Source organism: Somniosus microcephalus, unplaced genomic scaffold (assembly GCF_052327205.1).
Source record: "Somniosus microcephalus isolate GS21.2 unplaced genomic scaffold, FLI_Smic_1.0 unresolved_chr9, whole genome shotgun sequence".
Taxonomy (NCBI): Eukaryota; Metazoa; Chordata; class Chondrichthyes; order Squaliformes; family Somniosidae; genus Somniosus; species Somniosus microcephalus.
In genome coordinates, this window is record NW_028225187.1 from 14,280,432 (window position 1) to 14,352,520 (window position 72,089).

A 72,089-nucleotide genomic window follows, 5' to 3' on the forward strand; every position below is an offset into this window, starting at 1 on the left:
CATTCTTCTAAATTCCAATGAGTAGAGGCCCAACCTGTTTAACCTTTCTTCATCTGATGAAGGATGTTCTTGCCATGGAGGGAGTGCAGCGAAGATTCACCAGACTGATCCCTGGGATAGCAGGAATGACGTATGAGGAGAGATTGGGTCGATTGGGCTTGTACTCGCTGGAGTTTAGAAGAATGAGAGGGGATCTCATTGAAACTTATAAAATTCTAACAGGACTAGACAGACTAGATGCAGGAAGGATGTTCCCGATGGCGGGGGAGTCCAGAACCAGGGGTCACAGTCTAAGGATAAGGGGTAAGCCATTTAGGACAGAGATGAGGAGGAATTTCTTCACCCAGAGAGTGGTGAACCTGTGGAATTCTCTACCACAGAAGGCAGTAGAGGCCAATTCATTATATATATTCAAGAAGGAGTTAGATATATTTCTTGAGGCTAAAGGGATCAAGGGATATGGGGAGAAGGCAGGGACAGGGTACTGAATTTGGATGATCAGCCATGATCGCATTGAATGGCGGAGCAGGCTCGAGGGGCCGAATGGCCTACTCCTGCTCCTATCTTCTATGTTTCTATGTTTCAATGTTTCATAAGTCAAACCCCTCATCATAGAATCATAGAAATATAGTGAAAGGATAATTACTCGTCCTAGCCCCTTTAGGGCTACCCCGGATCAGGCGTATTCCCCAGACGTTCACTTTCAACTGAAGTTTGAGGTAGCCGAACCCTAAAGACGCTTAATTGGGTCTGAAGGTCCCGACTATCTCTCCCTAAAGGAAAGGAACAACCTGAAGATGTTACCGTCCTCCAGATAGCACTTTTAATAAGTTTAGCTAGACTGTAACGTTCTGGATATTATGAGGGTCCGGAAAACTCCCCCAGAATTCTGCAACTCCTCACCAAGGAGCGTACAGAGATTGAGTTCGCAAGTTTGATACAGAAGTACTATGTGAGACAATTCTAAAAATATATAGATTCATTAAAGAACCGACATATAATTTACAGTTGGTGAGTCAATCGCAACATTAACAGTTCCATAAAAAGAAAGCTTACAATTCTATTAGCAGAGAACCTTACTCTCAAATCTTAACTTCGCTACAGTTTTACAGTTCTTAAAGTTTATTCAGGATATCCACCAAAATGAAATGCAGTACCGAGGTACAAAGAGTTGTAGACTTACAGAGCTGGCTCTGAAGCCAAGAATCGCTTTGTCCCTTTCAGCGAGTCTATTATCCCATTTCAGAGTTCAATATTTATGCCCTTTTCCAGTGGTATTTCCTTTAAGGTTTTCTGCTGATGTAAGCTAATTATCTCCAGTCATTTTTCTGCTGATCCCTGCAGTTCATAGTCGCCTCAGTTGGTAGCACCACAGAATTATGGTCTAGAACTTCGGTGGGCTGCGCCACCAGTGAGCACCTAAAGAGGGTACTCAGTGGCGTTAGCGCCACTGGCCACGCCTCCCGTGAAATTTAGCGGGGCGCTAATGGCGGCGTTAGCCTGTAGCACTGCGCCGCCACCGATGACGTCATCGGTGTGCGCAGCGTCCTGTTACGCCCCGAACGCGATATTGGGTCGCGCCCCACCCTGTAACGCCAGCCACAAATGGCGACCGGTTCAGGGGGGCCTACCTGTGGTGGTAGTGGCGCAAGTTAAGGGGGAGGTGCGGGGCGGCCATTTTTTCCGGTGGCCGCCTGCCAGCACCTCCTGGCGCCGCCCTCCCCGGCCCCCTGCTCCTAATTCTAATCTTATGGTCTAACTCTCGGAAGTGAAGGCAGCAATTTTCAGTTCTCCACCACGTTGTGAAACGGCAGGGCTTTACCCCGGCCTTGCATTGACAAGTTTTTCAGATCAAACCATCCATTTCTTATTTAACCTCTCCAGCAGTTTCCACAGAGATGTTGGCAGAATCTCAGATCCCCTTTTCTCTGAAGAACACTTCGGTTTTTCAGGCCACAGTCAATGTCAAGAACAGAGGGTGCTGACACGGGTTAGATACAGAGCAAAGCTCCCTCTACACTGTCCCATCAAACACTCCCAGGGCAGGTACAGCACGGGGTTAGACACAGAGTAAAGCTCCCTCTACACTGTCCCATCAAACACTCCCAGGGCAGGTACAGCACGGGGTTAGATACAGAGTAAAGCTCCCTCTACACTGTCCCATCAAACACTCCCGGGGCAGGTACAGCACGGGGTTAGATACAGAGTAAAGCTCCCTCTACACTGTCCCATCAAACACTCCCAGGGCAGGTACAGCACGGGTTAGATACAGAGTAAAGCTCCCTCTACACTGTCCCCATCAAACACTCCCAGGGCAGGTAAAGCACGGGGTTAGATACAGAGTAAAGCTCCCTCTGCACTGTCCCATCAAACACTCCCAGGGCAGGTACAGCACGGGGTTAGATACAGAGTAAAGCTCCCTCTACACTGTCCCATCAAACACTCCCAGGGCAGGTACAGCACGGGGTTAGATACAGAGTAAAGCTCCCTCTACACTGTCCCATCAAACACTCCCAGGGCAGGTACAGCACGGGGTTAGATACAGAGTAAAGCTTCCTCTACACTGTCCCATCAAACACTCCCAGGGCAGGTACAGCACGGGGTTAGATACAGAGTAAAGCTCCCTCTACACTGTCCCGTCAAACACTCCCAGGGCAGGTACAGCACGGGTTAGATACAGAGTAAAGTTCTCTCTACACTGTCCCATCAAACACTCCCAGGGCAGGTACAGCACGGGGTTAGATACAGAGTAAAGCTCCCTCTACACTGTCCCGTCAAACACTCCCAGGGCAGGTACAGCACGGGTAAGATACAGAGTAAAGCTCACTCTACACTGTCCTGTCAAACATTCCCAGGGCAGGTACGGCACGGGTTAGATACAGAGTAAAGCTCCCTCTACACTGTCCCGTCAAACACTCCCAGGGCAGGTACAGCACGGGTAAGATACAGAGTAAAGCTCACTCTACACTGTCCCATCAAACACTCCCAGGGCAGGTACGGCACGGGTTAGATACAGAGAAAAGCGCCGTCTACACTGTCCCATCAAACACTCCCAGGGCAGGTACAGCACAGGGTTAGATACAGAGTGAAGGTCCCTCTACACTGTTCCGTCAAACACTCCCAGGGCAGGTACAGCACGGGGTTAGATACAGAGTAAAGCTCCCTCTACACTGTCCCATCAAACACTCCCAGGGCAGGTACAGCACGGGTTAGATACAGAGTAAAGCTCCCTCTACACTGTCCCATCAAACACTCCCAGGGCAGATACAGCACGGGGGTTAGATACAGAGTAAAGCTCCCTCTACACTGTCCCATCAAACACTCCCAGGGCAGGTACAGCATGGGTTAGATACAGAGTAAAGCTCCCTCTACACTGTCCCATCAAACACTCCCAGGGCAGGTACAGCATGCGTTAGATGCAGAGTAAAGCTCCCTCTACACTGTCCCATCAAACACTCCCAGGGCAGGTGCAGCACGGGTTAGATACAGAGTGAAGCTCCCTCTACACTGTCCCATCAAACACTCCCAGGGCAGGTACAGCACGGGTTAGATACAGAGTAAAGCTCCCTCCTACACTGTCCCATCAAACACTCCCAGGGCAGGTACAACACGAGTTAGATACAGAGTAAAGCTCCCTCTACACTGTCTCATCAAACACTCCCAGGGCAGGTACAGCACGGGGTTAGATACAGAGTAAAGCTCCCTCTACACTCTCCCATCAAACACTCCCAGGGCAGGTACAGCACAGGGATAGATACAGAGTAAAGCTCCCTCTACACTGTCCCATCAAACACTCCCAGGGCAGGTGCCGCACGGGTTAGATACAGAGTAAAGCTCCCTCTACACTGTCCCACCAAACACTCCCAGGGCAGGTACAGCACGGGTTAGATACAGAGTAAAGCTCCCTCTACACTGTCCCATCAAACACTCCCAGGGCAGGTACTGCACGGGGTTAGATACAGAGTAAAGCTCCCTCTACACTGTCCCATCAAACACTCCCAGGGCAGGTGCTGCACGGGGTTAGATACAGAGTAAAGCTCCCTCTACACTGTCCCATCAAACACTCCCAGGGCAGGTACAGCACGGAATTAGATACAGAGTAAAGCTCCCTCTACACTGTCCCATCAAACACTCCCAGGGCAGGTACAGCACGGGTTAGATACAGAGTAAAGCTCCCTCTACACTGTCCCGTCAAACACTCCCAGGGCAGGTACAGCACGGGTAAGATACAGAGTAAAGCTCACTCTACACTGTCCTGTCAAACATTCCCAGGGCAGGTACGGCACGGGTTAGATACAGAGTAAAGCTCCCTCTACACTGTCCCGTCAAACACTCCCAGGGCAGGTACAGCACGGGTAAGATACAGAGTAAAGCTCACTCTACACTGTCCCATCAAACACTCCCAGGGCAGGTACGGCACGGGTTAGATACAGAGAAAAGCTCCGTCTACACTGTCCCATCAAACACTCCCAGGGCAGGTACAGCACAGGGTTAGATACAGAGTAAAGGTCCGTCTACACTGTTCCGTCAAACACTCCCAGGGCAGGTACAGCACGGGGTTAGATACAGAGTAAAGCTCCCTCTACACTGTCCCATCAAACACTCCCAGGGCAGGTACAGCACGGGTTAGATACAGAGTAAAGCTCCCTCTACACTGTCCCATCAAACACTCCCAGGGCAGGTACAGCACGGGGGTTAGATACAGAGTAAAGCTCCCTCTACACTGTCCCATCAAACACTCCCAGGGCAGGTACAGCACGGGTTAGATATAGAGTAAAGCTCCCTCTACACTGTCCCATCAAACACTCCCAGGGCAGGTACAGCACGGGGTTAGATACAGAGTAAAGCTCCCTCTACACTGTCCCATCAAACACTCCCAGGGCAGGTACAGCACAGGTTAGATACAGAGTAAAGCTCCCTCTACACTGTCCCGTCAAACACTCCCAGGGCAGGTACAGCACGGGTAAGATACAGAGTAAAGCTCACTCTACACTGTCCCGTCAAACATTCCCAGGGCAGGTACGGCACGGGTTAGATACAGAGTAAAGCTCCCTCTACACTGTCCCGTCAAACACTCCCAGGGCAGGTACAGCACGGGTAAGATACAGAGTAAAGCTCACCCCACACTGTCCCATCAAACACTCCCAGGGCAGGTACGGCACGGGTTAGATACAGAGAAAAGCTCCGTCTACACTGTCCCATCAAACACTCCCAGGGCAGGTACAGCACAGGGTTAGATACAGAGTAAAGGTCCCTCTACACTGTTCCGTCAAACACTCCCAGGGCAGGTACAGCACGGGGTTAGATGCAGAGTAAAGCTCCCTCTACACTGTCCCATCAAACACTCCCAGGGCAGGTACAGCACGGGTTAGATACAGAGTAAAGCTCCCTCTACACTGTCCCATCAAACACTCCCAGGGCAGGTACAGCACGGGGGTTAGATACAGAGTAAAGCTCCCTCTACACTGTCCCAACAAACACTCCCAGGGCAGGTACAGCACGGGTTAGATACAGAGTAAAGCTCCCTCTACACTGTCCCATCAAACACTACCAGGGCAGGTACAGCACGGGTTAGATACAGAGTAAAGCTCCCTCTACACTGTCCCATCAAACACTCCCAGGGCAGGTACAGCACGGGGGTTAGATACAGAGTAAAGCTCCCTCTACACTGTCCCATCAAACACTCCCAGGGCAGGTACAGCACGGGTTAGATACAGAGTAAAGCTCCCTCTACACTGTCCCATCAAACACTCCCAGGGCAGGTACAGCACGGGGTTAGATACAGAGTAAAGCTCCCTCTACACTGTCCCATCAAACAATCCCAGGGCAGGTACAGCACGGGTTAGATACAGAGTAAAGCTCCCTCTACACTGTCCCATCAAACACTCCCAGGGCAGGTACAGAACGGGGTTAGATACAGAGTGAAGCTCCCTCTACACTGTCCCATCAAACACTCCCAGGGCAGGTACAGCACGGGTTAGATACAGAGTAAAGCTCTCTCTACACTGTCCCATCAAACACTCCCTGGGCAGGTACAGCACGGGTTAGATGCAGAGTAAAGCTCCCTCTGCACTGTCCCATCAAACACTCCCAGGGCAGGTACAGCACGGGGGTTAGATACAGAGTAAAGCTCCCTCTACACTGTCCAATCATACACTCCCAGGGCAGGTACAGCACGGGTTAGATACAGAGTAAAGCTCCCTCTACACTGTCCCATCAAACACTCCCAGGGCAGGTACAGCACGGGGTTAGATACAGAGTAAAGCTCCCTCTACACTATCCCATCAAACACTCCCAGGGCAGGTACAGCACGGGTTAGATACAGAGTAAATCTCCCTCTACACTGTCCCATCAAACACTCTCAGGGCAGGCACAGCACGGGTTAGATACAGAGTAAAGCTCCCTCTACACTGTCCCATCAAACACTCCCAGGGCAGGTACAGCACAGGGTTAGATACAGAGTAAAGCTCCCTCTACACTGTCCCATCAAACACTCCCAGGGCAGGTACAGCACGGGGTTAGATACAGAGTAAAGCTCCCTCTGCACTGTCCCATCAAACACTCCCAGGGCAGGTACAGCATGCGTTAGATACAGAGTAAAGCTCCCTCTACACTGTCCCATCAAACACTCCCAGGGCAGGTACAGCACGGGTTAGATACAGAGTAAAGCTCCCTCCTACACTGTCCCATCAAAGACTCCCAAGGCAGGTACAACACGAGTTAGATACAGAGTAAAGCTCCCTCTACACTGTCCCATCAAACACTCCCAGGGCAGGTACAGCACGGGGTTACATACAGAGTAAAGCTCCCTCTACACTGTCCCATCAAACACTCCCAGGGCAGGTACAGCACAGGGTTAGATACAGAGTAAAGCTCCCTCTACATTGTCCCAGCAAACACTCCCAGGGCAGGTACCGCACGGGTTAGATACAGAGTAAAGCTCCCTCTACACTGTCCCATCAAACACTCCCAGGGCAGGTCCAGCACGGGTTAGATACAGAGTAAAGCTCCCTCTACACTGTCCCATCAAACACTCCCAGGGCAGGTACAGCACGGGGTTAGATACAGAGTAAAGCTCCCTCTACACTGTCCCATCAAACACTCCCAGGGCAGGTACAGCACGGGGTTAGATACAGAGTAAAGCTCCCTCTACACTGTCCCATCAAACACTCCCAGGGCAGGTACAGCACGTGGTTAGATACAGAGTAATGCTCCCTCTACACTGTCCCATCAAACACTCCCAGGGCATGTACCGCACGGGTTAGATACAGAGTAAAGCTCCCTCTACACTGTCCCATCAAACACTCCCAGGGCAGGTCCAGCACGGGTTAGATACAGAGTAAAGCTCCCTCTACACTGTCCCATCAAACACTCCCAGGGCAGGTACTGCACGGGGTTAGATACAGAGTAAAGCTCCCTCTACACTGTCCCATCAAACACTCCCAGGGCAGGTACAGCACGGAATTAGATACAGAGTAAAGCTCCCTCTACACTGTCCCATCAAACACTCCCAGGTCAGGTACAGCACGGGGTTAGATACAGAGTAAAGCTCCCTCTACACTGTCCCATCAAACACTCCCAGGGCAGGTACAGCATGTGTTCGATACAGAGTAAAGCTCCCTCTACACTGTCCCATCAAACACTCCCAGGGCAGGTACAGCATGTGTTAGATACAGAGTAAAGCTCCCTGTACACTGTCCCATCAAACACTCCCAGGGCAGGTACTGCATGTGTTCGATACAGAGTAAAGCTCCCTCTACACTGTCCCATCAAACACTCCCAGGGCAGGTACAGCATGTGTTAGATACAGAGTAATGCTCCCTCTACACTGTCCCATCAAACACTCCCAGGGCAGGTACCGCACGGGTTAGATACAGAGTAAAGCTCCCTCTACACTGTCCCATCAAACACTCCCAGGGCAGGTCCAGCACGGGTTAGATACAGAGTAAAGCTCCCTCTACACTGTCCCATCAAACACTCCCAGGGCAGGTACTGCACGGGGTTAGATACAGAGTAAAGCTCCCTCTACACTGTCCCATCAAACACTTCCAGGGCAGGTACAGCACGGAATTAGATACAGAGTAAAGCTCCCTCTACACTGTCCCATCAAACACTCCCAGGTCAGGTACAGCACGGGGTTAGATACAGAGTAAAGCTCCCTCTACACTGTCCCATCAAACACTCCCAGGGCAGGTACAGCATGTGTTCGATACAGAGTAAAGCTCCCTCTACACTGTCCCATCAAACACTCCCAGGGCAGGTACAGCATGTGTTAGATACAGAGTAAAGCTCCCTGTACACTGTCCCATCAAACACTCCCAGGGCAGGTACAGCACGTGGTTAGATACAGAGTAAAGCTCCCTCTACACTGTCCCATCAAACACTCCCAGGGCAGGTACAGCACGGGTTAGATACAGAGTAAAGCTCCATCTACACTGTCCCATCAAACACTCCCAGGGCAGGTACAGCACGTGGTTAGATACAGAGTAAAGCTCCCTCTACACTGTCCCATCAAACACTCCCAGGGCAGGTACAGCACGTGGTTAGATACAGAGTAAAGCTCCCTCTACACTGTCCCATCAAACACTCCCAGGGCAGGTACAGCACGGGATTAGATACAGAGTAAAGCTCCCTCTACACTGTCCCATCAAACACTCCCAGGGCAGGTACAGCACGGGATTAGATACAGGCTGATCTTCGACCTCAACTCCCCTTTCCTGCCCGATCTCCATATCCCTCGATTCCCCGAGAGTTCAGAAATCTATCGATCTCGGCCTTGAATATACTCAACGACTGAGCCTCCACAGCCCTCTGGGGCAGAGAATTCCAAAGATTCACCGCCCTCTGAGTGAAGAAATTCCTCCTCATCTCAGTCCTCAATGGCCGACCCCTTATCCTGAGACTGTGACCCCTGGTTCTAGACTCTCCAGCCCAGGGGGAAACTGTAATGTATGTGCTTTAAGTCAGAACTACTTTTTACAGCTCCTGTATACTGTAGTACCGGCAGTGACCACACCGGTATATAAGCTGTGCGCATGCCTCTGTACCCCAGCCTAGAGATTACCCTCCTCCAGTAAAGACCTGTTATTTGTTTATGTACAGCATCCGTGTAATTATTTATCCACTGAACCACGGATCTAACAGTGGCAACGAGTGTTGATGCGAATCTACCTGCAACATAAAACATTTTTTTTTTAAATGGTCAAGTCCAGGAACACGGGCGTCGACCGCGAGCAACCGCCCAGCAGTCAGGCAGAGATCCAACTTCGCTGGGGAGGCTGTGGAGAGCCGGGCTTGGTTCCCCAGCCACAACGAGCAGTGAGAGACCGACGACAGGTCCAGAGCAGACCCTTCCCGAGCAGCAGCGGCTGGAGCCGACCGACGGCAGAGAGAGAGAGAGCCGGGCAGCGTCGACGGGGTAAGAAAGAGGGTGAAGAGAGCAGGGCGCAGCCGGGGGTTGATCACCGAGCGGCGTCGAGGAAAAATACTGCAAACCGGAGAGAGAGAGAGGGTAAGAAACAGCCGGGTTCTAGACTGAGCGGCGTCGACAAATATCAAGAGAAGAACGCGCAGAGCACAGCCAGTGCTCACAGGCTGATCAGGGTCCGCGGGGCGAAGCAAGGGGAGACGCCATTGAGCCGCGGCGAAGCAGGGAGAGCGCGGGAGACGCCATTGAGCCGCGGAGAAGAAGGGGAAGCGCGGGAGGCGCCATTTTGTACCAGCAGAGAAGAAGGGGAAGCGCGGGAGGCGCCATTTGTGATAGTTAATGCACACCCAGGGATGCCGAAGAGTGGCAGTATCTCTACGTTCGACAATGAAGTCGAAGATTGGGCGACATATGTGGTACGTATTGAGGTGTACTGCAGGGCGAATGAAGTGCCAGATGCTAATAAAGCACTGGTTCTGTTAAATTCCATGGGTGCAAAAACTTATGGGTTACTGCGAAATCTAATAACCCCAGAGAAGCCGGTAAACAAGAATTTTGAAAGCATAGTCGAAATCCTACAGGACCACTTTAACCCCACACCGCTGCTGATAGCAGAACGATTTAAGTACCATAAAAGGAACCAACACAAGGACGAAAGCAATGCTGAGTACCTAACGGAACTGCGCAAGCTATCGAAACACTGCCAGTTTGGAGCGGGACTAGCAGACACGTTAAGGGACAAGTTTGTGTATGGGCTACAAAGTGAAGGAACCCAGAAACGGCTTCTATCAGAAAAGCACCTTACGCTGGACAAAGCTTTCAGTATGGCAGTATCACACGAAGCAGCCGCAAGGGGCGCTGCAGAGATACAACGGAGACCGCAAGAATATGCCACCAATGAAATGACCTATGGAACAGGGAAGTGCTATCACTGTGGCAGAACAACACATGACCAGAAAGATTGTTGGTTCAAGGACCAAGTGTGCAGACAGTGTGGGAAAGCAGGACACATAGCAAGAGTCTGCAGGTCTGGGAAGAAAACCAACAGTAAGAAATCTCCACAGGAGAAGTACAAAAAGGTACACCAAGTGATGGACAGTGGTTCAGACGAACAGAAAAGTGACACAGAATCCAGAAGCAAGGAGCTGGGTTGTCTGAAACTACATAATGTAACCGAAATGGAGGACCACCGGACTATCTGGGTTACACTCAAGATAGACGGAGTCCAAGTGGAAATGGAATTGGACACAGGGTCAGCTCTAACAGTCATAAATCAAAGAGACTACAAGCGGCTATTTTCACACATACCCTTGAAAGCTACAGAGATTGTCTTGACGACGTATACGGGGCAAAAAGTCTACCCCAAAGGAAAAATAAGGGTGAAAGTGACATATAAAGGTCAGGAAATACCTAAAATGGATATATATGTATTGCCAAATGGAGGACCACCACTTCTAGGACGTGAATGGATCCGGAAGATACATTTAGATTGGCATTCCATACAGGCACTGAAGGTGGAGGCCAAAAAGGATGACGACGTCACACCTGGACGACTGTCAAAAATGCTAACTGACGCAAAAGAAGTGTTCCAGGAGGGACTAGGAACACTAAAAGGAATAACAGCAACAATTAAAATAGAGGATAATGCAAGCCCAAAGTTTCTGAAGGCCAGACCAGTGCCTTATGCGATCAGACCAGCAGTTGAAGCAGAGCTGGAAGGGTTGGAACGTTCAGGAGTACTGTCCAAAGTGGACTGGAGCGAGTGGGCTACACCCATCGTTCCTGTAATGAAGAGGTCGTTGAGTAATACGCCTGGGGAACCAAAGAAGGTCCGCATCTGTGGGAATTTTAAGGTGACAGTGAACCCAGTCCTTCACACGGTGCAATATCCGCTTCCACGAATTGAGGATATTTTCGCCTCGCTATCTGGTGGTAAACGCTTCACCAAAATTGATCTAGCCCAGGCATGCTTGCAAATGGAGGTCGAAGAAGCTTTGAAACATTACCTTACGATCAACACCCATAAAGGTCTCTATCAATACAACCGGCTGGTGTTTGGAGTAGCCTCGGCTCCGGCTATCTGGCAAAGGGCGATGGATCAGGTCCTGCAAGGGATTCCAGGGACCCAGTGTTATTTGGACGACATCTTGGTCACGGGCGAAAATGACGGTGATCACCTCGCTAACTTGGAGAAGGTGCTCGCCAGATTAAAGGAATATGGGCTACGAGCTAATCGCCACAAGTGCGAGTTTTTCCAGAAACAGATCTCGTATTGCGGCCACGTCATCGATGAAGAGGGGTTACTTAAGTCCCCTGACAAGATAAAGGCAGTAGTCAAGGCTCCAGCACCAGAAAATGTGTCATAACTGAGGTCGTTCCTCGGGCTGGTAAACTATTACCACAAGTTCTTACCAAATTTGTCTACGGTATTACACCCGCTGAACACCCTACTGCAAACAGGGGTACCATGGAAGTGGGATGACGAACGTAGACGAGCTTTCCAGAAGTGTAAAGAATTGATCACATCAAAAGAGGTGTTGGCCCATTTCAACCCAGCACTACCAATTCGTTTGGCATGTGATGCATCACCCTACGGCATTGGAGCGGTGCTGTCGCACAAATTCCCAGACGGGTTGGAGAGGCCAGTAGCCTTTGCGTCTCGGTCACTAACCTCAGCCGAGCGAAACTACGCCCAGATTGACAGGGAGGCCCTCAGCCTAGTATGGGGAGTAAAAAAATTCAACCACTATCTGCATGGACAGAAGTTCACCTTGCTGACTGACCACCAACCACTTGTCTCCATCTTTAATCCTAAGAAGGGCGTGCCAGTAATGACTGCACAGCGGTTACAAAGATGGTCCCTGTTTCTAGGGGCGAATCAATATGAAATAGAATATAAAGGCACGAGACAGCATGGGAACGTTGATGGCCTATCGCGCCTGCCACTGCCTACTGTGGAGGAAGCACCAGCAGTGGACCCTATCGAGATATTTTATTCGTCGATAATTGAATGATTGCCAGTAACAAGCGCGGGTATAGAGAAGGAGACCCGCAATGATCCGACGCTGTCACGGGTATATGAATTGACGGTGAGGGGATGGCCAGCACATGGCGACTCACTGTTGCCAACATTCTCATCCAAAAGAGAACAGCTGTCAGTATGCCAGGGGACAGTGATGTGTGGATCCAGAGTGGTGATTCCACCCAAGTTAAGGGAGAGAGTGCTAAATGAGCTACATGAAGGTCATCTGGGGGGAGTGAAAATGAAAAGCCTAGCTAGGGCTTATGTGTGGTAGCCGGGAATCGATCAACAAATCGAAGACCTAACTAAGAGCTGCTTAGGATGCCAGAAGGTCCAAAATGCACCACCACATGCCCCTCTACACCCATGGGAGTGGCCCGCCTCTCCATGGCAACGGGTGCACATTGATTTCACTGATCCATTCATGGACTCAATGTTCTTAATAGCAGTGGATGCTCATTCAAAGTGGCCTGAGGTGATAAAGATGTCTTCAACCACTACAGAGAAAACGATTGCAGTCCTACGGACCATATTTGCCAGAAACGGGTTGCCAGAGCAGATCTGCTCTGATAATGGACCACAGTTTGTGTCCGACGAGTTCCAAAAATTCATGAAAAGGAATGGGGTAAGGCATTACACATCCGCCCTGTATCATCCAGCCACAAATGGATTGGCTGAGAGGTTCGTACAAACCTTTAAGAAGGCGATAAAGGCCATGTGCGATGATGAAATTCCACTACAGCATAAGATGGACAATTTCTTATTAGCCTACCAAAACGCGACACATGCAGTTACCAACCAGACCCCGGCCATGATGTTCTTTAACCGAAGATTGAGATCTCGTCTGGACTTGCTCAGACCAAATGTGCGAAGAAATGTTGAGGACAAACAATTCCAGCACATCAACGAGAAGCCGACAAGGAGCTTCAATGTAGGGCAACCAGTCTTGGCCCGGGACTATCGAACAGAGAAGTGGCAACCCGGAACGATATGTACAAGGCAGGGCCCATTAATGTACACAGTGGATGTCGGGGAGAACATTGTGAGACGCCACGTCGATCAGATCTTAGCATCACAGGAATGCGTCAACCCCATGTCTCGAGTAGCTGGGGATGAACCCGACATACCGGTAGTATCTACTTCAGACCCAGTAGCAGTGGAACCCGATGAACTACCCGATGAAAGGGGGTCAGAATCGCCACTGCACCAAGAACAAGAACCTCCGGAAAGGCGCTATCTCGAAAGGGTCAGGAAGCCGCTCCAAAGACTGAATCTAAAAATGGACTTTTGTTATTGAATGTACATGTAAAAATGTAATTGTTATTTGAATATTAAGGGGGTATTATTAATCTAAAAAGGGAGGAATTGTAGTGTATGTGCTTTAAGTCAGAACTACTTTTTACAGCTCCTGTATACTGTAGTACCGGCAGTGACCACACCGGTATATAAGCTGTGCGCATGCCTCTGTACCCCAGTCTAGAGATTGCCCTCCTCCAGTAAAGACCTGTTATTTGTTTATGTACAGCATCCGTGTAATTTTTATCCACTGAACCACGGATCTAACAGAAACAGCCTCTCAGCATCTACCCTGTCAATCCCCCTCAGAATCTTATACGATTCAATGAGATTGACGTAAGGAAACTACTAGGCACTTAGTCTAAGCGTTAAACAAAACTTTAATCAACTGTTTTACAACATGGAGGTCTAGTTGTGTCCTTCACTAGTTCCTGTTAAAGAATGTCCTGCGCAAGCTGGGCCCGTGCCCGAGTATTTATACTCTCCCTGGACAGCGCCACCCGTAGACCGCTCCGTATTAATTCATAGGTCTTTCTTTCATGAATGACTGATTCGTGTCAGAGATCACCTCTCATTCTTCTAAACCCCAGAGAGTATCGGCCCAATCTACTCAATCTCTCCTCATAGGACAGTCCCCCTCATCCCAGTCTGGGGAACATTTGTTGCGCCGCCTCTAAGGCAGGTACGCCCTTCCTTATGTAAGGAGACCCAAACTGTGCACAATACTCCAGGTGTTGTCCCCCTCCGTTCTATATTAAAAGTCTTGCTCTCTTTTTCGATCTCGTGTTCTAGTGTTTTTTCGTCATTCAGTCAGGGGTTGTGGGCGTCGCTGGCAAGGCCGGCATTTATTGAGATGGTGGGGCTGTGCCGCCTTATACATCTGCGTGGCATGTTGGGCCATTGCAGAGGTGCAGTGAAGAGTCAATCACATTGCTGTGGGTCCGGAGTCACATATGTCGGGCCACAGCTAGAGTACGGCGTACAGTCCCGTCAACGAGCATTTAGGAAGGCGAGTTGATATGTGAAGAGAAAAAGATTGGTGAAGTCAAGCGTGGGTCCCTTGCAGTCAGAAGCAGGGGAATTTGTAATGGGGAACAAAGACATGGCAGACCAATTAAATACATACTTTGGTTCTGTCTTCACAAAGGAGGACACAAAAAAACTTCCAGAGATGTCGGGGAATATTGGGGCTAATGAGAGGGAGGAACTGAAAGAAATCAGTATTTGTAGGGAAATGGTGTTAGGGAAATTGACGTGATTGAAGGCCGATAAATCCCCAGGGCCTGATAATCTACATCCTAGGGTACTTAAGGAAGTGGCCCTAGAAACAGTAAATGCATTCCTGGTCATCTTCCAAAATTCTCGAGACTCTGGAACAGTTCCCATGGATTGGAGGGTAGCTAATGTTACCCCACTATTCAAAAAAGGTGGTAGAGAGAAAACGGGGAATTATAGACCAGTAAACCTGACATTGGTAGTGGGGAAAATGCTAGAGCCCATTATAAAAGATGTAATAGCAGAGTACTTGGAAAACAGTGACAGGATCAGACAAAGTCAACATGGATTTACAAACGGTAAATCATGCTTGACTAATCTACTGGAATTTTTTGAGGATGTAACTGGTAGAATAGATGAGGGAGAACCAGTGGATGTGGTGTCCTTACCGAAGAAAGGATATACTTGCCATCGAGGGAGTGCAGCGAAGGTTCACCAGACTGATTCCTGGGCTGGCAGGACGGTCCTATGAGGAGAGATTGGGTCGACCAGGCATTCACTGGAGTTTAGAAGAATGAGAGGGGATCTCATTGAAACGTATAAAATTCTGACCGGGCTAGACAGACTGGATGCAAGGAGGATGTTTCCCCTGGCTGGGGGGTCCAGAACGAGGGGTCACACAGTCTCAGAATACGGGGTAGGACATTGAGGACTGAGATGAGGAGAAATGTCTTCACTCAGAGGGTGATGAACCTGTGGAATTCTCTACCACAGCAGGCTGTGGAGGCCAAATCACTGAATATATTTAAGAAGGAGATCGATAGATTTCTAGACACAAAAGGCATCAAGGGGTATGGGGAGAGAGCGGGATTATGGTATTGAGATAGAGGATCAGCCATGATCATATTGAATGGCGGAGCAGGCTCGAAGGGCCGAATGGCCGACTCCTGCTCCGATGTTTCTAGGTTTCTATGAGAGAGGGGGAAATCAGCCAGGGTTCCTGCTCCTGATCACTTAGGGCTACGGACCAAGAGCTGGAAAGTGGGATTAGGCTGGAGAGATCCTTGTCGGCCGGCAGGGACACGAGGGGCCGAATGAGCTTCTTCTGTGCCGTAGGTTCCTGTGACTGTGTGAATCGTTATTGCTGCCAATTCGCAGTCGATGCCTGTGAGTGTATTGGGTGTAATCCCTGAGCGCCCCTATCCCGGTTTTCCTTGAATTATTTCCCACTCTGGAGAATACTTTCCCATTTCTGTTCATGCTGCCTGATCATTTAGTTCCTCTTTGCTTCCCGAATTGTGTTATTCATTTCTTTCCCAACCTCTTTGTGTTCTCCGGTGTCACACCGCTCCTTTGCAGTGGATGTGCTCAGTGGCAGCCTTCACCGGGGCTTTCAGTTGTTGCCCTTGAACTCGTTATTCATCCGCGGGGTCTCGTTTTGGGCCAGTCTGTTGCTGTTTCTATAGAGGAACAATCTGTGTTTCACTGAAGGGACGCCACATCTGAACACCAACAGTCACGAGTTCCGATTCCCGGCCTCGGGCTGCTCGGGAGCTCAGTGTTTACCCGAAGTCAGCTGACTGGAACTCCCCCTCTGGGACAGCGGGAGGGGGAGTCCGATGTTCCCTGGATCCAATATAAAAGGCGGGATCTGCCCAGTCGCCCCACTGCGACCAGACGGTGTCTCCAGACTGTGAGTATGATTTTTATTGATTTTTATTGATTAGATCGCACTCTCTCACCAGCCCTCTGGGGTACTCTCCGACCAATCTCCCTCTCTCTCTCACTCTGTCTCTCTCTCTCTCTGTCTCTCTCTCTCTCTCTCTCTCTGTCTCTCTCTCTGGCTCTCTTTCTGTCTCTCTCTCGGTTTCTCTCTCTCGGTCTCGCTCTCTCGGTCTCTCTCTCTCTCTCTCTTTCTCTGTCTCTCTCTCTCTGTCTCTCTCCAATTCCAATTCCAATTCAAATGCTTTATTGGCATGAAAGTTTACAGAGAACCATATTGCCAAAGCTTACATAGCAAAAAGGTACAGTTTTCCAACATTCTGTAGGTGTCAATCGATTTGACATTTGTTGGGTACATACAATATTACTTTTAAACAATATTAATTTTAAACAGTCTTTCTACTTCATTTGGTACGTTCAATATTAATTTTAAACAGTCTTAATTTTAAACAGTCCTCAGGTTGTGACATGTTGTTACATATTTGGCCCCAAGGTATGGTCTGTCTCCTTCTCCCAGGACTAATCTCAATTTTGACAGGTCATCCAATTCCTTGAAATCTGGGGTTATTTGGCTTAGCTTGTTGAATAATATGTTTCTTGATGTGTTGAATTTTTCGCATTTTAGGAGGAAATGCATTTCTGTTTCAACCTCGCCGGCCAGACATTGATCGCATATTCTATTCTCTCTAGGCTGCCAGGATTTCTTGTATCTGCCTTTTTCAATTTCCAGTTGGTGGTCGCTTAGTCTGTACCTGGTGAGGGTCTGTCTCTGTTTTGTGTCTCTGATGGTCGTGAGGTAGTCTGCCAGTTTATATTCTCTTTTTAGGGCCCGGTAACATTCTAATCTGCTTTGGCTTTCGGTTATTTTGTTCCAATGTTCCAGGTAGGTTTCTTTGCATTGTTTAATGATTTGGTTCACTCGGATTGGTGTTTGGACGGCTGTGTTGGTCTGGGGCTGGTCTCTCTCTCTCTCTCTCTCTCTCTCTCTCTGGCTCTCTCCCTCTCTCTCTCTTGGTCTCTCTCGGTCTCCCTCTCTCTCTCTCTCTCTCGGTCTCTCTCTCTCTCGGTCTCCCTCTCTCTCTCGGTCTCGCTCTCTCTCGGTCTCTCTCTCTCTCTCTCTCTCTCGGTCTCTCTCTCTCTCGGTCTCTCTCTCTCTCTCGGTCTCTCTCTCTTGGTCTCTCTCTCTCTCTCGGTCTCTCTCTCTCTCGGTCTCGCTCTCTCGGTCTCTCTCTCTCTCGGTCTCTCTCTCGCTCTCTCTCTCGGTCTCTCTCTCAGTCTCTGACTCTCTGTCGTTCTCTCTCTCTGTTGTTCTCTCTCTCTGTCTCTCTCTCTCTCTCTGTCTCTGTCTCTCTCTCTCTCTCTCTCTCTCTCTCTCTCTCTCGCTCTCTGTCTGTCTGTCTGTCTCTCTCTCTCTCTCTCTCTGTCTCTCTCTCTCTCTCTCTGTCTCTCTGTCTCTCTCTCTCTCTCTCTCTCTCTGTCTCTCTCTGTCTCTGTCTTTCAGACGCTCTCCTTGCAAGTCGGGACTGGTCGGGAGCTGATGGTTTCTGAGCAGTCCCGTGCCGAGAGAGAGAAAGAGTCTCGGACGATCAGGAGACACTCACATGTTGTGTGAAAGAGATTTCAGAATGAGATCATCTTTCAGTTACTGAGTCCGAAACACACAGCGCGACAGGATATTGGGGGACGGAGGGATTGTAGGGCTGGAGGAGGTTACAGAGATAGGGAGGGGGCGAGGGCCATGGAGGGATTTGAACAGGAGGATGAGAATTGTAGGGCTGGAGGAGGTTACAGAGATAGGGAGGGGGCGAGGGGCCATGGAGGGATTTGAACAGGAGGATGAGAATTGTAGGGCTGGAGGAGGTTACAGAGATAGGGAGGGGCGAGAGGCCATGGAGGGATTTGAACAGGAGGATGAGAATTGTAGGGCTGGAGGAGGTTACAGAGATAGGGAGGGGGGCGAGGGCCATGGAGGGATTTGAACAGGAGGATGAGAATTGTAGGGCTGGAGGAGGTTACAGAGATAGGGAGGGGGAGAGGGTCATGGAGGGATTTGAACAGGAGGATGAGAATTGTAGGGGCTGGAGGAGGTTACAGAGATAGGGAGGGGGCGAGGGCCATGGATAGATTTGAACAGGAGGATGAGAATTGTAGGGACTGGAGGAGGTTACAGAGATAGGGAGGGGGCGAGGGCCATGGAGGGATTTGAACAGGAGGATGAGAATTGTATTGCTGAATGGATTCCTTCTGTTTCTATGAGTGCTGCTTTGTGCTATACAAATGTTTGCTGTTTGATGAAGTAATGGAGAGGGTTGATGAGGGTGGTGTGGTGGATGTTGTGTATCTGGACTTTCAAAAGGCGTTTGATAAATTACCAGATAAAATAAAATTAAGGGGCATGGGATTAAAGGGGCAGTGGCTGCATGGAAACAAGATTGACTAAGGGAGGGAAAGCAGAGTGTGGTGGTGAACGGTTGTTTTTCGGACTGGAGGGAAGTATACAGTGGAGTCCCCCAGTGGTCAGTATTGGGTCGACTGCTCCTTCTCATATATATTAATGACCTGGTCTTGGGTATACAGGGCCTAGTTTCAAAGCTTGCAGATGACATGAAACGGGTACATGTAGTAAACAGTGAGGAGGATAGTAACAGATTTCAGGAGGATGTAGACCGACTGGTGAAATGGGCAGGCAGGCGGCAGATGAAGTTTAACACAGAGAAGTGTGAAGTGATACATTTTGGTAGGAAGAATGAGGAGAGGCAATATAAACTGAATGGTACAATCCTAAAGGGGATGCAGGAACAGAGAGACCTGGGGGTATATGTAGACAAGTTGTTGAAGGTGGCAGGACATGTTGAGAAGGCCGTTAAAGAACGCACAAGAGGTCCTTGGCTTTATTAATAGAGGCACAAAGTACAACAGCAAGGAAGTTATGCGAAACATGTATAAAACATTGGTTAGGCCCCAGCTGGAGTATTCGGTTCAATTCTGGGCACCACACTTTAGGAAGGATGTCAAGACATTGGAGAGGGTGCAGAGGAAATTGACCAGAATGGTACCAGGGACGAGGGACGTCAGTGATGTGGAGAGACTGGAGAAGCTGGGGTTGTTCTCCTTAGAGCAGAGCAGGTTAAGGTCAGATTGATCAGAATGGTACCAGGGATGAGGGACTTCAGTGATGTGGAGAGACTGGAGAAGCTGGGGTTGTTCTCCTTAGAGCAGAGAAGGTTAAGGGGGAGATTGACCAGAATGGTACCAGGGATGAGGGACTTCAGTGATGTGGAGAGACTGGAGAAGCTGGGATTGTTCTCCTTAGAGCAGAGAAGGTTAAGGGGAGATTGACCAGAATGGTACCAGGGATGAGGGACTTCAGTGATGTGGAGAGACTGGAGAAGCTGGGGTTGTTCTCCTTAGAGCAGAGAAGGTTAAGGGGGAGATTGACCAGAATGGTACCAGGGATGAGGGACTTCAGTGATGTGGAGAGACTGGAGAAGCTGGGGTTGTTCTCCTTAGAGCAGAGAAGGTTAAGGGGAGATTGACCAGAATGGTACCAGGGATGAGGGACTTCAGTGATGTGGAGAGACTGGAGAAGCTGGGGTTGTTCTCCCTAGAGCAGAGAAGGTTAAGGGGGAGATTGACCAGAATGGTACCAGGGATGAGGGACTTCAGTGATGTGGAGAGACTGGAGAAGCTGGGATTGTTCTCCTTAGAGCAGAGAAGGTTAAGGGGAGATTGACCAGAATGGTACCAGGGATGAGGGACTTCAGTGATGTGGAGAGACTGGAGAAGCTGGGGTTGTTCTCCTTAGAGCAGAGAAGGTTAAGGGGGAGATTGACCAGAATGGTACCAGGGATGAGGGACTTCAGTGATGTGGAGAGACTGGAGAAGCTGGGGTTGTTCTCCTTAGAGCAGAGAAGGTTAAGGGGGAGATTGACCAGAATGGTACCAGGGATGAGGGACTTCAGTGATGTGGAGAGACTGGAGAAGCTGGGGTTGTTCTCCTTAGAGCAGAGAAGGTTAAGGGGAGATTGACCAGAATGGTACCAGGGATGAGGGACTTCAGTGATGTGGAGAGACTGGAGAAGCTGGGGTTGTTCTCCCTAGAGCAGAGAAGGTTAAGGGGGAGATTGACCAGAATGGTACCAGGGATGAGGGACTTCAGTGATGTGGAGAGACTGGAGAAGCTGGGATTGTTCTCCTTAGAGCAGAGAAGGTTAAGGGGAGATTGACCAGAATGGTACCAGGGATGAGGGACTTCAGTGATGTGGAGAGACTGGAGAAGCTGGGGTTGTTCTCCTTAGAGCAGAGAAGGTTAAGGGGGAGATTGACCAGAATGGTACCAGGGATGAGGGACCTCAGTGATGTGGAGAGACTGGAGAAGCTGGGGTTGTTCTCCTTAGAGCAGAGAAGGTTAAGGGGAGATTGACCAGAATGGTACCAGGGATGAGGGACTTCAGTGATGTGGAGAGACTGGAGAAGCTGGGATTGTTCTCCTTAGAGCAGAGAAGGTTAAGGGGGAGATTGACCAGAATGGGACCAGGGATGAGGGGCTTCAGTGATGTGGAGAGACTGGAGAAGCTGGGGTTGTTCTCCTTAGAGCAGAGAAGGTTAAGGGGGAGATTGACCAGAATGGTACCAGGGATGAGGGACTTCAGTGATGTGGAGAGACTGGAGAAGCTGGGGTTGTTCTCCTTGGAGCAGAGAAGGTTAAGGGGAGATTTGATAGAGGTGTTCAAAATCACGAAGGGTTTTGATGGAGTAAATAAGGAGAAACTGTTTCCAGTGGCAGGAGGGTCGGTAACCAGAGGACACAGATTGAAGATAATCGGTAAAAGAACCAGAGGGGAGATGAGGAGAATGTTTTTACACAGCGAGTTGTTGTGATCTGGAATGCGCTGCCTGAAAGGGCGGTGGAGGCAGATTCAACAGTAACTTTCAAAAGGGAATTGAAGAAATACTTGAAGGGGAAAGATTTTCAGGGCTATGGGGAATGAGCAGGGGGGAGTGGGACTAATTGGCAGCTCTTTCGCAGAATGGGCACAGGCCCGATGGGCTGAACGGCCCCCTTCTGCGCTGTATCATTCTACGAGGCTATAATCAACCCCCCAATCCGCTCTCCTCCCCTCACCCAGGCTTCATCTGCCGACAGCGACAGGGCTTCCATCTCCGATACCTCGCCTGGTGATCCCCTCGCCGGAAGATGTCGAAGACGGTCAAAGTAAAGAACGAATATGGCAAGACCCTGCTGGTCACTCTGCAACAAGAGGGCTGCAAATCCAGCTGTGACATCAAGGACAAAGAGACGAAGCCTTTCAACTACAGCAGTGATGACTTGACAATCAAGGCGGAGGTCCCAGAAAACAATAAGAATGTCGAAAAGACCTTCAGGGATCCGAAATCCGTCGTGATCACGAGCTGGTGCTTCGGGATGAAAATGACATCAAAGTAGTGATGGGTGACGAGTAACCCTTGGCCTGCCCAGGGCATGAATCTCACGTTGTCTCCCCAGCACGCTAATAAAGGGATCAATTACACGTTGCTTGTTTGCCTCCGTCTCTAACAGCTCCGGGTTTTAAGACATCGGCCGGGACTTCGCTGTCCTGGGAGGGTCCGGGGCGGGCGAGGTGGGTGGCGGGTCCCCACCCCACTGCTGGCTCCATCCCGCTCTGCCAAGTGAATTTCCCTCGATTAGGGGTGGGGGTGGGGGAACTTGTTAACATAGAAACATAGAAACATAGAAGATAGGAGCAGGAGTAGGCCATTCGGCCCCTTGAGCCTGCTCCGCCATTTAATGAGATCATGGCTGATCATCCAAACTCAGTACACCGTATCTGCCTTCTCCCCATATCCCTTAATACCTTTAGCTCTAAGAAATATATCTAACTCCTTCTTGAATATATTGAAAGACTTGGCCTCAACCGCCTTCTGTGGTAGAGAATTCCACAGGTTCATCACTCTCTGGGTGAAGAAACTCCTCTTCATCTCTGTCCTAAATGGCTTACCCATTATCCTTAGACTATGACCCCTGGTTCTGGACTCCCCGACCATCGGGAACATTCTACCTGCATCTAGTTTGTCCAGACCTGTCAGAATTTTATAAGTTTCGATGAGATCCCCTCTCATTCTTCTAAACTCCAGCAAGTATAAGCCCAATCGACCCAATCTCTCCTCATACGTCATTCCTGCCATCCCAGGGATCAGCCTTGTGATTCTTCGCTGAACTCCTTCCATGGCAAGAACATCCTTCCTCAGATAAGGCGACCAAAACTGCACACAATACTCAAGATGTGGTCTCACCAAGGACCTGTACAACTGCAGCAGGACTCCTTGTTCCTGCACTCAAACCCTTTCGCTATGAAGGCCAACATACCATTTGCCTTCTTAACCGCCTGCTGCACCTGCATGCTTACCTTCAGCGACTAGTGCACAAGGACACCCAGGTCTCGTTGCACTTCCCCTTCTCCCAATCTATTGCCATTCAGATAATAATCTGCCTTTCTGTTTTTGACACCAAAGTGGATAACCTCGCATTTATCCACGTTATATTGCATCTGCCACGCTTCTGCCCAATCACCCAACCTGTCCAAATCATCCTGGAGTTTCTCGGTATCCTCCTCGCAGCACACACACCCACCCAGCTTTGTGTCGTCTGCAAACTTGGAGATATTACATCTAGTTCCCTTATCTAGATCATTAATGTATATTGTGAATAGCTGGGGTCCAAGGACCGATCCCTGCGGTACCCCACTAGTCACTGCCTGCCACTCGGAAAAAGACCCGTTAATTCCTACTCTTTGCTTTCTGTCCGCCAACCAGTTCTCTATCCAAGTCAATACCTTGCCCCCAATCCCATGTGCCTTAACTTTACACGCTAATCTCTTATGCGGGACCTTATCGAAAGCCTTTTGAAAGTCCAAATACACCACATCTACTGGTTCTCCCTTATCTATTTTCCCAGTTACATCCTCAAAAAACTCCAGTAGATTAGTCAAGCACGATTTACCTTTTGTAAATCCATGTTGACTTTGTCTGATCCTGTCACTGTCTTCCAAGTGCTCTGCTATTACATCCTTTATAATGGACTCCAGCATTTTCCCCACTACCGATGTCAGACTTACCGGTCTGTAATTCCCCGCTTTCTCTCTACCACCCTTTTTGAATAGTGGGGTAACATTAGCTACCCTCCAATCCATGGGTACAGTTCCAGATTCCAGCGAATTTTGGAAGATGACCAGCAATGCATCTACTATTTCTAGGGCCACTTCCTTAAGTACCCTAGGATGTAGATTATCAGGCCCTGGGGATTTATTGGCCTTCTATCCCGCCAATTTCCCTAACACCATTTCCCTACAAATACTGATTTCTTTCAGTTCCTCCCTCTCATCAGACCCTATGTTCTCCAACATCTCTGGGAGGTTATTTGTGTCCTCCTTTGTGAAGACAGAACCAAAATATGCATTCATACCTTCAGCGACTGGTGCACAAGAACACCCAGGTCTCGTTGCACTTCCCCTTCTCCCTCGATTGGGGGTGGGGGTGGGCTTGTTAAGCCCCGCCCAGCGCGCCTCCACGGCCCAATTAGCGGAAGCGGGGTCTGGTGACGTCGTTGGCTGGTGCGTCACCAGCCGGCTACCTCGAAGGGACCATGGCCAACGTTCTCTTGACGTTTGCGCCGTCAGTGTTCTGACGCACTGAGGCGCGGCAAAGACCGACAAGCACTGCTCAGCGCTGCGGAGGCTGGACTGTGGGGACGAGCGGAATGGACCACTTGCCCCGGCCAACAGCGCACAGAGCTCAGACTTGAGACATCTGAGAAATTCCACCAGACACACCGGGTTCGGCCTTTTACCTTTTATTGATCCTAAGACAGACTCAAAACCTCAACCCCTATTGGAGCAGTCCACCAATAACGTTACAGGGAATCATACATACAAGCACCCCCGGATGATCAGTCCAGCGCTGATTATAGGCCACTTCCTTTCGACGGCAGCTCTTCACCTCGAGACAGGCCGATATTTTTCCTCACGGGTTTTTATAGAGATTTCCTCGTTGCTTTCAGTAAATCAATCATTCAGAGATGGTGAGATGTCCCTTTAAGGTTCGGCCGGAGTTGTTTGAGCTGTCGAACGTTCACACTCACACATCCTGTGTGGCTGTCCATTGGTTGCCTTTACCAAAGCCCCAAATTGTCCATTCACTCACAAAAGTTGACCAAAGTGGCAGAAAACCACCTTGGCCACATTTCACGTGTTACATCGTGTCCTGTATTTCAGATCTTCAAAGCTTTGACTCCTCCCCCTTAGCCACCAAAAATCGTTCTACAATTTTGCTGCTGGTTTTGTTGTAGACACGGGGCTGGATTTTCACTGAGGAGCCGGGTAGGAGGCGGGACTCCAACTTTCGGGGTTGTAGTCCCGCCTCCATCGAGTTGTGGCCAACCCACGCGATTTTCACTTGACTGACCTTGTTGAGCCCGCCCAGCGGGCTCAGCAGGCCAATTAAGGTCCACCTGGCAACAGGTGACATCACAGATTGATATTTTATCTGTCAAGACCTTTTGACAGATGAAATATCAGCATTTCACAGCTGTTTGAAGCTGTCAAACACTGACAATCTGTACTCCAAGTTAATTCCTTCCTCTCCGGCTGATTTAGAGATCTCTCCAGAACAGAAAGCTGAATGCTGCAATTTTTGACAGCTCGCAGCCATTCTGCTTTCTGTGCCGGTGAGATGAGGGACTCCCGAGACCTGGAGGAAGGAAGGCTGTAAAGGTAAGTAAAACTTCTTTAAACACTTTAAACACAACAAACACACTTACCTCTGCACTCATGCACCCATCACTCACCTGAACACCGGACATCTCTGTAGTGTATGTGCCTTTAAGAGCCCCAGGTGTGCTGTAATGCCGGTAATGGCCACTGGGGCTATATAAGCCTGTATATTGTGTTATATCCGTTAATACCCCTCCAGACTTTGCTTAGTAAACACCTATGAACCAACTCCTGTCTTCAGTGTCTCTATCAACACACGGACACTACAGTGGCGACGAAGTGGAAACGGACTTACCTACAATTCGGCAGCACCTCAAGGACATCAATTCCTCTGGTGTCCAGAAGAATCAAGAAGTGAAAGAAGCTGTTGTTTCACCAGCTGGCCAAGCTGCTGGCAGGTACTGCAGTAATCCTTCCTGGGCGTCAGGCTGGGGCTCCAGCGGCTGGCTCTACAGCTGGGCCAAGCAGCGAAAGTGGAGGCAAGCAGTAACAGACGGGGAGGGAGCACTCGGGAGACGGCCGCGGCTGCAAGCAGGTCGGCGTTCAGACCTACAGAGAGAGTTCGGCGGGAACGAGTCTCCAACTGTAAATAAATAAATAAAATTAAAATAGAACGGAAACCGCGGGAAACAGCGTTGTCATCGGCAGCAGCGGCGGGAAAGCGCGGGAAGCGCCATATCTTTTCTGCAGAAAAGAAAGAAAAGCGCGGGAAGCGCCATATCTTTTCTAAGATTCCTAATTCTGGCAATATTGATGCTTTTGATAACGAGATAGAGGATTGGACCACATATGTGGAAAGAGTGGAGATATATTGCACCGCAAATGGAATAGAAGATGAGAAAAAAGCTTCAGTACTTCTGGATCTTAATCACTCCAGCCGAACCGATGGACAAGAATTTTAAGGAGATTGTTGATACCCCACACTGCCAATTCGAGGCAGGACTGGCAGATTCTCTGCAAGACAAATTCATCTGCGATCCCCTAAGTGTAGAAACACAAAAAAAGCTATTTTCTGAGAAAGATTTAACACTGGACAAGGCTTTCAGTGCAAGAGGAGCTGCAGAGATACAGCAAAGGCCACAGGACTTCGGCACCCATGAAATGACACAGGGTTTCGAGAGATGTTATCGCTGCGGCAGATCCACCCATGACCAGAGGGACTGCTGGTTCAAGGACAAAGCATGCAGGCAATGCGGAAAGATGGGACACATTACACGTGTGTGCCGATCTGGAAACAAAAAGTCCACTAACAGGAAAAGAATCAATAAGGAAAAGCACAGAAAGGTACAAATGATGACGGACAGTAGCTCCGAAGACCAGAAGAGCGATAGCGACTCCGGAAACAAGAGACTAAGCTGTCTCAAATTACATAATGTAATTGCCAAAGAAGATTACCAGACCATTTGGGTTACCCTCACAATAGCAGGGTCCCCAGTTAAAATAGAGCTAGATACAGGATCAGCTCTGACCGTCATAAATTGACGGGATTACGAGCGGCTATTTCCGCATATACCTTTAAAAGACGCATCCATTATCTTGAAAACATATACGGGGCAGAAAGTATACCCCAAAGGAAAAATAAGGGTGCCTGTTGTATACAACAGCAAGGAAATACAGAAGTTGTATTTATACGTTCTACAAGATGGTGGTCCACCGCTGTTGGGACGTGAATGGATCAGGAAAATACGTTTAGACTGGCACTCCATTCAGGCACTGACGGTGACCAGTAAGAAAAAAAATGATGATGACGTCATACCTGAACGATTAAAAGGCATCTTGGCCAACGCCAAGGAAGTGTTTCAAGAGAAACTAGGAACCTTGAAAGGCATCACCGCCTCAATAAAAGTGGAAGATGCAGCAATTCCCAAGTTTTTTAAGGCAAGACCGGTGCCATACGCAATTCGTCCAGCAGTCGAGGCAGAGCTGGAGAATTTGGAAAAGGCAGGCGTATTATCTAAAATAGATTGGAGCGAGTGGGCAACACCCATCGTCCCAGTCATGAAGAAAGCATTGAAGAATGATAAATCTGAAGAACAGAGAAAAATTCGCATCTGTGGAGACTTCAAGGTGACTGTAAACCCGGTCCTTCACACGGTACAGTATCCTCTTCCGAGGATAGAAGATATTTTCGCCTCACTATCCGGAGGGAAACGTTTCACCAAAATTGACTTGGCACAGGCATATCTACAGATGGAGGTTGAAGAAGCCTCTAAAAAATATCTCACGATAAATACACACAAAGGTCTGTACCAGTACAATCGACTGGTTTTCGGAGTAGCATCCGCTCCAGCTATCTGGCAAAGAGCTATGGAGCAAGTCCTCCAAGGGATTCCGGGGACTCAATGCTACCTAGACGACATCCTTGTAACAGGAGAAAATGACAACGAGCACCTTGCCAATTTAGAGCAGGTGCTCACTAGACTGAGAGAACGGGGCCTACGAGCAAATCGCCCCAAGTGCGAATTTTTCCGAAATCAAATATCATATTGTGGCCACATAATAAATAAGGAAGGGTTGCATAAGTCACCTGAAAAAATTGAAGCGGTCATAAAAGCCCCAGCACCTGAAAATGTTTCACAATTAAGGCCGTTCCTGGGATTAATAAATTACTATCATAAATTTTTACCGAATTTATCAACTCTTCTACACCCTCTTAATGAACTGCTACAAACAGGAGTAATTTGGAAATGGAACGAAGACTGCAAACGTGCCTTCCATAAATGCAAAGACTTAATCACATCCAAAGAAGTTTTGGCTCATTACAACCCATCACTGCCAATTAGACTGGCATGCGATGCATCCCCTTACGGCATAGGAGCAGTATTATCGCATAAATTCCCTGATGGCTCGGAACGGCCGATAGCTTTTGCGTCACGCTCATTGAACTCAGCTGAGCGTAACTGTGCCCAAATCTATGCTACAGAGGTGGTCCCTTTTTCTAGGGGCACACCAATACAACATAGAATACAAGGGATCGAAGCAGCATGGGAATGCTGACGGTTTATCGCGCCTGCCGTTGCCAACGGTAGAGGAGGCACCTACAGTAGACCCAGTGGAGATGTTCCACTCTACCATAGTGGAATGTCTACCAGTAACAAATTCTGCCATTGAAAGGGAAACGAGAAATGACCCGACTCTCTCACGGGTCTACGATTTAACAGTGAAGGGTTGGGGTACAGAGTGGAGCTATAGTAGGGGGTGATTTATGGCCAAATACGGAGGGAAAAACAAGTCAGCTGGGAAGGCAGAGCAAATATGTGAAGGCAAAAGAGAATATGGCAGGGCTGGAAGGCATTTATTTTAATGCAAGGAGTCTTGCAAATAAGGTGGATGAACTGAAGTTGTTGTTGAACACATGGGAGTACGATATTGTTGCTATCACAGAGACATGGTTGAGGGAGGGTCAGGACTGGCAGCTCAATATTCCGGGGTATAGAATCTTCAGGCGAGACAGAGGGGGGTGTAAAAGGGGAGGGGGTGTTGCAATACTAATTAAGGAATCAATTACTGCTGTAAGGAGGGATGATATATTAGCGGGTTCCTCTAATGAGGCCATATGGGTAGAACTTAAAAACAAAAAGGGGGCAAGCACTTTGCTGGGAGTGTACTATAGGCCCCCAAACAGTCAGGGGAGATAGAGGAACAGATATGTAGGCAAATCTCAGAAAAGTGCGAAAATAATAGGGTAATAATAGTGGGGGATTTCAACTTCCCCAATATTAATTGGGGCAGTCAGAGTGTGAAAGGCTTAGAGGGTGCAGAATTCTTAAAGTGCATCCAGGAGAGCTTTTTGAGCCAACATGTAGAAAGTCCTACAAGAGAGGGGGCGGTACTGGACCTAATTCTGGGGAATGTAGCCGGGCAAGTGGTGGAAGTGTCAGTAGGGGAGCATTTTGGCGACAGTGACCATAATTTGGTGAGATTTAAGGTGGTCATGGAAAAAGACAAAGACGGCCCGGAAATAAGGGTTCTAAATTGGGGGAAGGCCGATTTTAATATGATAAGGCAGGATCTGGCCAAAGTGGACTGGGAGCAGCTGCTTATAGGAAAATCCACATCAAAACAATGGGAGACTTTCAGAAGGGAAATTGAGAGAGTACAACGCCAACATGTTCCTGTAAAGGTCAAGGGTGGGACCAACAAGCAAAGGGAACCTTGGATGACAAGGGATATACAAAAATGCATTAGAAATAAAAGGGGGGCTTTTGGCAGTTACAAAAGACTAAAGACGGAGGAAGCCCTAGAGGAGTATAAAAAGTGCAGGGGCATAATTAAAAAAGAAATTAGGAGGGCGAGGAGGGGCCATGAAATAACACTGGCGAGCAAAATAAAGGAAAATCCTAAGATGTTTTATAAGTATATTAAGGGCAAGAGGATAACCAGGGAAAGAGAAAGGCCCATTAGGGACCAAAGTGGCAATCTGTGTGTAGAGCCAGAGGATGTAGGCGGGGTTTTAAATGAATTTTTTGCATCTGTGTTCACTATGGAGAAAGACGATGCAGACATAGAAATCGGGCAAGGGGACTGTGACATACTTGAACATATTAGCATCGAGAGGGAGGAGGTGCTAACGGTTTTAGCAGGCCAAAAAGTGGATAAATCCCCAGGCCCGGACGAGATGTATCCCAGGCTGCTGTGGGAGGCAAAGGAGGAGATTGCAGGGGCTCTGACACTAATTTTCAGAACCTCTCTGGCCACAGGGGATGTACCAGAGGACTGGAGAACAGCTAACGTAGTATCATTATTCAAGAAGGGTAGCAGGGATAAACCAGGGAATTACAGGCCAGTGAGTCTAACATCTGTGGTGGGGAAATTATTGGAAAAAATTCTGAGGGACAAAATTAATCTCCACTTGGAGAGGCAAGGATTAATCAGGGATAGTCAGCATGGCTTTGTCAAGGGTAAATCATGTCTGACAAATCTGATCGAATTTTTCGAGGGGGTGACTAGTGGGGTGGATGAGGGAAATGCTGTGGATGTGGTTTACATGGACTTCAGTAAAGCTTTTGACAAAGTCCCGCATAGGAGACTGGTTAAGAAGGTAAGAGCCCATGGGATCCAGGGTGCCTTGGCGCGTTGGATCCTAAACTGGCTGAGTGGCAGGAGGCAGAGGGTGATGGTTGAAGGTTGCTTTTGTGACTGGAAGCCTGTGTCCAGTGTGGTACCTCAGGGATCGGTGCTGGGTCCCTTGTTGTTCGTGATCTACATAAATGATTTGGATGAGAATGTAAAAGGTATGATCAGTAAGTTCGCAGATGACACGAAAATTGGTGGGGTGGTAAATTGCGAGGAGTAAAGCCTCCGGCTACAGGACGATATAAACGGGTTGGTCAGATGGGCGGAAAAGTGGCAAATGGAATTTAACCCTGAAAAGTGCGAGGTGATGCATTTTGGACAGACAAATAAGGCAAGGGAATACACAATGAGTGGTAGGACCCTAGGAAGTACAGAGGGTCAGAGGGACCTTGGTGTACATGTACATAGATCCCTGAAGGCAGCGGAGCAGGTAGATAAGGTGGTTAAAAAGGCATATGGGATACTTGCCTTCATTAGCCGAGGCATAGAATATAAGAGCAGGGAGGTTATGATGGAGCTGTACAAAACGCTGGTGAGGCCACAGCTGGAGTACTGTGTGCAGTTCTGGTCGCCTCACTATAGGAAGGATGTGATTGCTTTGGAGAGGGTGCAGAGAAGATTCACCAGGATGTTACCTGGGATGGAGCGCCTCAGCTATGAAGAGAGGCTGGACAGGCTGGGGTTGTTTTCCTTGGAGCAGAGAAGGCTGAGGGGGGACCTGATTGAGGTGTACAAAATGATGAGGGGCATAGATAGGGTAGATAAAGCGGAGCTTTTCCCCTTAGTGGGGGGGTCAATAACAAGGGGGCATAGATTCAGGGTAAGGGGCAGGAGATTTAGAGGGGATTTGAGGAGGAACTTTTTCACCCAGAGGGTGGTTGGAATGTGGAACTCAATGCCTGAAAGGGTGGTAGAGGCAGGAACCCTCACAACATTCAAGAAGCATTTGGATGAGCACTTGAAATGCCATTGCATACAAGGCTATGGACCAAATGCTGGAAAATGGGATTAGACTGGACAGGGATGGATGGGCGGCGCAGACACGATGGGCCGAAGGGCCTCTTTCTGTGCTGTAAAACTCTATGACTCTATGACTCTATGAAGGGATGGCCAGCACATGGCGAACCACTGTTGCCAGCATTCTCGCAAAGAAGAGAACAGCTGTCAGTGTGCCGAGGAACCTTGATGTGTGGATCCAGAGTGATGATTCCACCCAAACTCCAGGATAAAGTGCTAAAGGAGCTTCACGAGGGGCATCTGGGTGGAGTGAAAATGAAGAACCTAGCCAGGGCGTTTGTATGGTGGCCAGGTATCGATGGAGACATCGAAGAAATGACCAAGAGCTGCCTAGGATGCCAGAAGGTCCAAAACGCTCCACCACAAGCCCCTCTACATCCATGGGAGTGGCCCTCATCTCCCTGGCAAAGGGTACACATCGACTTTGCTGGTCCATTTATGGACTCAACGTCCTTAATCGCGGTTGATGCACACTCCAAGTGGCCGGAGGTAATAAAGATGTCCTCCACCACCACGGAAAAAACCATCACAGTATTAAGGACCATATTTGCCAGGAATGGGCTGCCGGAACAGATCTGTTCTGATAATGGACTGCAATTTGTGTCCGAAGAATTCAGGAAGTTCTTAAAAAACAATGGGGTTAAGCACTACACGTCTGCCCCATACCATCACGCCACCAATGGATTGGCTGAAAGGTTTGTCCAGACCTTCAAGAAGGCCATAAAGGCCATGGGTAATGAAGACATAAAACTTCAGCACAAGGTGGATAACTTCTTGTTCGCATACAGGAATCCAACCAAACTCCCGCCATGATGTTCTTCAATAGAAACCTAAGATGCCGGCTGGATTTGGTCAAGCCCAACATCAGAAGGGACGTGGAGAACCGGCAGTTTCAAGGCATGAATGAAAGGCCAACTAGAACCTTCCAGATAGGTCAACAAGTTTTGGCCCGGGACTACCGTACCGAGAAATGGCAGCCTGGAACTATCTGCACATGACTAGGACCACTGATGTATACCGTGGACATCGGAGACAGCATAATAAGGCGCCATGCTGACCAAATCATAGAGTCATCCAAAAAGGGACAACCTACACAACAACTCTATATGCCGAACGGTGAAGTAGAGATACCCATATCTACCTCCGATCCGGTGATACTGGAACCCGATGAACCCGACACTGGCATTCAAGCCGAATCAGCCTTGCCAAAAGAACCTACTACACCACCAGAAACGACTACACCACCGAGGCGTTATCCGGACCGAGTCAGGAAGCCTCCAGAGAGACTGACTTATAATTAATTAACTACAGCAATGTGTATATTATTTTTCTTATAACATGTAATTAATAATTACTTAAAATATGATGTACTGGTTAGCTAAAAGGGGAGGAATTGTAGTGTATGTGCCTTTAAGAGCCCCATATGTGCTGTAATGCCGGTAATGGCCACTCGGGCTATATAAGCCTGTATATTGTGTTATATCCGTTAGTACCCCTCCAGACTTTGCTTAGTAAACACCTATGAACCAACTCCTGTCTTCAGTGTCTCTATCAACACACGGACACTACAATCTCGACCCCTCCAAGCCCTTCATCCCGACGGCCCGCCTCGCTAACTTGGCGTGGCTTGGAGCCGTCGGGAATCCCACACTTCAACATTAAAAATAGGGATTAGGCTAAAAACTGCCTGTTAACTACCTGTTAGGCAGTTAATTGGCACTAATCCCCGTCCCGCCTCGGGGAGGCGGGTCCCAGCGCGGGGCGGGTACCCGCCTCCTTTGAAGCAGGCATGGAGGCGGGTTGGGGGCGGGATGGGTTCGTGCCCCCTGATTTTGGGATTTTAAACCCCCCACACGCCTCCAATCCCGCCTCCACGGCCCAATGAAAATCCTGCCCATTGTTGTGTATGTACCTTTAAGAGAGTAACTGGTCTCAGACTGCAGTACCGGCAGTGACCACCCCTGTATAAAAGGCGCTAGTGAGCCTCTGTTGTTTTCAGTTTCCCGATTGACTCCTTTCAGTAAAGACGTGTTTTGTTCAACTCCTGCTGTCCGTGTCTCAATCATTCACGGACATAATACTGGCGACGAGCAGATACGAACCTACCTACAGTCTGCACCACCTCCTGGGATCCATTCCTACAGCGAAGTGAGCAGAGGTCGAGGCCAGAAAGAAAAGAAAGTAAGAAGCAGTAGAAACGGGCGTCGACCGTGGGTATCCGCCCTGTGTTGCGGAGTTGAAGATTGCTGGAGAAGCTGTCGGAAGCGGGGCCTGGTTCCTGTCGACGGTGCTTCAGCTAATCGGGCTGGTGGCAGGTAGTGCACTGATCCTTCCTGGGCTGCGGCAGTCGCGAACTCGAGCGGGTGGTTTGCAACGGGGCCGAGCAACGTTGTCTGGAAGAAGAGAGAGAGAGGGTGGAGCACACAGGGCGTGGCCGGTGCTATGAAGCCGGGCTGCGTATAGACCCGCGAAGAGGGAGGCAAGAGTCCCACAGGGTTGTTCCACGACGGGAAAATAATAAAAAAAGAAATATTAAACGCGCAAGAAACCGCGAGGAGCTGCAGGTTGCAACGGGAACCGCGGAAAGCAGCGCTAGCAACAGCGGGGAAGAAGGCAAAGCGCGGGAGGCGCCATTTTAATCAGCGGGGAAGAAGGCAAAGCGCGGGAGGCGCCATTTTGTTAAATCGGGGAAGAAGGCAAAGCGCGGGAGGCGCCATTTTAGATTTGCAAGATGCCGAAGACTGGCTGTATCACTGCTTTTGATAATACAATAGAGGACTGGACCACGTATGTGGAAAGAGTCGAGGTATATTTTGAGGCAAACAAAATAGCGGAGGAGAAAAAGGCATCGATATTGCTAAACTTAATGGGCGCTAGAACGTACGGCCTATTGTGGGACCTGATTACTCCAGCCAAACCGAAGGTGAAGAGTTTTAACGAAATTGTTGCTGTCCTACAGGAACACCTAAACCCTGCACCGCTGTTGATAGCAGAAAGATTTAAATTCCACAGGAGAACTCAGCATAAAGCTAAGAGCAATGCTGAGTACCTTACGGAACTACGCAAGCTATCAAAGCACTGCCAGTTCGGAGCAGGACTGGCAGATACCCTATGGGACAAATTTGTCTGTGGACTCCTGAGTGAAGGAACACAGAAGAAGTTACTCTCAGAGAAAGAGCTGACGCTAGATAAGGCTTTCAGCGTGGCAGTATCGTATGAAGCAGCAGCCAGGGGAGCTGCAGAAATTCAACAAAAACCACAGGAATATGGCACCCACGAAATGACACGGGGATTTGCAAAATGTTATCGCTGCGGCAGAAGTAACCATGACCAGAAGGACTGCTGGTCCAAAGACAAAATATGCAGGCAATGCGGGAAGATGGGACACATTGCACGAGTTTGCCGGTCTGGGAAGAAGACCAGCGACAACAAAAAGGCTACTAAGGACCCGTACAAGAAAGTACAAAAGATGACGGACAGTAGTTCCGAAGACCAGATGAGCGATAGTGAATCTGGGAACAGGAGACTAAGCTGTCTCAAACTTCACAATGTAATCGCAAAAGAGGATCACCGAACCATTTGGGTCACCCTCATGATAGCAGGGTCCCAAGTTAAAATGGAATTGGATACAGGATCAGTGCTAACCGTCATGAATCGACGAGACTACGAGCGGCTATTTTCACACATACCCTTGAGAGAGACATCCATCGTCTTGACGATGTATACGGGGCAAAAAGTATACCCCAGAGGAAAAATAAGGGTGCCTGTCGAATACAACGGCAAGAAAATACGGAAATTGTATCTCTACATACTGCCAAATGGTGGACCACCGTTATTGGGACGGGAATGGATCAGGAAGATAAACTTAGATTGGCACTCCATTCATGCAATGACGGTGGACGGTAAAAAAGATGAAGACGTCACTCCTGGACGATTGTCAACAATCTTAGCTAACGCCAAGGAGGTATTTCAACAAGAACTGAGCACGCTTAAAGGCGTAACCGCCTCGATAAAAATTGAAGAGAATGCAGTTCCCACGTTTTTCAAAGCAAGACCGGTACCATATGCAATTCGCCCAGCCGTCGAGGCAGAGCTGGAGAATCTGGAGAAGGCAGGCGTGTTGTCTAAGGTTGACTGGAGCGAGTGGGCGACACCCATCGTTCCTGTCATGAAGAAAACGTTAAGCAATAAGTCCGGGGAGCCAAGGAAGATTTGCATCTGTGGGGATTTCAAGGTGATGGTGAACCCAGTCCTTCACACAGTACAATATCCTCTTCCAAGGATAGAAGACATCTTCGCCTCGCTGTCTGGGGGGAAGCATTTTACAAAAATTGACCTAGCACAAGCATATTTGCAGATGGAGGTTGAAGAGTCCTCTAGGAAGTATCTCACGATAAACACTCACAAAGGTCTTTACCAGTATCATCGATTGGTATTCGGAGTAGCATCGGCTCCGGCGATATGGCAAAGAGCGATGGAACAAGTCCTGCAAGGGATTCCGGGGACTCAGTGTTACTTGGACGACATCCTTGTGACAGGTGAAGATGACAGTGAACACCTTAACAACCTAGAACAGGTGCTCACTAGACTACGGGAACATGGGCTGTGAGCCAACCGCCCCAAGTACGAATTTTTTAAGAAACAGATATCGTATTGTGGCCACGTGATTGATGAAGAGGGGTTACATAAGTCCCCTGACAAAATTGAAGCAGTTGTTAAGGCCCCAGCGCCTGAAAATGTGTCGCAACTGAGGTCATTCCTCGGATTGGTGAATTACTACCATAAGTTTTTGCCGAATTTGTCGACAATTCTGCACCCACTGAACGCCCTGCTACGAACGGGGGTAGCATGGAAATGGAGCGATGATTGTAAGCGGGCCTTTCAGAAGAGTAAGGACTTAATCACGTCTAGGGAAGTATTGGCTCACTACAACCCAGCACTGCCGATCAGACTGGCATGTGATGCGTCTCCCTACAGCATTGGGGCGGTACTGTCACATAAATTCCTTGATGGTTTAGAGAGGCCGATAGCTTTTGCGTCACGCTCGTTAACTTCTGCCGAGCGTAACTACGCCCAGATTGACAGAGAGGCCCTCAGCCTAGTGTGGGGGGTGAAGAAGTTCAATCACTACCTGCACGGTCAAAAATTTACTCTACTAACCGATCATCAACCTCTTGTCTCCATTTTCAACCCTCAGAAGGGCGTACCGATAATGACAGCACAAAGGCTGCAGAGGTGGTCCCTTTTCCTAGGGGCACACCAATATGACATCGAATACAAAGGAACTAAACAGCATGGACATGCTGATGGATTGTCACGCCTACCGTTGCCGACGGTGGAAGAAGAAGACCTTGCAGTGGATCCAATGGAGTTATTCCACTCGACCATAGTCGAATGTCTCCCTGTGACGAATGCAAACATAGAAAAGGAAACACGGAATGACCCGACACTATCACGGGTCTATGATTTAACGGTGAAGGGATGGCCAGCACATGGCGAACCACTGCTGCCCGCATTCTCGCCGAGAAGAGAACAGCTGTCAGTGTGCAGAGGAACCTTGATGTGTGGATCCAGAGTAGTAATTCCACCTAAGTTGACGGATAGAGTGCTCAATGAGCTTCATGAGGGTCATCTGGGTGGGGTAAAAATGAAGAATTTAGCCAGAGCGTTTGTGTGGTGGCCGGGAATCGATAGAGAAATCGAAGAGATGACCAAGAGCTGTGCAGGATGCCAGAATGTCCAAAACGCCCCACCACAAGCTCCTCTGCATCCATGGGAGTGGCCCTCATCTCCATGGCAAAGGGTGCACATTGATTTTGCTGGTCCCTTCATGGACTCGATGTTTTTAATTGCGGTGGATGCACATTCAAAGTGGCCAGAGGTAATAAAAATGTCCTCAACCACCACGGAAAAAACTATCACAGTTTTACGAACCATATTCGCCAGGAATGGGCTGCCTGAACAGATTTGCCCTGACAATGGACCACAGTTTGTGTCTGAAGAGTTCCGGAGGTTCTTAAAGAACAATGGTGTTAAGCATTACTGTAAGGGGTCGTTTTAACGAGCTTATGGTGTGCTAGATCGGTTTTGATTTCGCACTGCTCGTGAGCGGTTCCGAAGCGCTCCCCCCTCACCGGTTCTAGACACTGGGCTTATTGCCAGACAACCTTGATGTGTGGCCCAACTTGTGACTCGGAAGACAAATGGATCAGGTGAGACAAGGTGAGTTTTAAATCAGAAATATCTTTATTTTCAAGGAGAATAAACACAGAGAATGCAAGAATCAATTTAGACAAAAATCATTAGCACGACTCTCAATGGGAACTAAAATTTAACACACAAGGAATAACTTTGACTATCTTAAATCATACAACAATTCTTAATCAGCGGTATACTAAACCGGGGGTGGGAAAAGCGCACGGACACATCGAGGGATAAATCACACTCCTGAATTACAAAACCCTTAATGTTACAAACCCTCCCATTGCTAAAATATACCTCAACTATGTCAGTTAGGTAGAGTTGGGCCTTTATACTCACCAGAATTTTAAAACCCTCCTGGACCTTGGTACTCCTTGTTACGTCCGGGATCTCCAATCTTCCTTATGGGACCGGCTCCTGGACCCGCTCTCCTGCACAAACTTGGAAGTCCTCTGAACTCCTTGAGCCGTCTCCTCTTCCGCATGGTCTTCGAACTCCTGATGGTATCTGGACTTGGACTTCACTGCTTCTGGTGAATCTTGTGGATCTGTCTGAGTCTGGCTGAATCTCTCTCCTGCACAATCTTGAAAGTCCTCCGAACTCCTTGAACCGTCTCCTCTCCACTTGGCCTTCGAACTCCTGATGGTCTTGGATCTGGACTGAACTTCTGAATCTGCTCTCCTGCACAATCTTGTGGGTCCTCCTCGCTCTGTCCTTGACCTCATGTCTGTGTGAATCTGTGATGGATCTGTCTGAATCTCCCTGAATGAATGTATGTCTTGCTGTCGATTTTCCCTCAACAGTTATACTGTTTCCTTGCCCTTATCTCGGCGCCAAATCAGGGGTTTTCTTTTGTCAAGGTAATGGGCAGGCTGCTTTGACAAAAGCAAGTACTTTATTTTAATGTCTTGTTAATGAAACTGATGGGATCTGTCCTGTGTCCCTCTGAGTTTGGTACAGATAATGTTTTTTTTTCTGTGCTCAGCGATTTCAGAGATGGGTTTGCGTTTTGCTAGCAATTAGCGCACCTCCAGGTGCAAATACTTTTGTTTACGAGTTTGTTACTGCTGTAACCATATTATCATCTCAATAGCAGTAAGTTCTGGAATCTTCTAATCGGTGATGACTCAGGCTGCTGTAAGATACTGCTGGTGTGTCCTTTTGAACTGAGCCATGAGAACTGCCAACTCCATCTTGTGCTCTCACAATGTGGCCATTTCAGGGGTTTTACCAATCTAGACTGGATTTTCTGGATTTTGCGAATCCTACATTACACATCGGTGGCACGGTGGCATAGCGGTTAGCACTGTTGCCTCACAGCGCCAGGGATCCAGGTTTGAATCCGGCCTCGGGCGACTGTCTGTGTGGAGTTTGCACATTCTCCCCGTGTTTGCGTGGGTTTCCTCCGGGTGCTCCGGTTTCCTCCCACAGTCCAAAGATGTGCGGGTTAGGTTGATTGGCTATGATAAATTGACCCTTAGTGTTAGGGGGATTAAATACGTGGGGTTACGTGGATAGGGTGGGATATGTGTCGGTGCAGGCTCGATGGGCCGAAATGGCCTCTATCTGCACTGTGGGGTTTCTGTGATTTCTGTGATCTGCCCCATATCATCCAGCCACAAATGGATTGGCCGAGAGGTTTGTCCAAACATTCAAGAAGGCTATCAAGGCAATGTGTAATGAAGATATACCCCTACAACACAAGGTGGACAACTTCTTGTTTGCCTACCGGAATGCGACACATGCGGTTACCAACCAAACTCCAGCCATGATGTTCTTCAATCGAAGACTACGATGCCGCTTGGATTTGGTTAAGCCAAACGTCCGAAGAGATGTGGCGAACAGGCAGTTTCAGAATATGAATGAAAGGCCGATCAGGAGTTTTAAGATAGGTCAACCAGTTTTGGCCCGGGACTACCGCACTGAGAAATGGCAGCCAGGAACGATTTGTACACGACAAGGACCTCTCATGTATACCATGGACGTTGGGGAGAGCATTGTAAGACGCCATGCTGACCAGATTCTAGAGTCACTGGAAAACATCAACTCCACACCACGATCTGATACACCTGGTAATGAAATCGACGTTCCAATTGCAGCTACCGCAGAACCGGTGATATTGGAAGCAGATGAACCAAACAACGACATTGATCCCGACTCAACATTGCCAGAAGAACCTGATACTCCAAAGAGGCGTTATCCAGACAGAATCAGGAAGCCTCCTCAAAGACTGAACTTATAATTGCTTAAACTTAACCAATGTGTCTAGCAACCGTAATTGTGATTGTAATTAGTTATCATTTAGTTGTTAAATGAATGTTATGTACTGTTCATCTAAAAGGGGAGGAATTGTTGTGTATGTACCTTTAAGAGAATAACTGGTCTCAGACTGCAGTACCGGCAGTGACCACCCCTGTATAAAAGGCGCTAGTGAGCCTCTGTTGTTTTCAGTTTCACTATTGACTTCCATCAGTAAAGACGTGTTTTGTTCAACTCCTGCTGTCCGTGTCTCAATCATTCACGGACGTAATACCCACGATGTCTGCAAATCAAAGTGGGTTTGTTTATCTCTGTTGTCTATGATTTACCCCCTGCAGTCACAACCATTTGTTCGGTCAGTATCCGCTGATCCGAAATCCAGCTCTTGCCATATCTCCATCACAAAGCAGCTTCCAAATACAACAGTTCTTTTGAAAGCACATTTGCACCCAAATGTTTGCTGCCTCTTAGTAAAGTTCATCGAAGCACATTCCATTATCACTTATCTGTTACAACTTTATTTCACTTCAAACAAAACTTTTGGCCTGGCAAATCATTTTAATATATCCCAAAATTAAAAATTAAGGGTCTGTGTCAGCCTACAGCAGCAGTGAGGGAGCGCCGCACTGTCGGAGGGGCGGTACTGAGGGAGCTCCGCACTGTCGGAGGGGCAGTACTGAGGGAGCGCCGCACTGTCGGAGGGGCAGTACTGAGGGAGCGCTGCACTGTGGGAGGGGCAGTACTGAGGGAGCGCCGCACTGTCGGAGGGGCAGTACTGAGGGAGCGCTGCACTGTGGGAGGGGCAGTACTGAGGGAGCGCCGCACTGTCGGAGGGGCGGTACTGAGGGAGCGCCGCACTGTCGGAGGGGCAGTACTGAGGGAGATCTGCACTGTCGGAGGGGCGGTACTGAGGGAGATCTGCACTGTCGGAGGGGCAGTACTGAGGGAGCGCCGCACTGGCGGAGGGGCAGTACTGAGGGAGCTCCGCACTGTCGGTGGGGCAGTACTGAGGGAGCGCCGCACTGTCGGAGGGGCAGTACTGAGGGAGCTCCGCACTGTCGGAGGGGCAGTACTGAGGGAGCGCCGCACTGTCGGAGGGGCAGTACTGAGGGAGATCTGCACTGTCGGAGGGGCAGGACTGAGGGAGTGCCGCATTGTCGGAGGGGCGGTACTGAGGGAGCGCTGCACTGTCGGAGGGGCAGTACTGAGGGAGCACCGCACTGTCGGAGGGGCAGTACTGAGGGAGAGCCGCACTGGCGGAGGGGCGGTACTGAGGGAGCTCCGCACTGTCGGAGGGGCAGTACTGAGGGAGAGCCGCACTGGCGGAGGGGCGGTACTGAGGGAGCGCCGCACTGGCGGAGGGGCAGTACTGAGGGAGATCTGCACTGTCGGAGGGGCAGTACTGAGGGAGCGCCGCACTGTCGGAGGGGCAGTACTGAGGGAGATCTGCACTGTCGGAGGGGCGGTACTGAGGGAGATCTGCACTGTCGGAGTGGCAGTACTGAGGGAGATCTGCACTATCGGAGGGGCGGTACTGAGGGAGATCTGCACTGTCGGAGGGGCAGTACTGAGGGAGATCTGCACTGTCGGAGGGGCAGTACTGAGGGAGTGCCGCACTGTCGGAGGGGCAGTACTGAGGGAGCGCCGCACTGGCGGAGGGGCAGTACTGAGGGAGCTCCGCACTGTCGGAGGGGCAGTACTGAGGGAGTGCCGCACTGGCGGAGGGGCAGTACTGAGGGAGCTCCGCACTGTCGGAGGCGCAGTACTGAGGGAGCGCCGCACTGTCGGAGGGGTCAGTTCTGAGGGAGCGCCGCACTGTCGGAGGGGTCAGTTCTGAGGGAGCGCCGCACTGTCGGAGAGGCAGTGCTGAGGGAGTGCCGCACTATTGGAGGGGCAGTACTGTCGGAGCGCCACACCGTCGGAGGGGCAGTACTGAGGGAGCTGTACACTGTCGGATGGGCAGTACTGAGGGAGCGCCGTACTGTCGGAGGGGCAGTACTGAAGGAGCGCGGCACTGTTGGAGGTAGATTTATATACTCTAGGTCTTGAGCCCTAAATCCAGACCAACACTCCCCGGTGCCAGTACTGAGGGAGCGTTGCACTGTCGGAGGTAGATGTATATACTCTAGGACTCGAGCCCCATAATCCAGGCCCACACTCCCCGGTGCCAGTACTGAGGGAGCGCTGCACTGTCGGAGGTAGATGTATATACTCTAGGACTCGAGCCCCATAATCCAGGCCCACACTCCCCGGTGCGAGTACTGAGGGAGCGCTGCACTGTCGGAGGTAGATGTATATACTCTAGGACTCGAGCCCCATAATCCAGGCCCACACTCCCCGGTGCCAGTACTGAGGGAGCGCTGCACTGTCGGAGGTAGATGTATATACTCTAGGACTTGAGCTCCATAATCCAGGCCACACTCCCCGGTGCCAGTACTGAGGGAGCGCTGCACTGTCGGAGGTAGATTTATATACTCTTGGACTTGAGCCCCATAATCCAGGCCCACACCCTCCGGTGCCAGTACTGAGGGAGCGCTGCACTGTCGGAATAGATGTATATACTCTAGGACTCGAGCTCCATAATCCAGGCCCACACTCCCCGGTGCCAGTACTGAGGGAGCGCTGCACTGTCGGAGGTAGATGTATATACTCTAGGACTCGAGCCCCATAATCCAGGCCCACACTCCCCGGTGCCAGTACTGAGGGAGCGCTGCACTGTCGGAGGTAGATGTATATACTTTAGGACTCGAGCCCCATAATCCAGGCCCACACTCCCCGGTGCCCGTACTGAGGGAGCGCTGCACTGTCAGAGGTAGATGTATATACTCTAGGACTCGAGCCCCATAATCCAGGCCCACACTCCCCGGTGCCAGTACTGAGGGAGCGCTGCACTGTCAGAGGTAGATGTATATACTCTAGGACTCGAGCCCCATAATCCAGGCCCACACTCCCCGGTGCCCGTACTGAGGGAGCGCTGCACTGTCAGAGGTAGATGTATATACTCTAGGACTCGAGCCCCATAATCCAGGCCACACTCCCCGGTGCCAGTACTGAGGGAGCGCTGCACTGTCAGAGGTAGATGTAGATACTCTAGGGGTCGAGCTCCATAATCCAGGCCCACACTCCCCAGTGCCAGTACTGAGGGAGTGCAGCACTGTCAGAGGTAGATGTATATACTCTAGGACTCGAGCCCCATAATCCAGGCCCACACTCCCCGGTGCCAGTACTGAGGGAGCGCTGCACTGTCAGAGGTAGATGTAGATACTCTAGGGGTCGAGCTCCATAATCCAGGCCCACACTCCCCAGTGCCAGTACTGAGGGAGTGCTGCACTGTCAGAGGTAGATGTATATACTCTAGGACTCGAGCCCCATAATCCAGGCCCACACTCCCCAGTGCCAGTACTGAGGGAGCGCTGCACTGTCGGAGGCAGATGTATATACTCTAGGACTCGAGCCCCATAATCCAGGCCCACACTCCCCGGTGCCAGTACTGAGGGAGTGCTGCACTGTCAGAGGTAGATGTATATACTCTAGGACTTGAGCCCCATAATCCAGGCCCACACTCCCCGGTGCCAGTACTGAGGGAGTGCTGCACTGTCAGAGGTAGATGTATATACTCTAGGACTCGAGCCCCATAATCCAGGCCCACACTCCCCGGTGCCAGTACTGAGGGAGCGCTGCACTGTCAGAGGTAGATGTATATACTCTAGGACTCGAGCTCCATAATCCAGGCCCACACTCCCCGGTGCCAGTACTGAGGGAGTGCTGCACTGTCAGAGGTAGATGTATGTACTCTAGGACTCGAGCCCCATAATCCAGGCCCACACTCCCCGGTGCCCGTACTGAGGGAGCGCTGCACTGTCAGAGGTAGATGTATATACTCTAGGACTCGAGCCCCATAATCCAGGCCCACACTCCCCGGTGCCAGTACTGAGGGAGCGCTGCACTGTCAGAGGTAGATGTATATACTCTAGGACTCGAGCCCCATAATCCAGGCCCACACTCCCCGGTGCCCGTACTGAGGGAGCGCTGCACTGTCAGAGGTAGATGTATATACTCTAGGACTCGAGCCCCATAATCCAGGCCACACTCCCCGGTGCCAGTACTGAGGGAGCGCTGCACTGTCAGAGGTAGATGTAGATACTCTAGGGGTCGAGCTCCATAATCCAGGCCCACACTCCCCAGTGCCAGTACTGAGGGAGTGCTGCACTGTCAGAGGTAGATGTATATACTCTAGGACTCGAGCCCCATAATCCAGGCCCACACTCCCCGGTGCCAGTACTGAGGGAGCGCTGCACTGTCAGATGTAGATGTAGATACTCTAGGGGTCGAGCTCCATAATCCAGGCCCACACTCCCCAGTGCCAGTACTGAGGGAGTGCTGCACTGTCAGAGGTAGATGTATATACTCTAGGACTCGAGCCCCATAATCCAGGCCCACACTCCCCAGTGCCAGTACTGAGGGAGCGCTGCACTGTCGGAGGCAGATGTATATACTCTAGGACTCGAGCTCCATAATCCAGGCCCACACTCCCCGGTGCCAGTACTGAGGGAGTGCTGCACTGTCAGAGGTAGATGTATATACTCTAGGACTCGAGCCCCATAATCCAGGCCCACACTCCCCGGTGCCAGTACTGAGGGAGTGCTGCACTGTCAGAGGTAGATGTATATACTCTAGGACTCGAGCCCCATAATCCAGGCCCACACTCCCCGGTGCCAGTACTGAGGGAGCGCTGCACTGTCAGAGGTAGATGTATATACTCTAGGACTCGAGCTCCATAATCCAGGCCCACACTCCCCGGTGCCAGTACTGAGGGAGCGCTGCACTGTCGGAGGTAGATGTATATACTCTAGGACTCGAGCCCCATAATCCAGGCCCACACTCCCCGGTGCCAGTACTGAGGGAGTGCTGCACTGTCGGAGGTAGATGTATATACTCTAGGACTCGAGCCCCATAATCCAGGCCCACACTCCCCGGTGCCAGTACTGAGGGAGTGCTGCACTGTCGGAGGTAGATGTATATACTCTAGGACTGGAGCCCCACAATCCAGGCCCACACTCCCCGGTGCCAGTACTGAGGGAGCGCTGCACTGTCGGAGGTAGATGTATATACTCTAGGACTGGAGCCCCATAATCCAGGCCCACACTCCCCGGTGCCAGTACTGAGGGAGCGCTGCACTGTCGGAGGTAGATGTATATACTCTAGGACTGGAGCCCCATAATCCAGGCCCACACTCCCCGGTGCCAGTACTGAGGGAGCGCTGCACTGTCAGAGGTAGATTTATGTACTCTTGGACTTGAGCCCCATAATCCAGGCCCACACTCCCCGGTGCCAGTACTGAGGGAGCGCTGCACTGTCGGAGGTAGATGTATATACTCTAGGACTTGAGCCCCATTATCCAGGCCCACACTCCCCGGTGCCAGTACTGAGGGAGCGCTGCACTGTCGGAGGTAGATGTATATACTCTAGGACTCGAGCCCCATTATCCAGGCCCACACTCCCCGGTGCCAGTACTGAGGGAGCACTGCACTGTCGGAGGTAGATGTATATACTCTAGGACTCGAGCCCCATAATCCAGGCCCACACTCCCCGGTGCCAGTACTGAGGGAGCGCTGTACTGTCAGAGGTAGATGTATATACTCTAGGACTCGAGCCCCATAATCCAGGCCCACACTCCCCGGTGCCAGTACTGAGGGAGCGCTGCACTGTCGGAGGTAGATGTATATACTCTAGGACTTGAGCTCCATAATCCAGGCCCACACTCCCCGGTGCCAGTACTGAGGGAGCGCTGCACTGTCAGAGGTAGATGTATATACTCTAGGACTTGAGCCACATAATCCAGGCCCACACTCCCCGGTGCCAATACTGAGGGAGCGCTGCACTGTCGGAGGTAGATGTATATACTCTAGGACTCGAGCCCCATAATCCAGGCCCACACTCCCCGGTGCCAGTACTGAGGGAGCGCTGCACTGTCGGAGGTAGATGTATATACTCTAGGACTTGAGCTCCATAATCCAGGCCCACACTCCCCGGTGCCAGTACTGAGGGAGCGCTGCACTGTCAGAGGTAGATGTATATACTCTAGGACTTGAGCCACATAATCCAGGCCCACACTCCCCGGTGCCAATACTGAGGGAGCGCTGCACTGTCGGAGGTAGATGTATATACTCTAGGGGTCGAGCTCCATAATCCAGGCCCACACTCCCCGGTGCCAGTACTGAGGGAGCGCTGCGCTGTCGGAGGTAGATGTATATACTCTAGGACTCGAGCCCCATAATCCAGGCCCACACTCCCCGGTGCCAGTACTGAGGGAGCGCTGCACTGTCGGAAGTAGATGTATATACTCTAGGACTCGAGCCCCATAATCCAGGCCCACACTCCCGGTGCCAGTACTGAGGGAGCACTGCACTGTCGGAGGTAGATGTATATACTCTAGGACTCGAGCCCCATAATCCAGGCCCACACTCCCCGGTTTCAGTAATGTGTAAATTTTTGTGTTGTGAATCTATAAACAGAGTTAATCTGATCCTAGACACTGTAAATCACTGCCTGTGAGTTGGTTTCACTTCTCTGCAATGGACAGAATGTGAAGTCTGTTGTCCCCTGTCTCACGCAGGCTTCACGTCAATTTGAAAAAAAACGTAGTCACGTGAGAAAGATCCCAATGGTACTTTACTTTCTTCCGAATAGCCTGCGTGCCGTTTAAAACTTACAGAACGATCCTGACACAATGAAATTCTGCGAATCAAATTCCTGCATCTCTCTTCCAAAAGTGGCCAGCGAGCAAACTGATGCCGAGAGGCTGTTTCCCCCCCTGGGCCGGAGCGTCTCGAACCAGGGGTCACAGTCTCAGGATAAGGGGTCGGCCATTGAGGACTGAGATGAGGAGGAATTTCTTCACTCGGAGGGCGGTGAATCTTTGGAATTCTCTGCCCCAGAGGGCTGTGGAGGCTCAGTCGTTGAGGATATTCAAGGCTGAGATGGAGAGATTTTTGGACTCGAGGGGAATCGAGGGATATGGAGATCGGGCAGAGAAAGTGGAGTTGGAGTCGATGATCAGCCATGATCTTATTGAATGGCGGAGCAGGCTCGAGGGGCCGAATGGCCAACTCCTGCTCCTATTTCTTATCTTCTTATGTTCCTGTTATAACAGCTAATGTCCGCACCCTCTGTTCTTGACATTGACTGTGGTCAGAAACACTGAAGTGGTCTTCGGAATAAGGGGATCTGAGATTCTGCCAACACCTCTGTGGAAACCACTGGAGAGGTTAAATAAGGAATGGACAGTTTGATCTGAAAAACTTGTCAATGCAAGGCCGGGTAAACACCTGTCTTTTTACAATGTGGTGAAGAACTGAAAATAGCTGCCTTCGCTTCCGAGAGTAAGAACATAAGAATTAGGAGCAGGAGTCGGCCATTCGGCCCCTCAAGCCTGCTCCGCCATTCAATAAGATCATGGCTGATCATCAACCTCAACTCCACTTTCCCCGCCCGATCTCCATAGCCCTCGATTCCCCGAGAGTCCAAAAATCTCTCGATCTCGGCCTTGAATATACTCAACGACTGAGCCTCCACAGCCCTCTGGGGCAGAGAATTCCAAAGATTCACCGCCCTCTAGCAATGCGGCGCTCCCTCAGTGCTGCCCCTCCGACAGTGCAGAGCGCCCTCAGTACTGACCCTCTAGCAGTGCAGCGCTCTCTCAGTACTGCCCCTCCGACAGCGCAGCGCTCCCTCAGTACAGCCCCTCCAACAGTGTGGCGCTCACTCGGTACTGCCCCTCCGACAGTGCAGCTTTCCCTCAGTACTGCCCCTCCGATAGTGCTGCACTCCCTCAGTACTGCCCTTCCGACAGTGCGGCGCTCCCTCAGTACCGTCCCTCCGACAGTGCGGCGCTCCCTCAGTACTGACCCTCCGACAGTGCGGAGCTCCCTCAGTACTGTTCCTCTGACAGTGCGGCGCTCCCTCAGTACTGCCCCTCCGACAGCGCGGCGCTCCCTCAGTACTGCCCCTCCGACAGTGCAGCGCTCCCTTAGTACTGCCCCTCCGACAGTGTGGCACTCCCTCAGTACTGCTCCTCTGACAGTGCAGCACTCACTCAGTACTGCCCCTCCGACAGTGCGGTGCTCCCTCAGTACTGCCCCTCCGACAGCGCGGAGCTCCCTCAGTACTGCCCCTCTGACAGTGCGGAGCTCCCTCAGTACTGCCCATCCGACAGTGCGGCGCTCCCTCAGTACTGCCCCTCCGCCAGTGCGGCGCTCCCTCAGTACTGCCCCTCAGACAGAGCGGCGCTCCCTCAGTACTGCCCCTCCCACAGTGCGGCGCTCCCTCAGTACTGGTCCTCCCACAGTGCGGCACTCCCTCAGTACTGCCCCTCCAACAGTGCAGTGCTCTCTCAGTACTGTTCCTCTGACAGTGCAGCACTCCCTCAGTACTGCCCCTCCGACAGCGCGGCGCTCCCTCAGTACTGCCCCTCCGACAGTGCGGCGCTCCCTCAGTACTGCCCCTCCGACAGTGCGGCACTCCCTCAGTACTGCCCCTCCGACAGTGCACCGCTCCCTCAGTACTGCCCCTCCGACAGTGAGGCGCTCCCTCAGTACTGCCCCACCAACAATGCGGCGCTCCCTCAGTACTGCCCCTCCGACAGTGTGGCGCTGCATCAGTACTGCCCCTCCGACAGTGCGGCGCTCCCTCAGTACTGCCCCTCCGACAGTGTGGCGCTCCATCAGTACTGCCCCTCCGACAGTGAGGCGCTCCCTCAGTACTGCCCCTCCGACAGTGAGGCGCTCCCTCAGTACTGCCCCTCCGACAGTGAGGCGCTCCCTCAGTACTGCCCCTCCGACAGTGAGGCGCTCCCTCAGTACTGCCCCTCCGACAGTGAGGCGCTCCCTCAGTACTGCCCCTCCGACAGTGAGGCGCTCCCTCAGTACTGCCCCTCCGACAGTGAGGCGCTCCCTCAGTACTGGCCCTCCGACAGTGCGGCGCTCCCTCAGTACTTGCCCCTCTGACGGTGCGGCGCTCCCTCACTGCTGCTGTTGGCTGACACAGACCCTTAATTTTTAATTTTGGGATATACTAAAATGATTTGCCAGGCCAAAAGGTTTGTTTGAAGTGAAATAAAGTTGTCGCAGACGGTCTGTCACTGATAAGTGGAGATGGACTGAGCTTCGATGAGCTTCACTAAGAGGCAGCAAACATTTGGGTGGAAATGCGCTTTCAAAAGGACCTGTTGTATTTGGAAGCTGCTTTGTGATGGAGATATGGCAAGAGCTGGATTTCAGATCAGCGGATACTGACCGAAGAAATGGTTGTGACTGCAGGGGGTAAATCATAGACAACAGAGATAAACAAACCCACTTAGATTTGCAGGCATCGTGGGCAGGATTTTCATTGGGCCGTGGAGGCGGGATTGGAGGCGTGTGGGGGGTTAAAACCCCGAAATCAGGGGTCCCGACCCCATCCCGCACCCAACCCGCCGCCATGCCAGTTTCCCAGGAGGTGGGTACCCGACCCGCACTGGGACCCGACTCCCCGAGGCGGGAAGGGGATTAGTGCCAATTAACTGCCTGTTAACAGGTAGTTAACAGGCAGTTTTTAGCCTAATCCCTATTTTTATTGGTGAAGTGTGGGATTCCCGATGGCTCCAAACCACGCCAAGTTAGCGAGGCGGGCCGTCGGGATGAAGGGTTTGGAGGGTTCGAGATGTCCGGTGTTCAGGTGAGTGATGGGTGCATGAGTGCAGAGCTAAGTGTGTTTGGTGTGTTTAAAGTGTTTAAAGAAGTTTTACTTACCTTTACAGCCTTCCTTCCTTCAGGTCTCGGGAGTCCCTCATCTCACCGGCACAGAAAGCAGAATGGCCGCCAGCTGTCAAAAGTTACAGCATTCAGCTTTCTGTTCTGGAGAGATCTCTAAATCAGACTGAGAGGAAGGAATTAACTTTGAGTACAGATTGTCAGTGTTTGGCAGCTTCAAACAGCTGTCGAATGCTGATATTTCATCTGTCAAAAGGTCTTGACAGATGAAATGTCAATCTGTGACGTCACCTGTTGCCGGGTGGCCCTTAATTGGCCTGCTGAGCCCGCTGGGCGGACTCGACAAGGTCAATCAAGTCAAAATCGCGTGGGTTGGCCACAACTCGATGGAGGCGGGACTACAACCCCGAAAGTTGGAGTCCCGCCTCCTACCCGGCTCCTCAGTGAAAATCCAGCCCCGTGTCTACAACAAAACCAGCAGCAAAATTGTAGAACGATTTTTGGTGGCTAAGGGGGAGGAGTCAAAGCTTTGAAGGTTTGAAATACAGGACACGATGTAACACGTGAAATGTGGCCAAGGTGGTTTTCTGCCACTTTGGTCAACTTTTGTGAGTGAATAAACAATTTGGGGCTTTGGTAAAGGCAACCAATGGACAGCCACACAGGACGTGCGAGTGTGAACGTTCGACAGCTCAAACAACTCCGGCTGAACCTTAAAGGAAAATCTCACCATCTCTGAATGATTGATTTACTGAAAGCAACGAGGAAATCTCTATAAAAACCCGTGAGGAAGAGTATCGGCCCTTCAGTCAGAAGGAAGGGCCTGGCTGAGGGTCTCGAGGCGAAGAGCTGCCGTCGAAAGGACGTGGCCTGCAATCAGTGCTGGACTGATCATCCAGGGGTGCATGTATGTATGATTCCCTGTAACATTATTGGTGCACTGCTCCAATAGGGGTTGGGGTTTCGAGTCTGTCTTAGGATCAATAAAAGGTTAAAGGCCGAACCCGGTATGTCTGGTGGAACTTCTCAGACGTCGCAAGTCTGAGCTCTGTGCGCTGTTGGCCGGGGCGAGTGGTCCATTCCGCTCATCCCCACAGTCCAGCCCCCGCAGCGCTGAGCAGTGTTTGTCAGTCCTTGCCGCGCCTCAGCGCATCAGAACACTGATGGCGCAAACGTCAAGAGAACGTTGGCCCTGGTCCCTTCGAGGTAGCCGGCTGGCGACGCGCCGGCCAACGACGTCACCAGACCCCGCTTCCGCTAATTGGCCCGGGGAGGCGCGCTGGGCAGGGCTTAACAAGACCCCCCGCCAAATCGAGGGAGAAGGGGAAGTGCAACGAGACCTGGATGTCCTTGTGCACCAGTCGCTGAAGGTAAGCATGCAGGTGCAGCAGGCGGCTAAGAAGGCAAATGGTATGTTGGCCTTCGTAGCAAGAGGGTTCGAGTACAGGAGCAAGGATGCCTTGCTGCAGTTGTACAGGGCCTTGGTGAGACCACATCTTGAGTATTGTGTGCAGTTTTGGTCGCGTTATCTGAGGAAGGATGTTCTTGCCATGGAAGGAGTTCAGCGAAGATTCACCAGACTGATACCTGGGATGGCAGGAATGACGTATGAGGAGCGATTGGGTCGATTGGGCTTATACTCGCTGGAGTTTAGAAGAATGAGAGGGGATATTGTTGAAACTTATAAAATTCTAACAGGACTAGACAGACTAGATGCAGGAAGGATGTTCCCGATGGCGGGGGAGTCCAGAACCAGGGGTCACAGTCTAAGGATAAGGGGTAAGCCATTTAGGACAGAGATGAGGAGGAATTTCTTCACCCAGAGAGTGGTGAACCTGTGGAATTCTCTACCACAGAAGGCAGTGGAGGCCAATTCATTAAATATATTCAAGAAGGAGTTAGATATATTTCTTAAAGCTAAAGGGATCAAGGGGTATGGGGAGAAGGCAGGGACAGGGTACTGAATTTGGATGATCAGCCATGATCTCATTGAATGGTGGAGCAGGATCGAGGGACCGAATGGCCTACTCCTGCTCCTATCTTCTATGTTTCTATGTTTCTATGTAAGTTCACTTGGCAGAGCTGGATGGAGCCAGCAGTGGGGTGGGGACCCGCCACCCACCTCGCCCGCCCCGGACCCTCCCAGGACAGCGAAGTCCCGGCCGATGTCTTAAAACCCGGAGCTGTTAGAGACGGAGGCAAACAAGCAACGTGTCGTTGATCCCTTTATTAGCATGCTGGGGACACAATGTGAGATTCATGCCCTGGGCAGGCCAAGGGTTGCTCATCACCGATCACTACTTTGATGTCATTTTGATCCCGTAACACCCGCTCTTGATCAGGATGGATGTCGGATTGTTGAATTTCCCTTCGCAAGTAATTCGACATTCTTTGTCTGTGGCCCTGATTTTCACCTCACCACCGTTGTAATGGAAAGTCTTTGTCCCACCGTTCTCGACCTCAAACGAGCACGGGTTGCAATCCTTTCCTTCCAAAGTGACCGCCATGGTCTCGGTGTGTTCGTTCTTCACTTTGACCTTCTTCGACATCTTCCGGCGAGGGGGATCACCAGGCGAGGTACTGGAGACGGAAGCCCAGTCGCTGTCGGCAGATGGAGCCTGGGTGAGGGGAGGAGAGCGGATTGGGGGGGTTGATTATAGCCTCGTAGAATGATGCAGCGCAGAAGGGGGCCGTTCAGCCCATCGGGCCTGTGCCCATTCTGCGAAAGAGCTGCCAATTAGTCCCACTCCCCTTCTCGTTCTCCATAGCCCTGAAAATGTTTCCCCTTCAAGTATTTCTCCAATTCCCCTTTTGAAAGTCACTATTGAATCTGCTTCCACCGCCCTTTCAGGCAGCGCATTCCAGATCACAACAACTCGCTGCGTGAAAAACATTCTCCTCATCTCCCCCTCTGGTTCTTTAGCCGATTATCTTCAATCTGTGTCCTCTGGTTACCGACCCTCCTGCCACTGGAAACAGTTTCTCCTTATTTACTCCATCAAAACCCTTCATGATTCTGAACACCTCGATCAAATCTCCCCTTAACCTTCTCTGCTCCAAGGAGAACAATCCCAGCTTCTCCAGTCTCTCCACATCACTGAAGTCCCTCATCCCTGGTACCATTCTGGTCAATCTCCCCTGAACCTTCTCTGCTCTAAGGAGAACAATCCCAGCTTCTCCAGTCTCTCCACATCACTGAAGTCCCTCATCCCTGGTACCATTCTGGTCAATCTCCCCTTAACCTTCTCTGCTCCAAGGAGAACAATCCCAGCTTCTCCAGTCTCTCCACATCACTGAAGTCCCTCATCCCTGGTACCATTCTGGTCAATCTCCCCTTAACCTTCTCTGCTCTAAGGAGAACAATCCCAGCTTCTCCAGTCTCTCCACATCACTGAAGTCCCTCATCCCTGGTCCCATTCTGGTCAATCTCCTCTTAACCTTCTCTGCTCTAAGGAGAACAACCCCAGCTTCTCCAGTCTCTCCACATCACTGAAGTCCCTCATCCCTGGTACCATTCTGGTCAATCTCCTCCTTAACCTTCTCTGCTCTAAGGAGAACAACCCCAGCTTCTCCAGTCTCTCCACATCACTGAAGTCCCTCATCCCTGGTACCATTCTGGTCAATCTCCCCTTAACCTTTTCTGCTCTAAGGAGAACAATCCCAGCTTCTCCAGTCTCTCCACATCACTGAAGTCCCTCATCCCTGGTACCATTCTGGTCAATCTCCCCTTAACCTTCTCTGCTCCAAGGAGAACAACCCCAGCTTCTCTAGTCTCTCCACATCACTGAAGTCCCTCATCCCTGGTACCATTCTGGTCAATCTCCCCTTAACCTTCTCTGCTCCAAGGAGAACAACCCCAGCTTCTCCAGTCTCTCCACATCACTGAAGTCCCTCATCCCTGGTACCATTCTGGTCAATCTCCCCTGAACCTTCTCTGCTCGAAGGAGAACAATCCCAGCTTCTCCAGTCTCTCCACATCACTGAAGTCTCTCATCCCTGGTACCATTCTGGTCAATCTCCCCTTAACCTTCTCTGCTCTAAGGAGAACAACCCCAGCTTCTCCAGTCTCTCCACATCACTGAAGTCCCTCATCCCCGGTACCATTCTGGTCAATCTCCCCTTAACCTTCTCTGCTCTAAGGAGAACAATCCCAGCTTCTCCAGTCTCTCCACATCACTGAAGTCCCTCATCCCTGGTACCATTCTGGTCAATCTCCCCCTTAACCTTCTCTGCTCTAAGGAGAACAATCCCAGCTTCTCCAGTCTCTCCACATCACTGAAGTCCCTCATCCCTGGTACCATTCTGGTCAATCTCCCCCTTAACCTTCTCTGCTCTAAGGAGAACAATCCCAGCTTCTCCAGTCTCTCCACATCACTGAAGTCCCTCGTCCCTGGTACCATTCTGGTCAATCTCCCCCTTAACCTTCTCTGCTCTAAGGACAACAACCCCAGCTTCTCCAGTCTTTCCATATCACTGAAGTCCCTCATCCCTGGTACCATTCTGGTAAATCTCCTCTGCACCCTCTCCAAGGCCTAGACATCCTTCCTAAAGTGTGGTGCCTAGAATTGAACCAAATACTCCAGCTGGGGCCTAGCCAATGTTTTATAAATGTTTAGCATAACTTCCTTGCTTTTGTACTCTCTGCCTCTATTAATAAAGCCAAGGATCCCATGTGCTTTCTTTAACGGCCTTCTCAACATGTCCTGCCACATTCAACAACTTGTGTACATATACCCCCAGGTCTCTCTGTTCCTGCATCCCCTTTAGGATTGTACCATTCAGTTTATATTGCCTCTCCTCATTCTTCCTACCGAAATGTATCACTTCACACTTCTCTGCGTTAAACTTCATCTGCCACCTGCCTGCCCATTTCACCAGTCTGTCAACATCCTCCTGAAGTCTGTTACTATCCTCCTCGCTCTTTACTACATTTCCCAGTTGTGTGTCATCTGCAAGCTTTGAAACTAGGCCCTGTATACCCAAGTCCAGGTCATTAATGTATATGAGAAGGAGCAGTCGACCCAATACTGACCACTGGGGGACTCCACTGTATACTTCCCTCCAGTCCGAAAAACAACCGTTCACCACCACACTCTGCTTTCCCTCCCTTAGTCAATCCTGTATCCATGCAGCACTGCCCAGTTAAGCTTATGCGGCTTAACTTTTGTACAGCACAAAGCAGCTCTCAAAGGAACAGGAGGAGGCCATTCAGCCCTACAATTCTCATCCTCCTGTTCAAATCCCTCCATGGCCCTCGCCCCCTCCCTATCTCTGTAACCTCCTCCAGCCCCTACAATTCTCATCCTCCTGTTCAAATCCCTCCATGGCCGCTTGCCCCCTCCCCATCTCTGTAACCTCCTCCAGCCTTACAATTCTCAACCTCCTGTTCAAATCCCTCCATGGCCCCTCGCCCCCTCCCTATCTCTGTAACCTCCTCCAGTCCCTACAATTCTCATCCTCCTGTTCAAATCCCTCCATGGCCCCTCGCCCCCCTCCCTATCTCTGTAACCTCCTCCAGCCCCTACAATTCTCATCCACCTGTTCAAATCCCTCCATGGCCCTCGCCCCCTCCCTATCTCTGTAACCTCCTCCAGCCCCTACAATTCTCATCCTCCTGTTCAAATCCCTCCATGGCCCTCGCCCCCCTCCCTATCTCTGTAACCTCCTCCAGTCCCTACAATTCTCATCCTCCTGTTCAAATCCATCCATGGCCCCTCGCCCCCCTCCCTATCTCTGTAACCTCCTCCAGCCCTACAATTCTCATCCTCCTGTTCAAATCCATCCATGGCCCCTCGCCCCCTCCCTATCTCTGTAACCTCCTCCAGCCCCTACAATTCTCATCCTCCTGTTCAAATCCCTCCATCGCCCTCGCCCCCTCCCTATCTCTGTAACCTCCTCCAGCCCTACAATTCTCACCCTCCTGTTCAAATCACTCCATGGCCCCTCGCCCCCCTCCCTATCTCTTTAACCTCCTCCAGCCTTACAATTCTCAACCTCCTGTTCAAATCCCTCCATGGCCCTCGCCCCCTCCCTATCTCTGTAACCTCCTCCAGCCCCAACAATTCTCATCCTCCTGTTCAAATCCCTCCATGGCCCTCGCCCCCTCCCTATCTCTGTAACTTCCTCCAGCCCCGACAATTCTCATCCTCCTGTTCAAATCCCTCCATGGCCCTCGCCCCCTCCCTATCTCTGTAACCTCCTCCAGCCCCTACAATTCTCATCCTCCTGTTCAAATCCCTCCATGGCCCCTCGCCCCCTCCCTATCTCGGTAACCTCCTCCAGCCCCTACAATTCTCAACCTCCTGTTCAAATCCCTCCATGGCCCTCGCCCCCCTCCCTATCTCTGTAACCTCCTCCAGCGCCTACAATTCTCATCCTCCTGTTCAAATCCCTCCATGGCCCTCGCCCCCACCCTATCTCTGGAACCACCTCCAGCCCTACAATTCTCATCCTCCTGTTCAAATCCCTCCATGGCCGCTCGCCCCCTCCCTATCTCTGTAACCTCCTCCAGCCCTACAATTCTCATTCTCCTGTTCAAATCCCTCCATGGCCCTCACCCCCTCCCTATCTCTGTAACCTCCTCCAGCCCCTACAATTCTCATCCTCCTGTTCAAATCTCTCCAATGCCCTCGCCCCCTCCCTATCTCTGTAACCTCCTCCAGCCCTACAATTCTCATCCTCCTGTTCAAATCCCTCCATGGCCCCTCACCCCCCTCCCTATCTCTGTAAACTCCTCCAGCCCCTACAATTCTCATCCTCCTGTTCAAATCCCTCCATGGCCCTCACCCCCTCCCTATCTCCGTAACATCCTCCAGCCCTACAATTCTCATCCTCCTGTTCAAATCCCTCCATAACCCTCGCCCCCTCGCTATCTCTGTAACCTCCTCCTGCCCTACAATTCTCATCCTCCTGTTCAAATCCCTCCTCGACCATCGCCACTCCCGATCTCTGTAACCTCCTCCAGCCCCTAAACTTCTCATCCTCCTGATCAAATCCCTCCATGGCCCTCGCCCCCTCCCTATCTCTGTAACCTCTTCCAGCCCCTACAATTCTCATCCTCCTGTTCAAATCCCTCCATGGCCCTCGCCCCCTCCCTATCTTTGTAACCTCCTCCAGCCCCTAAAATTCTCATCCTCCTGTTCAAATCCCTCCATGACCCTCGCCCCCTCCCTATCACTGTAACCGCCACCTGCCCTAAAATTCTCATCCAAGTGTTCAAATCCCTCCATGGCCCTCGCACCCTCCCTATCTCAGTAACCTCCACCTGCCCTAAAATTCTCATCCTCCTGTTCAAATCCCTCCATGGCCCTCGCACCCTCCCTATCTCTGTAGCCTCCTCCAGTCCCTACAATTCTCACCCTCCTGTTCAAATCCCTCCATGGCCCTCGCCCCCTCCCTATCTCTGTAACCTCCTCCAGCCCTACAATTCTCATCCTCCTGTTCAAATCCCTCCATTGCCCTCGCCCCCCTCCCTATCTCTGTAACCTCCTCCAGCCCGACAATTCTCATCCTCCTGTTCAAATCCCTCCATGGCCCCTCGCCCCCTCCCTATCTCTGTAACCTCCTCCAGCCCCTACAATTCTCATCCTCCTGTTCAAATCCCTCCATGGCCCTCGCCCCCTCCCAATCTCCGTAACCTCCTCCTGCCCTACAATTCTCATCCTCCTGTTCAAATCCCTCCATGGCCCTCGCCCCCTCCCTATCTCTGTAACCTCATCCAGTCCCTACAATTCTCATCCTCCTGTTAAAATCCCTCCATGGCCCTCGCCCCCTCCCTATCTCTGTAACCTCATCCAGTCCCTACAATTCTCATCCTCCTGTTCAAATCACTCCATGGCCCTCGCCCCCTCCCAAGCTCCGTAACCTCCTCCTACCCTACAATTCTCATCCTCCTCTCCAAATCCCTCCATGGCCCTCGCCCCCTCCCTATCTCTGTAACCTCATCCAGTCCCTACATTTCTCATCATCCTGTTAAAATCCCTCCATGGCCCTCGCCCCCTCCCTATCTCTGTAACCTCCTCCAGCCCTACAATTCTCATCCTCCTGTTCAAATCCCTCCATGGCCCCTCGCCCCCTCCCTATCTCTGTAACCTCCTCCAGCCCCTACAATTCTCATCCTCCTGTTCAAATCCCTCCATGGCCCTCGTCCCGTCCCTAGCTCTGCAACCTCCTCCAGCCCTACAATTCTCATCATCCTGTTCAAATCCCTCCATGGCCCTCGCCCCCTCCCTATCTCTGTAACCTCCTCCAGCCCTACAATTCTCATCCTCCTGTTCAAATCCCTCCATCGCCCTCGCTCCCTCCCTATCACTGTAACCTCCTCCAGCCCTACAATTCTCACCCTCCTGTTCAAATCACTCCATGGTCCCTCGCCCCCCTCCCTACCTCTGTAACCTCCTCCAGCCCTACAATTCTCAACCTCCTGTTCAAATCCCTCCATGGCCCTTGCCCCGTCCCTATCTCTGTAACATCCTCCAGTCCCTACAATTCTCTTCCTCTTGTTCAAATCCCTCCATGGCCCTCGCCCCCTCCCTATCTCTGTAACCTCCTCCAGCCCTACAATTCTCATCCACCTGTTCAAATCCCTCCATGGCCCCTCGCCCCCTCCCTATCTCTGTAACCTCCTCCGGCCCTACAATTCTCATCCTCCTGTTCAAATCCCTCCATGGCCCTCGCCCCCTCCCTATCTCTGTAACCTCCTCCAGCCCTACAATTCTCATCCTCCTGTTCAAATCTCTCCATGGCCCTCGCCCCCTCCCTATCTCTGTAACCTCCTCCAGCCCTACAATTCTCACCCTCCTGTTCAAATCCCTCCATGGCCCTCGCCCCCTCCCAATCTCTGTAACCAACTCCAGCCCTACAATTCTCATACTCCTGTTCAAATCCCTCCATGGCCCCTCGCCCCCTCCCTATCTCTGCAAACTCCTCCAGCCGCTACAAATCTCACCCTCCTGTTCAAATCCCTCCATGGCCCCTCGCCCCCCTCTCTATCTCTGTAACCTCCTCCAGCCCCTACAATTCTTATCCTCGTGTTCAAATCCCTCCATGGCCCTCGCACCCTCCCTATCTCTGTAACATCCTCCAGCCCTACTATTCTCATCCTCCTGTTCAAATTCTTCCATGGTCCTCGCCCCCTCCCTATCTCTGTAACCTCCTCCAGCCACTAAACTTCTCATCCTCCTGATCAAATCCCTCCATGTCCCTCGCCCCCTCCCTATCTCTGTAACCTCTTCCAGCCCCTACAATTCTCATCCTCCTGTTCAAGTCCCTCCATGGCCCTCGCCCCCCTCCCTATCTCTGTAACCTCCTCCAGCCCGACAATTCTCATCCTCCTGTTCAAATTCTTCCATGGTCCTCGCCCCCTCCCTATCTCTGTAACCTCCTCCAGCCACTACAATTCTCATCCTCCTGTTCAAGTCCCTCCATGGCCCTCGCCCCCCTCCCTATCTCTGTAACCTCCTCCAGCCCGACAATTCTCATCCTCCTGTTCAAATCCCTCCATGGTCCTCGCCCCCTCCCTATCTTTGTAACCTCCTCCAGCCCCTACAATTCTCATCCTCCTGTTCAAATCCCTCCATGGCCCTCGCCCCCTCCCAATCTCTGTAACCACCTCAAGCCCTACCATTCCCATCCTTCTGTTCAAATCCCTCCATGACCCTCGCCCCTTCCCTATCTCTGTAACCTCCACCTGCCCTAAAATTCTCATCCTCCTGTTCAAATCCCTCCATGGCCCTCGCCCCCTCCCTATCTCGGTAACCTCCTCCAGCCCGACAATTCTCATCCTCCAGTTCAAATCCCTCCATGGCCCTCGACCCCTCCCTATCTCTGTAACCTCCTCCAGCCCGACAATTCTCATCCTCCAGTTCAAATCCCTCCATGGCCCTCGCCCCCTCCCTATCTCTGTAGCCTCCTCCAGCCCTACTATTCTCATCCTCCTGTTCAAATCCCTCCATGGCCCTCGCCCCCTCCCTATCTCTGTAGCCTCCTCCAGCCCTACTATTCTCATCCTCCTGTTCAAATCCCTCCATGGCCCCTCGCCCCCTCCCTATCTCTGTAACCTCCTCCAGCCCGACAATTCTCATCCTCCAGTTCAAATCCCTCCATGGCCCTCGACCCCTCCCTATCTCTGTAACCTCCTCCAGCCCGACAATTCTCATCCTCCAGTTCAAATCCCTCCATGGCCCTCGCCCCCTCCCTATCTCTGTAGCCTCCTCCAGCCCTACTATTCTCATCCTCCTGTTCAAATCCCTCCATGGCCCTCGCCCCCTCCCTATCTCTGTAACCTCCTCCAGCCCTACAATTCTCATCCTCCTGTTCAAATCCCTCCATTGCCCTCGCCCCCCTCCCTATCTCTGTAACCTCCTCCAGCCCGACAATTCTCATCCTCCTGTTCAAATCCCTCCATGGCCCCTCGCCCCCTCCCTATCTCTGTAACCTCCTCCAGCCCCTACAATTCTCATCCTCCTGTTCAAATCCCTCCATGGCCCTCGCCCCCTCCCAATCTCCGTAACCTCCTCCTGCCCTACAATTCTCATCCTCCTGTTCAAATCCCTCCATGGCCCTCGCCCCCTCCCTATCTCTGTAACCTCATCCAGTCCCTACAATTCTCATCCTCCTGTTAAAATCCCTCCATGGCCCTCGCCCCCTCCCTATCTCTGTAACCTCATCCAGTCCCTACAATTCTCATCCTCCTGTTCAAATCACTCCATGGCCCTCGCCCTCTCCCTACCTCTGTAACCAACTCCAGCCCTACAATTCTCATCCTCCTGTTCAAATCCCTCCATGTCCCTCGCCCCCTCCCAAGCTCCGTAACCTCCTCCTACCCTACAATTCTCATCCTCCTCTCCAAATCCCTCCATGGCCCTCGCCCCCTCCCTATCTCTGTAACCTCATCCAGTCCCTACATTTCTCATCATCCTGTTAAAATCCCTCCATGGCCCTCGCCCCCTCCCTATCTCTGTAACCTCCTCCAGCCCTACAATTCTCATCCTCCTGTTCAAATCCCTCCATGGCCCTCGTCCCGTCCCTAGCTCTGCAACCTCCTCCAGCCCTACAATTCTCATCATCCTGTTCAAATCCCTCCATGGCCCTCGCCCCCTCCCTATTTCTGTAACCTCCTCCAGCCCTACAATTCTCATCCTCCTGTTCAAATCCCTCCATCGCCCTCGCTCCCTCCCTATCACTGTAACCTCCTCCAGCCCTACAATTCTCACCCTCCTGTTCAAATCACTCCATGGTCCCTCGCCCCCCTCCCTACCTCTGTAACCTCCTCCAGCCCTACAATTCTCAACCTCCTGTTCAAATCCCTCCATGGCCCTTGCCCCGTCCCTATCTCTGTAACATCCTCCAGTCCCTACAATTCTCTTCCTCTTGTTCAAATCCCTCCATGGCCCTCGCCCCCTCCCTATCTCTGTAACCTCCTCCAGCCCTACAATTCTCATCCACCTGTTCAAATCCCTCCATGGCCCCTCGCCCCCTCCCTATCTCTGTAACCTCCTCCGGCCCTACAATTCTCATCCTCCTGTTCAAATCCCTCCATGGCCCTCGCCCCCTCCCTATCTCTGTAACCTCCTCCAGCCCTACAATTCTCATCCTCCTGTTCAAATCTCTCCATGGCCCTCGCCCCCTCCCAATCTCTGTAACCAACTCCAGCCCTACAATTCTCATACTCCTGTTCAAATCCCTCCATGGCCCCTCGCCCCCTCCCTATCTCTGCAAACTCCTCCAGCCGCTACAAATCTCACCCTCCTGTTCAAATCCCTCCATGGCCCCTCGCCCCCCTCCCTATCTCTGTAACCTCCTCCAGCCCCTACAATTCTTATCCTCGTGTTCAAATCCCTCCATGGCCCTCGCACCCTCCCTATCTCTGTAACATCCTCCAGCCCTACTATTCTCATCCTCCTGTTCAAATCCCTCCACGACCCTCGCCACTCCCTATCTCTGTAACCTCCTCCAGCCACTAAACTTCTCATCCTCCTGATCAAATCCCTCCATGTCCCTCGCCCCCTCCCTATCTCTGTAACCTCTTCCAGCCCCTACAATTCTCATCCTCCTGTTCAAGTCCCTCCATGGCCCTCGCCCCCCTCCCTATCTCTGTAACCTCCTCCAGCCCGACAATTCTCATCCTCCTGTTCAAATTCTTCCATGGTCCTCGCCCCCTCCCTATCTCTGTAACCTCCTCCAGCCACTACAATTCTCATCCTCCTGTTCAAGTCCCTCCATGGCCCTCGCCCCCCTCCCTATCTCTGTAACCTCCTCCAGCCCGACAATTCTCATCCTCCTGTTCAAATCCCTCCATGGTCCTCGCCCCCTCCCTATCTTTGTAACCTCCTCCAGCCCCTACAATTCTCATCCTCCTGTTCAAATCCCTCCATGGCCCTCGCCCCCTCCCAATCTCTGTAACCACCTCAAGCCCTACCATTCCCATCCTCCTGTTCAAATCCCTCCATGACCCTCGCCCCTTCCCTATCTCTGTAACCTCCACCTGCCCTAAAATTCTCATCCTCCTGTTCAAATCCCTCCATGGCCCTCGCCCCCTCCCTATCTCGGTAACCTCCTCCAGCCCGACAATTCTCATCCTCCAGTTCAAATCCCTCCATGGCCCTCGACCCCTCCCTATCTCTGTAACCTCCTCCAGCCCGACAATTCTCATCCTCCAGTTCAAATCCCTCCATGGCCCTCGCCCCCGCCCTATCTCTGTAGCCTCCTCCAGCCCTACTATTCTCATCCTCCTGTTCAAATCCCTCCATGGCCCCTCGCCCCCTCCCTATCTCTGTAACCTCCTCCTGCCCTACAATTCTCATCCTCCTGTTCAAATCCCTCCATGGCCCTCGCCCCCTCCCTATCTCTGTAACCTCATCCAGTCCCTACAATTCTCATCCTCCTGTTCAAATCCCTCCATGGCCCTCGCCCCCTCCCTATCTCTGTAACCTCCTCCAGTCCCTACAATTCTCATCCTCCTGTTCAAATCCCTCCATGGCCCTCGCCCCCTCCCTATCTCGGTAACCTCCTCCAGCCCGACAATTCTCATCCTCCTTTTCAAATCCCTCCATGGCCCTCGACCCCTCCCGATCTCTGTAACCTCCTCCAGCCCCTACAATTCTCTTCCTCCTGTTAAAATCCCTCCATCGCCCCTCGCCCCCTCCCTATCTCTGTAACCTCCTCCAGCCCTTAAATTCTCATCCTCCAGTTCAAATCCCTCCATGGCCCTCGCCCCTCCCTATCTCTGTAACCTCCTCCAGCCCCACAATTCTCATCCTCCTGTTCAAATCCCTCCATGGCCCTCGCCCCCTCCCTATCTCTGTAACCTCATCCAGTCCCTGCAATTCTCATCCTCCTGTTCAAATCCCTCCATGGCCCCTCGCCCCCTCCCTATCTCTGTAACCTCATCCAGTCCCTGCAATTCTCATCCTCCTGTTAAAATCCCTCCATCGCCCCTCGCCCCCTCCCTATCTCTGTAACCTCCTCCAGCCCTTAAATTCTCATCCTCCAGTTCAAATCCCTCCATGGCCCTCGCCCCTCCCTATCTCTGTAACCTCCTCCAGCACTACAATTCTCATCCTCCTGTTCAAATCCCTCCATGGCCCTCGCCCCCTCCCTATCTCTGTAACCTCATCCAGTCCCTGCAATTCTCATCCTCCTGTTCAAATCCCTCCATGGTCCCTCGCCCCTCCCTATCTCTGTAACCTCCTCCAGCCCCTACAATTCTCATCCTCCTGTTCAAATCCCTCCATGGCCCCTCGCCCCCTCCCTATCTCTGTAACGTCCACCAGCCCCTACAATTCTCATCCTCCTGTTCAAATCCCTCCATGGCCCCTCGCCCCTCCCTATCTCTGTAACCTCCTCCAGCCCTTAAATTCTCATCCTCCAGTTCAAATCCCTCCATGGCCCTCGCCCCTCCCTATCTCTGTAACCTCCTCCAGCACTACAATTCTCATCCTCCTGTTCAAATCCCTCCATGGCCCCTCGCCCCCTCCCTATCTCTGTAACCTCCTCCTGCCCTACAATTCTCATCCTCCTGTTCAAATCCCTCCATGCCCCTCGCCCCCTCCCTATCTGTGTAACCTCATCCAGTCCCTGCAATTCTCATCCTCCTGTTCAAATCTCTCCATGGCACTCGCCCCCTCCCTATCTCTGTAACCTCCTCCAGTCCCTACAATTCTCATCCTCCTGTTCAAATCCCTCCATGGCCCTCGCCCACTCCCTATCTCTGTAACCTCATCCAGTCCCTACAATTCTCATCCTCCTGTTCAAATCCCTCCATGGCCCTCGCCCCCTCCCTATCTCTGTAACCTCCTCCAGTCCCTACAATTCTCATCCTCCTGTTCAAATCCCTCCATGGCCCTCGCCCCCTCCCTATCTCGGTAACCTCCTCCAGCCCGACAATTCTCATCCTCCTGTTCAAATCCCTCCATGGCCCTCGACCCCTCCCGATCTCTGTCACCTCCTCCAGCCCCTACAATTCTCATCCTCCTGTTCAAATCCCTCCATGACCCTCGCCCACTCCCTATCTCTGCAGCCTCATCCTGCCCCTACACTTCTCATCCTCCTGTTCAAATCCCTCCATGGCCCTCGCCCCCCTCCCTACCTCTGGAACCTCCTCCTGCCCTACAATTCTCATCCTCCTGTTCAAATCCATCCATGGTCCTCGCCCCCTCCCGATCTCTGTAACCTCATCCAGTCCCTACAATTCTCATCCTCCTGTTCAAATCCCTCCATGGCCCTCACCCCATCCCTGTCTCTGTAACCTCCTCCAGCCCGACAATTCTCATCCTCCTGTTCAAATCCCTCCATGAACCTCGCCCCATCCTTGTCTCTGTAACCTCCTCCAGCCCGACAATTCTCATCCTCCTGTTCAAATCCCTCCATGGCCCTCGCCCCCCTCCCTATCTCTGGAACCTCCTCCTGCCCTACAATTCTCATCCTCCTGTTCAAATCCATCCATGGCCCTCGCCCCCTCCCGATCTCTGTAACCTCATCCAGTCCGTACAATTCTCATCCTCCTGTTCAAATCCCTCCATGGCCCTCGCCCACTCCCTATCTCTGTAACCTCATCCAGTCCCTACAATTCTCATCCTCCTGTTCAAATCCCTCCATGGCCCTCGCCCCATCCCTATCTCTGTAACCTCCACCTGCCCTAAAATTCTCATCCTCCTGTTCAAATCCCTCCATGGCCCTCGCCCCCTCCCTATCTCTGTAACCTCCTCCAGCCCGACAATTCTCATCCTCCTGTTCAAATCCCTCCATGGCCCTCGCCCCCTCCCTATCTCTGTAACCTCCTCCAGCCCGACAATTCTCATCCTCCTGTTCAAATCCCTACATGGCCCTCGCCCCCTCCCAATCTCCGTAACCTCCTCCAGCCCTACTATTTTCATCCTCCTGTTCAAATCCCTCCATGACCCCTCGCCCCCTCCCTATCTCTGTAACCTCCTCCTGCCCTACAATTCTCATTCTCCTGTTCAAATCCCACCATGGCCCTCGCCCCCTCCCTATCTCTGTAACCTCATCCAGTCCCTACAATTCTCATCCTCCTGTTCAAATCCCTTCATGGCCCTCGCCCCTCCCTATCTCTGTAACCTCCTCCAGCCCTACAATTCTCATCCTCCTGTTCAAATCTCTCCATGGCCCTCGCCCCCTCCCTATCTCTGTAAACTCCTCCAGCTGCTACAATTCTCACCCTCCTGTTCAAACCCCTCCATGGCCCTCGCCCCCTCCCTATCTCTGTAACCTCCTCCAGCCCCTACAATTCTCATCCTCCTGTTCAAATCACTCCACGGCCCTCGCCCCCCCCTCCCTATCTCTGTAACCTCCGCCAGCCCCTACAATTCTTATCCTCGGGTTGAAATCCCTCCATGGCCCTCGCCCCATCCCTATCTCTGTAACCTCCTCCAGCCCTAAAATTCTCATCCTCCTGTTCAAATCCCTCCACGACCCTCGCCACTCCCTATCTCTGTAACCTCCTCCAGCCCCTAAACTTCTCATCCTCCTGATCAAATCTATCCATGGCCCTCGCCCCCTCCCTATCTCTGTAACCTCTTCCAGCCCGTACAATTCTCATCCTCCTGTTCAAATCCCTCCATGGTCCTCGCCCCCTCTCTATTTCTGTAACCTCCCCCAGCCACTACAATTCTCATCCTCCTGTTCAAGTCCCTCCATGGCCCTCGCCCCCCTCCCTATCTCTGTAACCTCCTCCAGCTCGACAATTCTCATCCTCCTGTTCAAATCCCTCCATGACCCCTCGCCCCCTCCCTATCTCTGTAACCTCCTCCAGCCCCTACAATTCTCATCCTGCTATTCAAATCCCTCCATGGCCCTCGCCCCCTCCCTATCTCTGTAACCTCCTCCAGCCCTACAATTCTCATCCTCCTGTTCAAATCCCTCCATGGCCCTCGCCCCCTCCCTATCTCTGTGACTTCCTCCTGCCCTAAAATTCTCATCCTCCTGTTCAAATCCCTCCATGGCCCTCGCCCCCTCCCTATCGCTGTAACTTCCTCCAGCCCTACAATTCTCATCCTCCTGTTCAAATCCCTCCATGGCCCTCGCCCCCTCCCTATCTCTGTAACCTCCTCCAGCCCCTACTATTCTCATCCTCCTGTTCAAATCCCTCCATGGCCCTCGCCCCCTCCCTATCTCTGTAACCTCCTCCAGCCCCTGCAATTCTCATCCTCCTGTTCAAATCCCTCCATGGCCCTTGCCCCCTCCCTATCTCTGTAACCTCCTCCAGCCCCTACAATTCTCAACCGCCTGTTCAAATGCCTCCATGGCCCCTCGCCCCCTCCCTATCTCTGTAACCTCCTCCAGCCCTACAATTATAATCCTCCTGTTCAAATCCCTCCATGGCCCTCGCCCCGTCCCTATCTCTGTAACCTCCTCCAGCCCCTACAATTCTCACCCTGCTGTTCAAATCCCTCCATGGCCCCTCGCCCCCTCCCTATCTCTGTAACCTCCACCAGCCCTACAATTCTCATCCTCCTTTTCAAATCCCTCCATGGCCCTCGCCCCATCCCTATCTCTGTAACCTCCTCCAGCCCCTACAATTCTCATCCTCCTGTTCAAATCCCTCCATGGCCCTCACCCCCTCCCTATCTCTGTAACCTCCTCCAGCCCCTACAATTCTCATCCTCCTGTTCAAATCCCTCCATGGCCCTCGCCCCCTCCCTATCTCTGTAACCTCCTCCACCCCTACAATTCTCATCTTCCTGTTCAAATCCCTCCATGGCCCCTCGCCCCCTCCCTATCTCTGTAACCTCCTCCAGCCCTACAATTCTCATCCTCCTGTTCAAATCCCTCCATGGCCCTCGCCCCCTCCCTATCTCTGTAACCTCCTCCAGCCCCTACAATTCTCATCTTCCTGTTCAAATCCCTCCATGGCCCCTCGCCCCCTCCCTATCTCTGTAACCTCCTCCAGCCCTACAATTCTCATCCTCCTGTTCAAATCTCTCCATGGCCCTCGCCCCCTCCCTATCTCTGTAACCTCATCCAGCCCCTACAATTATCATCCTCCTGTTCAAATCTCTCCATGGCCCTCGCCCCCTCCCTATCTCTGTAACCTCATCCAGCCCCTACAATTCTCATCCTCCTGTTCAAATTCCTCCATGGCCCTCGCCCCCACCCTACCTCTGTAACCTCCTCCAGCCCCTACAATTCTCATCCTCCTGTTCAAATCCCTCCATGGCCCCTCACCCCCACCCTACCTCTGTAACCTCCTCTAGCACTACAATTCTCTTCCTCCTGTTCAAATCCGTCCATGGCCCTCGGCCCCTCCCTATCTCTGTAACCTCCTCCAGCCCTACAATTCTCATCCTCCTGTTCAAATCCCTCCATGGCCCCTCACCCCCCTCCCTATCTCTGTAACCTCCTCCAGCACAACAATTCTCTTCCTCCTGTTCAAATCCGTCCATGGCCCCTCGCCCCCTCCCTATCTCTGTATCCTCCTTCAGCCCTACAATTCTCATCCTCCTGTTCAAATCCCTCCATGGCTCTCGCCCCCTCCCTATCTCTGTAACCTCTTCCAGACCTACAATGCTCATCCTCCTGTTGAAATCCCTCCATGGCCCTCGCCCCCTCCCTATCTCCGTAACCTCCTCCAGCCCTACAATTCTCACCCTCCTGTTCAAATCACTCCATGGCCCCTCGCCCCCTCCCTATCTCTGTAGCCTCCTCCAGCCCTACAATTCTCAACCTCCTGTTCAAATCCCTCCATGGCCCTCGCACCTTCCATATCTCTGTAACCTCCTGCAGCCCTACAATTTTCATCCTCTTGTTCAAATCCCTCCTAGTCCTTCGCCCCCTCCCTATCTCTGTAACCTCCTCCAGCCCCTACAATTCTCATCCTCCTGTTCAAATCCCTCCATGGCCCCTCGCCCCCACCCTATCTCTGTAACCTCCTCCAGCCCCTACAATTCTCATACTCCTGTTCAAATCCCTCCATGGCCCCTCGCCCCCTCCCTATCTCTGTAACCTCCTCCAGCCCCTACAATTCTCATACTCCTGTTCAAATCCCTCCATGGCCCCTCGCCCCCACCCTATCTCTGTAACCTCCTCCAGCCCCTACAATTCTCATCCTCCTGTTCAAATCCCACCATGGCCCCTCGCCCCCTCCCTATCTCTGTAAACTCCTCCAGCCCTAAAATTCTCTTCCTCCTGTTCAAATCCCTCCATGGCCCTCGCCCCCTCCCTATCTCTGTAACCTCCTCCAGCCCTACAATTGTCATCCTCCTGTTCAAATCCCTCCATGGCTCTCGCCCCCTCCCTATCTCTGTAACCTCTTCCAGCCCTAAAATGCTCACCCTCCTGTTGAAACCCCTCCATGGCCCTCGCCCCCTCCCTATCTCTGTAACCTCCTCCAGCCCTACAATTCTCATCTTCCTGTTCAAATCACTCCATGGCCCCTCGCCCCCTCCCTATCTCTGTAACATCCTCCAGCCCCTACAATTCTCAACCTCCTGTTCAAATCCCTCCATGGCCCTCGCCCCCTCCCTATCTCTGTAGCCTCCTCCAGTCCCTACAATTCTCTTCCTCCTGTTCAAATCCCTCCATGGCCCTCGCACCTTCCATATCTCTATAACCTCCTCCAGCCCTACAATTGTCATCCTCCTGTTCAAATCCCTCCATGGTCCCTCGCCCCCTCCCTATCTCTGTAACCTCCTCCAACCCTACAATTCTCACCCTCCTGTTCAAATCCCTCCATGGCCCTCGCCCCCTCCCTATCTCTGTGACCTCCTCCAGCCCTACAATTCTCAACATCCTGTTCAAATCCCTCCATGGCCCTCGCCCCCTCCCTATCTCTCTAACCTCCTCCAGCCCGACAATTCTCATTGTCCTGCTCAAATCCCTCGATGGCTCTCGTCCTCTCCCTATCTCTGTAACCTCCTCCAGCTCCTACAATTCTTATCCGCCTGTTCAAATCCCTCCATGGCCCTCGTCCCCTCCCTATCTCTGTAACCTCCTCCAGCCCTACAATTCTCATCCTCCTGTTCAAATCCCTCCATGGCCCTTGCCCCCTCCCTATCTCTGTAACCTCCTCCAGCCCCTACAATTCTCATCCTCCTTTTCAAATCCCTCCATGGCCCCTCGCCCCCTCCCTATCTCGGTAACCTCCTCCAGCCCTACAATTCTCATCCTCCTGTTCAAATCCCTCCATGGCCCCTCGCCCCCTCCCTGTCTCTGTAATCCTCCTCCAGCCCCTACAATTCTCATCCTCCTGTTCAAATCCCTCCATGGCCCTCACCCCCTCCCTATCTCTGTACCTCCTCCAGACCCTACAATTCTCATCCTCCTGTTCAAATCCCTCCATGGCCCTCGCCCCCTCCCTGTCTCTGTAACCTCCTCCAGCCCTACAATTCTCATCCTCCTGTTCAAATCCCTCCATGGCCCTCGGCCCCTCCCTATCTCTGTAACCTGTTCCAGCCCCTACAATTCTCATCCTCCTGTTCAAATCCCTCCATGGCCCTCACCCCCTCCCTATCTCTGTAACCTCCTTCAGCCCTACAATTCTCATCCTCCTGTTCAAATCCCTCCATGGCCCTCGCCCCCTCCCTATCTCTGTAACCTCCTCCAGCCCTACAATTCTCATCCTCCTGTTCAAATCCCTCCATGGCCCTGATGTGCCTCAATTATTCCGAGACTCGAAGTTAGCAGAACAAAAGTAAGGCTTTTATTAACTCAGAACATAACACGTAAAATAGAGAGATGTCTCCCTTCAGGAGGCTGCTGCCCGACTGAAGTTAGATTACAAAGGAGCCAGCTATGGGCGGAGCCCTGCACACAACCAGTTCCAGCACATTCCAATGCATAATACATGAGGACTGGGGGAAGGGAAAGGACACAGAAAGCAGGCAGTGATGAATGGAATATATTTCATCACAGGCCCCTCGCCCACTCCCTATCTCTGTAACCTCCTCCAGCCGCTACAATTCTCATCCTCCTGTTCAAATCCCTCCATGGCCCCTCGCTCCCTCCCTATCTCTGTAACCTCCTCCAGCCGCTACAATTCTCATCCTCCTGTTCAAATCCCTCCATGGCCCTCGCCTCCTCCGTATCTCTGTAACCTCCTCCAGCCCTACAATCCCTCCATCCCCCAATACCCTGCTGCGCTGTGTGTTTCGGACTCAGTAACTGAGAGATGATCTCATTCTGAAATCTCTTTGACACAACATGGGAGTGTCTCCTGAACGTCCGAGACTCTTTCTCTCTCGGCACGGCGACTGCTCAGAAACCATCAGCTCCCGACCAGTCCCGACTTGCAATGAGAGCGTCTGAAAGACATGGAGAGAGACAGAGACAGAGAGACAGAAAGAGAGAGAGACAGCGAGAGAGACAGAGAGAGAGAGAGAGGGACAGAGAGAGAGAGAGAGTGGGTCAGAGAGAGACAGAGAGAGAGAGAGACAGAGAGAGAGAGACAGAGAGAGAGACAGAGAGAGAGAGAGACAGAGAGAGAGAGAGAGAGAGACAGAGAGAGAGACAGAGAGAGAGAGAAAGCAACAGAGAGAGAGAACAACAGAGTCAGAGAGAGAGAGAGAGAGAGAGAAAGAGAGACAGAGAGAGAGAGAGACCGAGAGAGAGAGAGAGAGACCGAGAGAGAGAGAGAGAGAGAGAGAGACCGAGAGAGAGACAGAGAGAGAGAGAGAGACAGTGAGAGAGAGAGAGAGAGACCGAGAGAGAGAGACCGACAGAGAGAGACCGAGAGAGAGAGAGAGAGAGAGACAGAGAGAGAGAGAGAGAGAGAGACAGAGAGAGAGAGAGAGAGAGACAGAGAGAGAGACAGAGTGAGAGAGAGAGGGAGATTGTTTGGAGAGTGCCCCAGAGGGCTGGTGAGAGAGTGCGATCTACTCAATAAAAATCAATAAATATCATACTCACAGTCTGGAGACACCGTCCGGTCGCAGTGGGGCGACTGGGCAGATCCTGCCTCTTATATCGGATCCAGGGAACATCGGACTCCCCCTCCCGCTGTCCCAGAGGGGGAGTTCCAGTCAGCTGACTTCGGGGAAACGCTGAGCACCCGAGCAGCCCGAGGCCGGGAATCGGAACTCGTGACTGTTGGAGTTCAGATGTGGTCTCACGTCAGTGAAACACAGATTGTTCCTCTGTAGAAACAGGAACAGCCTGGCCCGAAACGAGACCCCACGGATGAATAACGAGTTCAAGGGCAACAACTGAAAGCCCCGGTGAAGGCTGACACTGAGCACATCCACTGCAAAGGAGCGGTGTGACACCGGAGAACAGAAAGAGGTTGGGAACGAAATGAATAACACAATTCGGGAAGCAAAGAGGAACTAAATGATCAAGGAGCATGAACAGAAATGGGAAAGTATTCTGCAGAGTGGGAAATAATTCAAGGAAAACCGGGATAGGGGCGCTCAGGGATTACACCCAATACACTCACAGGCATCGACTGCGAATTGGCAGCAATAACGATTCACACAGTCACAGGAACCTACGGCACAGAAGGAGCTCATTCGGCCCCTCGTGTCCCTGCCGGCCGACAAGGATCTCTCCAGCCTAATCCCACTTTCCAGCTCTCGGTCCGTAGCCCTAAGTGATCAGGAGCAGGAACCCTGGCTGATTTCCCCCTCTCTCATAGAAACAGAAAATTAGGAGCAGGAGTCGGCCATTCGGCCCTTCGAGCCTGCTCCGCCATTCAATATGATCATGGCTGATCCTCTATCTCAATACCATAATCCCGCTCTCTCCCCATACCCCTTGATGCCTTTTGTGTCTAGAAATCTATCTATCTCCTTCTTAAATATATTCAGTGACTTGGCCTCCACAGCCTTCTGTGGTAGAGAATTCCACAGGTTCATCACCCTCTGAGTGAAGAGATTTCTCCTCATCTC

At 51.5% G+C, this 72,089-nt stretch overlaps 2 long non-coding RNA genes across 2 annotated transcripts; one reads left to right on the plus strand and one right to left on the minus strand.

Annotated features, from left to right (window-relative positions):
• The first annotated feature begins 16,468 nt into the window (after nt 1-16,468).
• Nucleotides 16,469-22,213, plus strand: LOC147084793 (uncharacterized). Its single transcript, XR_015075818.1, has 2 exons — nt 16,469-16,653; nt 21,812-22,213. It is a non-coding gene; the product is annotated as an uncharacterized LOC147084793 (long non-coding RNA).
• A 29,751-nt stretch (nt 22,214-51,964) lies between these two features.
• On the minus strand, nt 51,965-71,750 carry LOC147084794 (uncharacterized). The gene is made up of 2 exons (XR_015075856.1): nt 71,113-71,750; nt 51,965-52,370 (listed from the first exon to the last, which is right to left on the minus strand). It is a non-coding gene; the product is annotated as an uncharacterized LOC147084794 (long non-coding RNA).
• Nucleotides 71,751-72,089: the final 339 nt, after the last annotated feature.